This window comes from Arachis hypogaea, chromosome 16 (assembly GCF_003086295.3).
Source record: "Arachis hypogaea cultivar Tifrunner chromosome 16, arahy.Tifrunner.gnm2.J5K5, whole genome shotgun sequence".
NCBI classification, from domain to species: Eukaryota; Viridiplantae; Streptophyta; class Magnoliopsida; order Fabales; family Fabaceae; genus Arachis; species Arachis hypogaea.
This window is the reverse complement of record NC_092051.1, coordinates 103,567,433-103,639,521: the sequence shown is the minus strand read 5'-3', so window position 1 is coordinate 103,639,521 and position 72,089 is coordinate 103,567,433. Positions and strand designations below refer to the sequence as shown.

The 72,089-nt window shown below is 39.0% G+C and overlaps 1 long non-coding RNA gene and 2 other non-coding genes across 5 annotated transcripts; 1 reads left to right on the top strand and 2 right to left on the bottom strand.

The window, feature by feature from the left end:
* The first annotated feature begins 41,161 nt into the window (after positions 1-41,161).
* On the top strand, positions 41,162-44,881 carry LOC112754575 (uncharacterized). 3 transcript variants are annotated; one of them, XR_011874388.1, is made up of 7 exons: positions 41,162-41,471; positions 41,741-41,872; positions 41,981-42,045; positions 42,886-42,989; positions 43,102-43,858; positions 43,975-44,073; positions 44,623-44,881. It is a non-coding gene; the product is annotated as an uncharacterized lncRNA (long non-coding RNA). The 3 variants fall into 3 exon arrangements; XR_011874389.1 differs by having other exon boundaries at positions 43,975-44,084; XR_003178608.2 differs by lacking the exon at positions 43,975-44,073.
* Positions 44,882-53,565: 8,684 nt separating this feature from the next.
* On the bottom strand, positions 53,566-53,671 carry LOC112761607 (small nucleolar RNA R71). Its single transcript, XR_003181996.1, has one exon. It is a non-coding gene; the product is annotated as a small nucleolar RNA R71 (small nucleolar RNA).
* Positions 53,672-59,817: 6,146 nt separating this feature from the next.
* Positions 59,818-59,925, bottom strand: LOC112760324 (small nucleolar RNA R71). Its single transcript, XR_003180770.1, has one exon. It is a non-coding gene; the product is annotated as a small nucleolar RNA R71 (small nucleolar RNA).
* Between the last annotated feature and the right edge of the window lie 12,164 nt (positions 59,926-72,089).

The following is a 72,089-nucleotide window of genomic DNA, read 5'->3' as shown; positions in this document are numbered from 1 at the left end:
TAACTCCAAAAAGCGTATAAAATATCCGCTCATCACAACACCAAACTTAAACTGTTGCTTGTCCTCAAGCAACTAGATAAATAAAATAGAATACAAATAATTTAAGAAGCAATAATATCTCAGAGTTTTTGAGTGAAGCTCAGATTCTAATTAGATGAGCGGGACTAGTAGCTTTTTGCTTCTGAACAGTTTTGGCATCTCACTTTATCCATTGAAGCTCAGAGTGATTGGCATCTATAGGAACTCAGAATTCAGATAGTGATATTGATTCTCCTAGTTCAGTATGTTGATTCTTGAACACAGCTACTTTATGAGTCTTGGCCGTGGCCCTAAGCACTTTGTTTTCCAGTATTACCACCGGATACATAAATGCCACAGACACATAATTGGGTGAACCTTTTCAGATTGTGACTCAGCTTTGCTAAAGTCCCCAATTTAGTGGTGTCCAGGGTTCTTAAGCACACTCTTCTTTTTGCTTTGGACCTTGACTTTAACCGCTCAGTCTCAAGTTTTCACTTGACACCTTCACGCCACAAGCACATGGTTAGGGACAGCTTGGTTTAGCCGCTTAGGCCAGGATTCAGGCCCTCCTATCCACTGATGTTCAAAGCCTTGGGGTCCTTTTTATTACCCTTGCCTGTTGGTTTTAAGGGCTATTGGCTTTTTGCTCTTGCCTTTTGGTTTTAAGAGCTTTGGCTTTTTCTGCTTGCTTTCTCTTTTTTTCTTTCTCTATTTTTTTTGCAAGCTTTTGTATTCACTACTTTTTCTTGCTTCAAGAATCATTTTTATGATTTTTCAGATTATCAATAACATGTCTCATGTTCATCATTCTTTCAAGAGCCAACATATTTAACAGTCTTAAACATCAAATTCAAAAGACATATGCACTGTTCAAGCATTCATTCAGAAGACAGAAAGCCTTGCCACCACATGTAAATAATTAGAATTTATCTTATTAAAAACTCAAAAAATATTGCCTCTTATTCTAAAGAAATTCTTCTATTTTATTCATGTTTAATGATGATGATAAAATTAAATTATAGCTTAATTGGAGATAAAATCAAAAATATAGATATTAATTACTACTATATGACTCCTAAGGTAAAACTAAAATAAAAACAGTTATCACAGAGTTAAGGCTAAGATTGGAATTTAACAACCTTTGTTCTGGGAAGTGGATGTTCCTCTAATCTGCGGGGTGCTTGGTCCTTTAAGAGATAATTTCTGGCGCTTCAATTCCCTTAAATCACGCCCTTGCTCCTCCTGTTCTTTAAGCAAATAGCAAAGAATGCTACTTTATTCCTTCTGTTCTTTCTTTATTTGTTCCATAGCTTCTTGCATCTTGGTAATAGATGTTTCAAGATACTCCGAGTCTTCAGATTGAGGGATTTCTGGGAGAAATTCCTGTGTTCTCTTCTTGATGGGGTCATCCTGTGCTTGTTGTTTTTCCATTGATGCTTTGGTGATTGGTCGCTCAACTGAGATATACTCAGTTATTCCCATCCTTACTCCAGTATCCTTGCAAAGCATAGAAATCAAGCTTGGATAAGCCAACCTGGCATCTTTGGAATTTTTGTTTGCAATTTTGTAAAATTCAGTTGAAATTAGTTGATGAACTTCCACTTCTTTTCCCATCATGATGCAATGGATCATCACTGCTCTTCTAATAGTGACTTCAGAACGGTTGCTAGTGGGCAGCAGAGAATGCCCAATGAAGTCCAGCCATCCTCTGGCGACTGGTTTGAGATCTTATCTTTTGAGTTGATTTGGGACACCCTTCGTGCTGGTGGTCCACCTGGTTCCAGGGATACATATATCCTCTAGAATCTTATCCAGGCCCTTGTCTGTTCTCATCATTCTCCTATTGAAGGAGTCTGGATCATCTTTCAGCTGAGGTAACTTTAAGATCTCTCTGATATTGTCAGGGTGGGTATGAACAATCTTTCCTCTGACCAAGGTCCGATAGTCATAGAGAGCAGATCCAGATAGTCTTTGCTTGTCTGTTTGCCACATATTAGCATAGAACTCATGGACCATATTACTTCCCACTTTCGTTTCAGGATTAGCTAGGATCTCCCAGTTCCTGATTCGAATTTGCTCCTGGATCTCCAGATATTCGTCTTCTTTCAGATCGAATCTAACTTCCGGGATCACTGATCTTAGACCCATTATTTTGTAATAATGGTCTGAATGTTCTTTAGTTAAGAACTTCCCTTGATTCCAAAGTGGTTTTGGAACACTCTCTTTCTTGCCTCTTGGAGTGGGTTGTTTTCCTTTAGGAGCCATGATCTTAGTGGGTATGGTTTAGTGATCACGGATAAACACACCAAACTTACAGGTTTGCTTGTCCTCAAGCAAAAGAAAAGAAAGGAGAGGGATAGAAGGAGAGCTAGTGTAGGATGGTGGATGAGAGGAAGGAGGCCGAATGGGTTTTTAAAGGGGAGTGGGGGTTTTCGAAAATAGGGAGAAAGATAAGATAGAAGATATGATTTTAAAAAAAAAATTAAGTATGATAAGAAAAGATATAATTTAAAATTGAAAAGATATGAAAGATATTTGAAAAAGATAAAATTGGATTTTTGAAAAAGATAATATGGAGATTTGAAAAAGATATTGATTAGTTGAAAAGATTTTTGAATGAAAAGAGATAGATTTGTTTTGAAAATTTTGAAAAAGAGTTGAATTGGATTGAAAAAAGGATTTGTGCTTATGGATTAAGATACATTTAATATTTTTAAAGAAGGGTTTTTAGAAATTAGGGATTTTAAAAATCAGGGTTTGTAACATGTTTATGCAAGAAATCATGAATTAAAACATGAAAATTAAGATTAAAATGAAAAATATGAAGAAAAAAAAAACGAATTTACCTCCTCCCCACCATCCTGGCATTTGAACGCCCAAACGCTGCATGTTTTGGGCGTTCAACACCCAACTGCTGCTTCTCCTGGGCATTCAACGCCCAGCTGTTGCTTCTTTCTGGCGTTGAACGCCAGGAACTCCTTTGTCACTGGGCGTTTTTCTGAACGCCCAGGATGCTGTAAATCTGGCGTTAAACGCCCAGAAGGAGCTTCTTTCTGGCGTTCAACGCCCAGAAGATGCTTCTTTCTGGCGTTTAACGCCCAGATGGCTATCCTTACTGGCGTTCAATGCCCAGTGGATGCTTCTTTTGGGCGTTGAACGCCCAAAACAGACTATTACTGGCATTTTCTTGCCAGTGAGCTCTTTTTCTCTGTTTTGTGTGCAGAATCCTTCTGTAGCCCTGTGAACTTATACAATTGACTCTTTACCTTAGTATCAGTGAACTTTATATAAACAAATAAAATCAAGAATAGGGCAAAATGCTTAGGGGAAGTGATGCCCCATGGCTGGGTTGCCTCCCAGCAAGCGCTTCTTTATTGTCTTTAGCTGGACCTTGCTGAGCTTTTAATCTAGCTTCAGCCTTGAGCACTCTTGCTCAACATTGCCTTCAAGATAGTGCTTAATTCTCTGTCCATTAACAATGAACTTCTTGTCAGAATCAATATCTTGAAGCTCCACATAACCATATGGTGATACACTTGTAATCACATATGGTCCCCTCCACCGGGACTTCAGTTTCCCGGGGAATAGCCTGAGCCTAGAGTTAAACAACAGAACCTTTTGTCCTAGTTCAAAGATTCTAGATGACAGCTTTCTGTCATGCCACTTTTTTTATTTCTCTTTATAAAGCTTGGCATTTTCGAAAGCAGTGAATCTGAATTCCTCTAGCTCATTTAGCTGGAGCAATCTTTTTTCTCCAGCTAATTTGGCATCAAAGTTTAGAAATCTGGTTGCCCAGTAGGTTTTATGTTCCAGTTCCACGGGCAGGTGGCATGCCTTACCATACACAAGTTGGTATGGAGAGGTCCCTATAGGGGTCTTGAATGCTGTTCTGTAAGCCCACAGAGCATCATCCAAGCTTCGTGCCCAATCCTTTCTATGGGTACTTACAGTCCGTTCCAGGATTCTTTTTAGTTCTCTGTTAGAGACTTCAGCTTGCCCATTTGTCTGTGGATGATATGGAGTCGCCACCTTGTGGCGAATCCCATACCAGACCATGGCAGAGTAAAGCTATTTGTTGCAGAAGTGAGTGCCCCCATCACTGATTAGTACCCTGGGAACACCAAACCTGCTGAATATATGTTTCTGGAGGAACTTCAGCATTATTTTAGTATCATTGGTGGGTGTGGCAATGGCCTCAACCCATTTTGATACATAGTCAACTGCCACCAGAATATAAGTGTTTGAGTATGATGGTGGGAAAGGCCCCATGAAATCAATACCCCATACATTAAACAACTCAATCTCCAAGATTCCTTGTTGAGGCATGGCATAACTGTGAGGCAAATTACCAGCTCTCTGGCAACTGTCACAGTTACGTACAAACTCTCGAGAATCTCTGTAGAGTGTAGGCCAGTAGAAGCCACATTGGAGGACCTTGGTGGCTGTTCGCTCACCTCCGAAATGACCTCCATATTGTGACCCATGGCAATGCCATAAGATCCTTTGTGCTTCTTCTTTAGGCACACACCTACGGATTATGCCATCTGTACATCTCTTAAAGAGATAGGGTTCATCCCATAAGTAGTACTTTGCATCAGTAATTAATTTTTTCTTTTGTTGCCTGCTGTACTCCTTGGGAATGAACCTTGCAGCTTTGTAGTTTGCAATGTCTGCAAACCATGGTGTTTCCTGAATGGCAAACAAATGCTCATCTGGAAAGGTCTCAGAGATTTCAAGAGAGGGGAATGACGTCCCTTCTATTGGCTCTATCCGGGACAGATGATCATCTACTTGGTTCTCTGTCCCTTTTCTGTCTCTTATTTCTATATCAAACTCTTGCAGAAGTAACACCCATCTTATGAGCCTGGGTTTTGAATCCTGTTTTGTGAGTAGATATTTAAGAGCAGCATGGTCAGTATACACAATCACCTTTGATCCTACCAAGTATGATCTAAACTTGTCAATGGCATAAACCACTGCAAGCAATTCTTTTTCTGTGGTTGTATAGTTTTTCTGGGCATCATTTAAAATGCAGCTAGCATAATAAATGACATGCAGAAGCTTGTCATGCCTCTGCCCTAGTACTGCACCAATGGCGTGATCACTGGCATCACACATTAGCTCAAATGGTAATGTCCAGTCTGGTGTAGAAATAACTGGTGCTGTGACCAGCTTGGCTTTCAGCGTTTCAAACGCCTGTAGACACTCTGTGTCAAACACAAATGGCATGTCAGCAGCTAGCAGATTGCTCAGAGGTTTTGCGATTTTTGAAAAATCCTTTATAAACCTCCTATAGAATCCTGCATGCCCCAGAAAGCTTCTGATTGCCTTAACATTGGCAGGTGGTGGTAATTTTTCAATTACCTCTATTTTTGCTTGATCCACCTCTATTCTCTTATTTGAAATTTTATGCCCAAGGACAATCCCTTCAGTCACCATAAAGTGACATTTTTCCCAGTTTAAAACCAGGTTGGTCTCTTGGCATCTTTTCAGAACTAGTTTCAGGTGATCAAGACAGGAGCTGAATGAGTCTCCATATACTGAGAAGTCATCCATGAAGACTTCCAGAAATTTTTCCACCATATCAGAGAAAATAGAGAGCATGTATCTCTGAAAGGTTGCAGGCGCATTACACAGCCCAAATGGCATCCTTCTATAAGCAAACACTCCAGATGGACATGTGAATGTTGTTTTCTCTTGATCCTGGGGATCTACTGCAATCTGGTTATAGCCTGAGTAGCCATCCAAAAAGCAGTAATAATCATGACCTACCAATCTTTCTAGCATCTGGTCTATGAATGGTAAAGGAAAATGATCCTTTCTTGTGGCTGTATTGAGCCTTCTGTAGTCAATACACATGCGCCACCCTGTAACTGTTCTTGTAGGAACCAGTTCATTCTTTTCATTATGAACCACTGTCATGCCTCCCTTTTTGGGGACAACTTGGACAGGGCTCACCTAGGGGCTGTCAGAAATAGGATAAATAATCCCAGCCTCTAGTAATTTGGTGACCTCTTTCTGCACCACTTCCTTCATGGCTGGATTTAGCCGCCTTTGTGGTTGAACCACTGGTTTAGCATTATCCTCCAATAAGATTTTGTGCATGCATCTAGCTGGGCTTATGCCCTTAAGGTCATCTATGGACCACCCAAGAGCTGTCTTGTGTGTCCTTAGCACTTGAATAAGTGCTTCCTCTTCCTGTGGATTTAAAGCAGAGCTTATGATCACTGGAAAAGTGTCACCTTCTCCCAGAAATGCATATTTCAGGGATGGTGGTAATGGTTTGAGCTCGGGTTTAGGAGGTTTTTCCTCTTCTAGAGGAAATTTCAGAGGCTCTTTCATTTCCTCTGAATCCTCCAAATCAGGCTGAACATCTTTAAAGATGTCTTCCAACTCTGATTCGAGACTCACAGCCATGTTGATCTCTTCTACCAAAGAGTCAATAAGATCAACTTTCATGCAGTCTTTTGATGTGTCTGGATGCTGCATGGCTTTGACAGCATTCAACTTAAACTCATCATCATTGACTCTCAGGGTTATTTCCCCCTGTTGGACATCAATGAGAGTTCGTCCAGTTGCTAGGAAAGGTCTTCCTAGAATGAGAGTAGCACTCTTGTGCTCCTCCATTTCCAGCACTACAAAGTCAGTGGGAAAGGCGAATGGCCCAACTCTGACAATCATGTCTTCAATTACGCCTGATGGGTATTTAATGGAGCCATCAGTAAGTTGGAGACATATCCGGGTTGGTTTAACTTCTTCAGTTAAACCAAGCTTTCTGATAGTGGATGCAGGTATTAGGTTGATGCTTGCCCCAAGATCACATAAAGCTGTCTTGGTGCAATTACCTTCTAATGTGCATGGTATCAGAAAACTCCCAGGGTCTTTAAGCTTTTCAGGAAAGCTTTTCAGAATGACTGCACTGCATTCTTCAGTGAGGAGAACTCTTTCAGTTTCTCTCCAATCCTTCTTATGACTCAAGATCTCTTTCATGAACTTGGCATAAGAAGGTATTTGCTCAAGTGCCTCTGCAAATGGAATCTTTATTTCAAGAGTCCTGAGATAATCTGCAAAGCGAGCAAATTGCTTATCCTGCTCCTCTTGGCGGAGTTTTTGAGGATAAGGTATCTTGGCTTTATATTCCTCAACCTTGGTTGCTGTAAGTTTATTTCCTACAGAAGTGGTTGAAGAAGCCTTTTTAGATGGGTTGTTATCAGCACTTGTGTGTGTCTGATCCCTCACTGGCAATTGAGTGCCAGAGTTAGAAGCTGGAGTGACGTTAAACGCCAGCTCCTCATCTGTTCATGGCGTTTGAACGCCAGGACTGTGCTTTTTTTGGGCGTTCAACGCCAGATCCTTGCTTGTTTCTGGCGTTGAACGCCAGTCCTGAGCATGGTCTGGGCATTCAGCGCCAGCCTTCCACCCAACTTCTGGCGTTTTAGCGACAGAATTATTTTTCCCTGGGCTCTTACTGTCCTCAGATGGATTTTGGGTGGTTTGCTTATTTCTTGGTTTCCTGCTATCTTGAAGTGGGGTATTTAGTGCTTTCCCACTTCTTAATTGAACTGCTTGGCATTCTTCTATTATTTGTTTTGACAGCTGCTGCTTTGTTTGCTTTAATTGTACTTCCATGTTTATATTAGCCATCCTTGTCTCTTGTAGTTTATCCTTGAATTCAGCTAACTGCTTTGTTAGAAAATCCAATTGCTGATTGAATTCAGCAGCGTGCTCTGCAGGACTGAGTTCAGCAGTTACTATTTTAGCCTCTTCTTTCATGGAAGGGTCACTGCTTAGATACAAATGCTGATTTCTGACAACTGTATCAATGAGCTCTTGAGCTTCTTCAATTGTCTTTCTCATGTGAATAGATCCACCAGCTGAGTAATCTAGAGATATCTGAGCTCTTTCTGCAAGCCCATAATAGAAGATGTCTAACTGAACCCACTCTGAAAACATTTCAGAGGGGCATTTTCGTAGCATCTCTTTGTATCTCTCCCAGGAATCATAAAGAGATTCATTATCTCCTTGTTTAAAGCCTTGGATGTCCAGTCTTAGCTGTGTCATCCATTTTGGAGGAAAGTATTGATTCATGAATTTTTCTGTCAGCTGTTTCCATGTCCTTATGCTAGCCTTAGGTTGGTTATTTAACCACCTCTTGGCTTGGTCTTTTACAGCAAATAGAAACAGTAATAATCTGTAGACATCCTGATCTACTTTCTTATCATATAATGTGTCAGTAATTTGTAAAAACTGTGCCAGAAACTCTATAGGTTCTTCCTGTGGAAGACCGGAATACTGGCAACTTTGCTGCACCATGATAATGAGCTGAGGATTCAACTCAAAGCTACTGACTCCAATGGAGGGTATGCAGATACTACTCCCATATGAAGCAGTAGAGGGGTTAGCATATGACCCCAGAGTCCTCCTGGACTGTTCATTTCCACTTAGATCCATGATGGAGAAAGGGAGATGATGTAAAATAAAAATTTATTTTTATTTATTTATTTATTTATTTAATTATTTCGAAAATAAAATAAATTAAAATAAAATAAATAAAAATAGGTGAAGATTTTTGAAAAAATGAGAAGAGAGAAAGTGGTCAGGAGGTTTTGAAAAAGATATGATTTGAAAAAGATTTTAAATTTTGAAAAAACATCTGAATTTTTTAAAAATAAATTTCGAAAATTTGTTTTAAAAATAGAGAGAAAAGATATTTTTAAATTTAAAGAGGAAAGAGAGAAACAATAAGATAGCCCAAGATTTAAAAATTTTAGATCTAATGCTCCTTGTTTTCGAAAATTTTGGAGGGAAAACACCAAGGAACACCAAACTTAAAAATTTTAAGATCAAGACACAAGGAAAACTCAAGAACACTTTGAAGACTCACAAGAATACAAGAACATGAAGAAAGAACACCAAACTTAAAATTTTTAGAAAACCAAAATAAAATTTTCGAAAAACAAAGGAAAATCAACAAGAAAACACCAAACTTAAAGTTTGGCACGAGATTTAAGAGAAAAATTATTTTTTTTAAAATTTTTTTGAAAAGAAAATAAAAGACTCTGACCCAAAAGACAAAAATTTCCTAATCTAAGCAACAAGATTCACCGTCAGTTGTTCAAACTCAAACAATCCCCGGTAACGGCGCCAAAAACTTGGTGCACGAATTGTAAATCACACTTTTTACAACTCGTACCACTAACCAGCAAGTGCACTGGGTCGTCCAAGTAATACCTTACGTGAGTAAGGGTCGATCCCATGGAGATTGTTGGCTTGAAGTAATCTATGGTTATCTTGTAACTCTTAGTCAGGAAAACAATAAAATAATTCACTTATCAAATTTGATTGCAAGGAATAAAAGGGCAGAACACAATTTATACTCATATGCAATGATGGAGAGTATGTTGGAGTTTTGGAGATGCTTTGTCTTCTGAAATTCTGCTTTCCTCTGTTTTCTGATTCACGCACACACGTCCTCCTATGGCAAGCTGTGTGTTGGTGGATCACTGTTGTCAATGGCTACCATCCATCCTTCCAGTGAAAAGGGTCCAAATGCACTGTCACCGCACGGCTAATCATCTGCAGGTTCTCAATCGTACCGGAATAGGATTTACTATCCTTTTGTGTCTGTCACCACGCCCAGCACTCGCGAGTTTGAAGCTCATCACAGTCATTCAATCCCTGAATCCTACTCAGAATACCACAGACAAGGTTTAGACTTTCCGGATTCTCTTGAATGCTGCCATCAATCTAGCTTATACCACGAAGATTCTGATTAAGAGATCTAAGAGATATTCATTCATTCTACGGTGGAACGTAAGTGGTTGTCAGGCACGCGTTCGTGGAGGAATGATGATGATTGTCACGTTCATCACATTCATATTAAAGTGCGAATGGATATCTTAGATAGGAACACGCATGTTTGAATGGAAAACAGAAATACTTGCATTAATTCATCGAGACACAGCAGAGCTCCTCACCCCAACAATGGAGTTTAGAGACTCATTCCGTCAAAAGGTACAAAGTTCAGATCTAAAAATGTCATCAGATACAAAATAAATCTCTAAAAGTTGTTTAAATACTAAACTAGTAACCTAGGTTTACAGAAAATGAGTAAACTATGATAGATAGTGCAGAAATCCACTTTTGGGGCCCACTTGGTGTGTGCTGGGGCTGAGACTAAAGCTTCTCACGTGCCTGGGCTGTTTTGGGCATTCAACGCCAGGTTGTAACCTGTTTCTGGCGTTGAACTCCAACTTGTAACCTGTTTCTGGCGCTGGACGCCAGACTGCAGCATGAAACTGGCGTTGAACACCAGTTTACATCATCTATCCTTGAGAAAAGTATGAACTATTATATATTTCTGGAAACCCTTGGATGTCTACTTTCCAATGCAATTGGAATCGTGCCATTTGGACTCCTGTAGCTCCAGAAAATCCATTCCGAGTGCAGGGAGGTCAGAATCCAACAGCATCAGCAGTCCTTTTTCAGCCTGAATCAGATTTTTGCTCAGCTCCCTCAATTTCAGCTAAAAAATACCTGAAATCACAGAAAAATACACAAACTCATAGTAAAGTCCAGAAATATAAATTTTTCCTAGAAACTACTGAAAATAAACTAAAAACTAACTAAAACACACTAAAAACTATATGAAATTAACTCTAAAAAGCGTATAAAATATCCGCTCATCAGCCTCCCACCCACTTAATCTAGGCTTACAAATAATTAATAGCTTGATTTTGAAGAGTAAGCCCAGAGATTAAGTTTGGTGTGGCCACCACCAAGGATCACCTAGCAGCCCAAGTCACCCAATTTGAAAGCACTTAATGTTTTGGGTAAGAACATGAACGTGGCTTAATGAGTTCAAAGGAATCGGAATCCAAAGAAAATGAAATGATTGATGTTATTCCATTCTTATGAACACATTAAATACACAATGATGGAACCAATTTATTAATATGCCAAAGGATTAAGTTTGGTGTCCCAAGGGACACCCATCAGTTGCAATCCAAATCACTCTTGATGAGAAGGAATGTGAATGGGTTCTTTTGTCATTACTAATGGGTTCAGTTTCAATTTCAGGAGAGAAGATGGGGCCCACATGGTAAACAACTCACAAAACAAGGAAGTCAAAGTGTACTTGCACTTTGGAACTCAACACATGCAGAAGACACTGTGAGAAAAGAGTTGGCGCCTCTTCCCACGCTAGGCGCCACTCCCCAAGTGGGAAAACATTTAACCCTTTTTATTTCTCACCCTTCGACCACACCATTCATCCCTTATAAAAACCTCACCTTCCCAACTCCTCTCCCACTTCAACAACTCCAATCACACGCGAAAATCATACATACACCCTTCACCTTCCTTTCTTCTTTCACTATCTCTCTTCTTTTTCTTGATTGGGACAATCAAGTCCTAAGTTTGGTGTTGGAACAAAACCTTGTTTTGCTTGCTCTTTTTTGCAACCCCCATTTTTTTACACACTCTCTCAACCTAATGGCACCACCAAAAAGCTCAGCCTCAAGGAAAAGAAAAACCAATGAACCAACCTCTGGATCCTCAAGCTCTTTCAATGACTACAAGTTCCTCTCCCCATTCAACCAAAATCAATTCTATGGTTGGGTGAGTGAGAGAGAGATCATTCCAGAAGTTGGGTTTCAACTAGGGAGGAATGAGCATCTTGAGATCAACATTGAGATCAACAATAGGGGTTGGTCACTCCTATGCAACCCACCAAGGAAAGTGGTAGAGAGCTTGGTGAGGGAATTCTATGCGAACGCAGTACCTCAACCAGGGTAACACTATGGCTACATTAGCTATGTAAGGGGGAAGTCCATTGACTACAGCCCCTCTAGCATAGAAAGAATGCTAATGGTGAAGAGGACAAGCTCCATTCAGAGCTATGAATAAAGAATGAAGCAGCAAAACCCTGGGTTAGATGAGATTCTGAATGAAATTTGTGTGCTGAATGTGCGTTGGATAAATGATAAAGATGGGATACCCAACCAATTGAGAAGAAGAGATTTGAACCCCCAAGCTAGAGGGTGGCTAGAATTTGTGAGGAGGTCCCTAATCCCCACATCCAACACTTCAGAGGTGACCAAGGAGAGAGTTGTGCTCATCTATAGCATCATGAAAGGAGAGAATGTCAACGTGGGGGAGATGATCGCCAACAACATCAACAAAGTGCTGAAAAGCACCGGTGACAACACAAGGTTGGCATTCCTTAGTATTATACAGAGGCTATGTGATGAGGCTGGAGTTGAAAAGATCATTGATGAGGTGCTTGTGAAGCAAGACAAATTCATAACTGCCAAAAAGATGGCCAAGGTGGTGGCTGTTCACCCACTCAACAAGGCCAGAGAACGAAGAGATCATGCTCATGGACCACAACAACAACAACAAGAGGAAGAGGCAGAAGAGCAACCTCACTTCCTGGCACTTCAACCACCACCACACTACCAATATCAGCAATTTCCAGAGGGATTCAACTGGGAACAATTGCAAGGAGATGTACACCAAATGAAGGGAGACCTACACCACTTGAGGAAAAATGTCAATCAACTTAAAGAAACTCAACAACAACAATGGAGCCAAGTCAACCAAAACATTCAGCAACTCCAAGGGAGTTTTGAGAACCTCAAGGAGCAACAAGAACAATTTGACTGGGGAGAGGTGCGAAGTACACTGGACAAAATAGTAGAGCAAGGCAAGTGGCAACAGAGAAACTTGGCTGAATTCAAAAATCTCTATGATGCCAGAACCATATCCAGGAGGCAGTATGACATCAATACACAAGCGAAGCTGAATCACTTGTGTAACACCGTAGCCGCTCTAAACCCAGGATACCCAACCTTCATGCAAGGAATGGAAGAGCTAAGTGCAAGACAAGAGAAAATCGTAGCCAAACATAAGGAAGATGAAAGGAACTATATGAGGAGGGCAGGGTTTTGGAAGCCCAAGGATGCCAAAGCACAAGAAGGTTCCTCCAAGATAGATGAAGGTGGCTCCTCCCCTTCCAAGAAGAAGGACAAAGGGAAAGGGCCAATGAACTAAAGATGAAGCTGCTCAAGGTTGTTGAGTCCCATGGTTGACACTTTCTAATTTCTAAAATCCTGTTTTAAGATTTTTTTATTTACTTTTTGAATAAATAATTATGCTAGGATAGTTTATGTTTTATGCTTAGTTTTAATTCCTGTTTGAAGTCTTTATGAGTTTTTTTTTACAAGAAAGAAAATGCCATGTATTTCAAGTCTTCATTTCAACATAAATAAAAGTAGAGCTTGTCTCCATAAGAGTTACTGTGAGTTGTGCAAAAATAATAAGAGAGACCAAGGCCAAGAGAGATCATCAAACAAACTAAGAAGTAAGAAACTAAGTGTAGAACCTTGGATGAACAAAAAAGAAAATGAGTCATGGAGAGCAACTAGTCCTAGAAGGTATAACAAGGGAAGGTTAAGGGGTGTTCCTTGAATATCCATAGAACCAAGAGGTAGTAACAAATAAAGGCCCAAGGCTCTGAGCATCAACTACTGGGATGAAAAAAAAAAGAAACATTAAAAAGCTCAAAAAGAATTAAAGATGTTAGTAGATGCTTGTGGTGAAGATGTATCAAGAAGAGACCTGGGCAAGTAAATTCTTAGGGGTGTCTTAACACCTAGTACCCTAAAACCAACTAGTTTGGGAGTGCTAATTCAAAGCCTAATTAAAGGGTTGTCTTGAGACAAAACACTTAGAGTTGTGGTTAAGAAAGCAAAACAACCCTTACTACTCCAAGGTGACGATCAATAGAAAGGACCCCTAAAGCCTATACCTGAACCCTCAAGGATCCAAGAGCTTTTCATGACATTAAAACATTCATACATGTGTTGAACACTTAGTTTTACTCTTAGTTTTATTGCAATCATTCAAAGCCAAGGCCTCAAGTTATAAAGGCTTACTCACATTGATTTGCTTGGGACAAGCAAAGCTTAAGTTTGGTGTTGTGATGACTTGCATCATCTACCCTTCTTTCTTGCATAAAGAAGACCATAAAAGAGCATAAATCTCATTTGATCAGTACAATTCATGAATTATTTGATGAATATTATGGTACACTACTTTGAGATGAGTTGTGCTGAATTTCAAGTGAAAAAGGCATCAAAAATGGGTAGAAGACGAACAAGAAGCTGGGCGTGTGAAACTGGCATGCCACTTGGGAGCAAACGCCACAAAAATGTACTGGCGTGGCACGCCAGGAGCTAGGCGTGGCACGTCAGTACTAAATTTCAGAAGGGAAGTCCAAGCATGCATGTGGGCGTGGCACGCCAGGGACTGGGCGTGGCACGCTAGTAGAAAATTCCAGATAGCAACAATGGAGGACACAAAAGGGGCGTGGCACGCCAGGTTGGGCATGGCATGCCTATTCCATCAACTACTATGGGCGTGCCACTTGAGCAAAGGGGCGTGGCACGCCAACCCACCATTTCAAGAAGAACCCCCACTATGGCGTGCCACTTGGTATCGAAGGCGTGGCACGCTAGCTCCAAGAAGTTACCTGGGTGTGCCACTTGAGAACCCAAGCGTGGCACGCCAAGCTTGAAGAGTTCACAAATCCATGGGTGTGCCACTTGAATAGCATGGTGTGGCACGCTGGTACAACAATTCAGAGAAGGGGCTGAAGGCAATTGAAGGCTGGGCATGCCACTTGAAGTCGAAGGCGTGGCACGCCAACCTCTCAACCTCACTGAGGCGTGCCACTTGAGCAACCAGGCATGGCACGCCAATGCACAAAGATAACAAAAGCAAGGACTGGGCGTGCCACTTGGTATTGAAGGCGTGGCACGCCAACCCAAGCATGTCACTATGGCATGCCACTTGAAGGCTGAGGCGTGGCACACCAATTAATGGAACCAAGGCAAGATCATGAGCGTGGCACGCTGGTATAAGTTTTCAGAGAGGATGAAGGAGGCCAATTACATGGGGCATGCCACTTGGTATCGAAGGCGTGGCATGTCACTCACTATTCTTCACTTAGGCGTGCCACTTGAATCCCAGGCGTGGCACGCCAGTGTCATTCAGAGAGCAAAGAAGCATTGGGGCGTGCCACTTGAGTTCCTGGCGTGGCACGCCAAACAGAGGAACCACTCACTCATAAAGGGGCGTGGCACGCCAGACCCTGGGCGTGCCACGATAGTGCAACTTTCCAGAGAAGCTTAGCCAAGCATAGAGCAAGGGCGTGGCACGCCAAACCCTGAGCGTGCCACGCTAGTTCAAGTTTCCAGAGGCAAAGAGAAGTAGAAAAAGACTAGGGCGTGCCACTTGAGCTCGAAGGTGTGGCACGCCAAGGTTGTTAGTGAAGACGAGCATGCCACTTGAAGGGATGGGCATGGCACGGCAAGCTAAAATTGAAGAGCACGTGTGATGAGCGGATAATTTATACGCTTTTTGTCATTGTTTTTACATATTTTTCAGTATAATTTAGTTAGTTTTTAGTATATAGTTTTTAAATAAAAATCACATTTCTGGACTTTACTATGAGTTTGAGTGTTTTTCTGTGATTTCAGGTATTTTTTGGATGAAATTGAGGGACTTGAGCAAAAATCAGATTCAGAGGTTGAAGAAGGACTACAGATGTTGTTGGATTCTGACCTCCCTGCACTCAAAGTGGATTTTCTGGAGCTACAAAACTCCAAATGGCACGCTCTCAATTACGTTGGAAATTAGACATCTAGGGCATTCCAGAAATATATAATAGTCCATACTTTGCCCAAGTTTAGATGACGCAAACTGGCGTTGAACCCCAGTTCCATGCTGCATTCTGGAGTTAAACGCCAGAAACAGGTTGCAAAGTGGAGTTAAACGCCAGAAACAGGTTACAAACTGGCGTTCAACTCCAAGAGAAGCCTCTACACGTGTAAAGCTCAATGCTCAGCCCAAGCACACATCAAGTGGGCCCCAGAAGTGGATTTCTGCATCATTTACTCATTTCTGTAAACCCTAGTAACTAGTTTAGCATAAATAGGACATTTTACTATTGTATTTACATCTTTGAATTATCTTTTGATCCTCTGATCACGTTTTGGGGGGCTGGCCATTCGGCCATGCCTGGACCTTATCACTTATTTATTTTCAACGGTAGACTTTCTACACTCCATAGATTAAGGTGTGGAGCTCTGCTGTTCCTCATGAATTAATACAAAGTACTACTATTTTTCTATTCAATTCAAGCTTATTCCTTCTCTAAGATATCCATTCGCACCCAAGAACATGATGAATGTGATGATTATGTGACGCTCATCATCATTCTCACCTATGAATGCGTGCCTGACAAACACTTCCGTTCTATATGCAAACAAGCTAGAATGAGTATCTCTTAGATATCTAATACAGAGGACCGAGTCCGAGATATTAGAATCTTCGTGGTATAAGTTAGAACCCATGGACGGCCATTCTTGAGATCTGGAAAGTCTAAACCTTGTCTGTGGTATTCCGAGTAGGATCTGGGAAGGGATGGCTGTGACGAGCTTCAAACTCGCTAGTGCTGGGCGTAGTGACAGACACAAAAGGATAGTAAATCCTATTCCAGTATGATCGAGAACCGACAGATGATTAGCCATGCAGTGATAGCGCATTGGACCATTTTCACAGAGAGGATGGGATGTAGCCATTGACAACGGTGATGCCCTACATAAAGCTTGCCATGGAAAGGAGTAGGAATGATTGGATGTAGACAGTAGGAAAGCAGAGGTTCAGAGGAACGAAAGGCATCTCTATACGCTTATCTGAAATTCTCACCAATGAATTACATAAGTATCTCTATCCTAGTTTATTTTTCAATTATGTTTTAATTATCAAATCTCCATAACTATTTGAATCCGCCTGACTGAGATTTACAAGGTGACCATAGCTTGCTTCAAGCCGACAATCTCCGTGGGATCGACCCTTACTCACGTAAGGTTTATTACTTGGACGACCCAGTGCACTTGCTGGTTAGTTGTGCGGAATTGTGACTAAGTGTGATTCATATTTGAGAGCACCAAGCCATTGGCGCCATTGTTGAAGATCACGATTTCGCATACCAAGTTTTTAGCGCCGTTGCCGGGGATTGTTCGAGTTTGGACAACTGACGGTTCATCTTGTTGCTCAGATTAGGTAATTTTATTTTAATTTTAAGCTTTTTATTTCTTATTTTCGAAAAATACAAAAAAATTTCTTCTTTTTTGTTCTTCCCAAAATAATTTTCAGAAAAAAAAACCAAAAATATTGTGTTTCTTGTTTGAGTCTGGGTCAAGTTTTAGGTTTGGTGTCAATTGCATCTTTTTAATTTTCTAAAAAAAATTATTTTCGAAAATTTCATGCATTGCATTCTTCATGATCTTCAAGTCGTTCTTGGCCAGTCTTCTTGTTTGATCTTCATATTTTCTTGTTTTGTGTCTTTTCTTATTTTTCATATGCATTCTTGAATTATTAATGTCTAAAGAATAAAAAATTTTTATGTTTGGTGTCTTGCATGTTTTCTTTTCTTGAAAATTCTTGAAAAATAAGTCTTGATGTTCATCTTGACATTCAAAGTGTTCTTGGTGTTCATCTTGACATTCAAAGTATTCTTGCATGCATCATGTGTTTTGATCCAAAATTTTCATGCATTGAGTCTTTTTGATGTTTTTCTCTTTCTTTATTAAAATTCAAAATTAAAAAAAAATTATCTTCCCTTTTTCACTCATAAATTTTCGAAAATTTGAGTTGACTTTTTCAAAAATTTTTAAAATCTAGTTGTTTATGAGTCAAATCAAATTTTCAATTAAAAATTCTATCTTTTTCAAATCTTTTTCAAAAAATCAAATCTTTTTCAATTTTCTTTCATAATTTTCGAAAATTTCAAATTAATTTTCAAAATCTTTTTCTTATTTTTATTCCATATTTTCGAATTCAATGCTAACAATTAATGTGATTGATTCAAAAATATTAAGTTTGTTACTTGCCTAATAAGAAAGGTTCAATCTTTAAATTTTAAAATCAAATATTTTTCTTTCTTGTTAGTCAAGTAATCAACTTTAATTTTTAAAATCAAATCTTTTTAAAATTCTTTTTCAAATCTTTTTCAAATTAAATTTCAATCACATCTTTTTCAAAATTTAATTTCAAAATCTTTTCTAACTTTTTATCTTTTCAAATTTGAATTTCAAATCTTTTTCAATTAACCACTTTACTTTTTATTTGATTCTTATCTTTTTCAAAACTACCTAACTAACTCCCTCTCTAATTTTCAAAAATCCCTTCCCTCTTTCTCAAATTTCCTTTTTAATTAACTAATTGTTTTGATTTCAATTTTAATTTTTGAATTTTAACTTTAATTTTAAAATATTTTTATTTTATTTTATTTAAATTTTCGAAAATTCTTCTCCCTCACCTCCTTCTATTTATTTATTTAATTACTAACACCCTTCTTCATCTAAGAATTCGAACCTACTCCTCACCCTTGTGTTTGGATTCTCCTTCTTCTATTCATACCATCTTCTACTCACATAAAGGAATCTCTATACTGTGACATAGAGGATTCCATATTTTCTGTTCTCTTCTTTTTCATATGAGCAGGAACAAGGATAAGAACATTCTTGTTGAAGCTGATCCTGAACCTGAAAGGACTCTGAAGAGGAAGCTAAAGGAAGCTAAAGCTCAACTCTCTGGAGAAAATCTGACAGAAATTTTCGAAAAGGAAGGAGACATGGCCGAAAATAATAACAATGCAACGAAGATGCTTGGTGACTTTACTGCACCAAATTCCAATTTACATGGAAGAAGCATCTCAATTCCTGCCATTGGAGCAAACAACTTTGAGCTTAAACCTTAATTAGTTTTTCTGATGCAACAGAACTGCAAGTTTCATGGACTTCCATCTGAAGATCCTTTTCAGTTCTTAACTGAATTCTTGCAGATCTGTGATACTGTTAAGACCAATGGGGTTGATCCCGAGGTCTACAGGCTTATGCTTTTCCCATTTGCTGTAAGAGACAGAGCTAGAAAATGGTTGGACTCTCAACCCAAGGATAGCCTGAACTCTTGGGATAAGCTGGTCACGGCTTTCTTAGCCAAGTTCTTTCCTCCTCAAAAGCTTAGCAAGCTTAGAATGGATGTTCAAACCTCCAGACAAAAGGAAGGTGAATCCCTCTATGTAGCTTGGAAGAGATACAAGGAACTGAGCAAAAGGTGTCCTTCTGACATGCTTTCAGAATGGACCATCCTGGATATCTTCTATGATGGTCTGTCTGAACTATCAAAGATGTCACTGGACCATTCTGTAGGTGGATCCATTCACCTAAAAAAATGCCTGCAGAAGCTCAAGAACTCATTGACATGGTTGCAAATAACCAGTTCATGTACACTTCTGAAAGGAATCCTGTGAATAATGGGACGCCTATGAGGAAGGGAGTTCTTGAAATTGATACTCTGAATGTCATATTGGCTCAGAATAAAATATTGACTCAGCAAGTCAATATGATCTCTCAGAGTCTGAATGGATTGAAGGAATCATCCAACAGTACTAAAGAGGCATCTTTTGAAGAAGAAGCTTATGATCCTGAGAACCCTGCAATAGCAGAGGTGAATTACATGGGTGAACCCTATGGAAACACCTATAATCCCTCATGGAGAAATCATCCAAATTTCTCATGGAAGGATCAACAAAAGCCTCAACAAGGCTTTAATAATGGTGAAAGAAACAGGTTTAGCAATAGCAAGCCTTTTCCATCATCCACTCAGCAACAGACAGAGAATTCTGAGCAGAATCCATCTAGCTTAGCAAATATAGTCTCTGATCTATCTAAGGCCACTTTAAGTTTCATGAATGAAACAAGGTCCTCCATTAGAAATTTGGAGGCACAAGTGGGCCAGCTGAGTAAAAGAGTCACTGAAACTCCTCCTAGTACTCTCCCAAGCAATACAGAAGAGAATCCAAAAAGAGAGTGCAAGGCCATTGATTTAACCATCATGGCCGAACCTACAGGGGAGGGAGAGGACGTGAATCCCAGTGAAGAAGACCTCTTGGGACGTCCAGTGACCAATAAGGAGTTTCTCTCTGAGGAACCAAAGGAATCTGAGGGTCATCTAGAGACCATAGAGATTCCATTGAACCTCCTTCTACCCTTCATGAGCTCTGATGAGTATTCTTCTTCTAAAGAGAATGAGGATGTTACTGAAGAGCAAGTTGCCAAGAACCTTGGTGCAATAATGAAGCTGAATGCCAAGTTATTTGGTAATGAGACTTGGGAAGATGAACCTCCCTTGCTCATCAATGAACTGAGTGATCTGGATCAACTGACATTGCCTCAGAAGAAACAGGATCCTGGAAAGTTCTTAATACCTTGTACCATAGGCACCATGACCTTTGAGAAGGCTCTATGTGACCTTGGGTCAGGGATAAACCTCATGCCACTCTCTGTAATGGAGAAACTGAGAATCTTTGAGGTGCAAGCTGCTAGAATCTCATTAGAGATGGTAGACAACTCAAGAAAATAGGCTTATAGACTAGTAGAGGACGTGCTAGTAAAGGTTGAAGGCTTTTACATCCCTGCTAATTTCATAATCCTAGACACTGGGAAGGAAGAAGATGAATCCATCATCCTTGAAAGACCCTTCCTAGCCACAGCAAAAGCTGTGATTGATGTGGACAGAGGAGAGTTGGTCCTTCAACTGAATGAGGACAACCTTGTGTTTAAAACTCAAGGATCTCCTTCTGTAACCATGGAGAGGAAGTATGAAGAGCTTCTCTCACTGCAGAGTCAACCAAAGCCCCCACAGTCAAACTCTAAGTTTGGTGTTGGGAGGCCACAACCAAACACTAAGTTTGGTGTTGGGAGGTTCCAACCTTGCTCTGATTATCTGTGAGGCTCCATGAGAGCTCACTGTCAAGCTATTGACATTAAAGAAGCGCTTGTTGGGAGGCAACCCAATGTTATTTAATTATATCTATTTTATTTTTTCTTTGTTATTTCATGTTTTATTAGGTTGATGATCATGTAGAGTCACAAAAACTACTGAAAAAGATCAAAAACAGAATGAAAAATAGCATTAAAAATAGCACACCCTGGAGGAGAGGTATGCTGGCGTTAAACGCCAGAAACAAGCATCTGTCTAGCGTTTAACACCAGAAACAAGCACCAAGCTGGCGTTTAACGCCAGAACCAAGCATCTACATGGCGTTAAATGCCAGAAACAAGCTGCATTTGGGCGTTTAACGCCATAAACAGGTAGCAGTCTGGCATTAATCGCCAGGATTGCACAGCAAGTGCGTTTTACACGCCTAATTGGGGCAGGGATGTTAATTCCTTGACCCCACAGGATCCCCACTTTTTCTTCTCTGCTCTTCACACCTTTTCATAACTCTCTTCCCCAAATACCCTTCACCAATCAACTCAATCACTCTTCTCCATCACCTCTTCACCACTCACGTCCATCCTCTCTTCCCCAAAAACCCACCTACCTTCAAAAATTCAAACTATTTTCCCTCCCAAACCCAACCCTAATGGCCGAACCTTAACCCTCCCCCACTCCTATATAAACCCCTCATTCTTTCTTCATTTTCACACAACACAAACCTCTCTTCTCCCCCTTGGCCGAAACAACCTCTCTCTCCCTCTCCTCCATTTCTCTTCTTCTCCTTCTTCTTTCTTTCTTCTTTTGCTCAGGGACGAGCAAACAATTTAAGTTTGGTGCGGTAAAAAGCATTGCTTTTTGTTTTCCATAACCATCAATGGCACCTAAGGCCAGAGAAACCTCAAGAAAGAGGAAAGGGAAGGCAATTGCTTCCACCTCTGAGCCATGGGAGATGGAGAGATTCATCTCAAAGGTCCACCAAGACCACATTTATAAAGTTGTGGCCAAGAAGAAAGTGATCCCTGAGGTTCCTTTCAAGCTCAAAAAGAATGAGTATCCGGAGATCCGACTTGAGATCCAAAGAAGAGGTTGGGAAGTTCTCACCAACCCCATTCAACAAGTCGGGATCCTAATGGTTCTAGAGTTCTATGCAAACGCATGGATCACTAGGAACCATGATCAAAGTGTGAACCCGAATCCAAAGTATTGGCTTACTGATGTGCGGAAAACGATCCGACACAAAACTTACCGGCAAGTGCACCGGGTCGCATCAAGTAATAATAACTCACGGGAGTGAGGTCGATCCCACAGGGATTGAAGGATTGAGCAATTTTAGTTTAGTGGTTGATTTAGTCAAGCGAATCAAGATTTGGTTGAGTGATTTGTGATTTGCAGAATTTAAATTGTATGAGAAGTAAAGGGAATGGGTAATTTGCATGAAATTAAAGAGAACTGAAATTTAAAGTGCTGAATCTTAAAGAACAAGAAATTAAATGGCAGAAACTTAGAACGCAAGAAATGTAAATTGTAGAATCTTAAAGTGCAAGAAATGTAAATGGCTTGGATTGTAAAGGGAATTGGGAATTGGATTTGCAGAAATTAAATAATGAAAAGTAAAATTCAACAAGCAGAGGAGTAAAGGATGACTTGAATTGAACCGGATCTTAAAACAGAAATGTAAATGAGCTTGAAAGCAGTAAACAGAGAATGTAAAATTTGAATTCAGATCTCAGAACCCAAGAGACTAGATAACCTAGTCTAGATCTCAATGCCTTCCTAGATCCAACAAGAACAATTGCAAAGGAAATGTAAATTGCAAAGAAAGTAGATGAAGAAGCAATTAACCGAAACTGAAATTCAATTAAGCAGAGAATTAAACAAGATCCCAAGGTGAGATTGAAACAGATTTCCTTCAATTCTCCAACCCAAGATCCAAGACAATTGTAATTGAAATTAAAAGCAAGAAAACTAAGAGGAAGGGAATTCAATTCTCCTTCCCCGAGACTTAGAAATTAAAATTCACTCAATACCAAAAGCTCTCCGAAAACTCTCTATGAAAACTAAAAGGGAAAGCTCCCCGAAAAACTTAAATCCTATGCTATTTATACACTTTCTTCAAATGGTCTTCAAGCCTTCAATTGGGCCTTTGCTCTTGATGGAATTGGGTTGATAGAGGCCTTGGTTGATTGCTCTTGGAGTTTGGAGAAGAACCGAAGTGAACCGGGTTTGGAATCATGAAAGCTTGAGTAAAAGTTTGAGTAAAAGTTTGAGGCAAACTTTTACTCAAACTTTTCACATCAGCCACCCTCTTTTGCTGATACCAACGTTGGGGCAAAAGTTTGGGGTCAAACTTTTGCTCCAACGTTGGCCTCCCCTTGTACACTCATGGCGCCAACGTTTGCCAAAAAGTTAGAGGCAAACGTTGGCGCAAACTTTTGCTCTCCACGGTGTGTTGTTCATGCGCCAACGTTCGCCAAAAAGTTAGAGGCAAACGTTGGCGCAAACTTTTGCTCTCCAGGGTGTTGATTTGTGATGCCAAAAGTTTGCCAAAAAGTTTGAGGCAAACTTTTGGTCCAGCTTTTTGCCCAAAAGTTTGCACAAAAGTTTGAGGCAAACTTTTGGTCCAGCTTTTTGCTCCCTGGTTCATTTTCACTTATTCCAAAAGTTTGAGCTAAAGTTTGAGGCAAACTTTTGCTCAAACTTTTTGTCCTCTCTTCCTCCTAGCCATTCCTCCTTGCTTCAACCTTTCTCCAAGCTTTCTTCACCTATCATTAATCAACCAAACACATCAAAGCTATGCTCAAAATCATGAGATATTCATTCTTTCATAATATGTGAAAATTATAGCATAAAACCTCATGAAATTGCATTAATTCATACATGGTTGATTAAATCAAAGGAAACATGAAAATCTACCCAATTGGCTTGCTTATGGCTCAAGAAAGTGCATAATTCAATTGAAAACAAAAGAAAAAGGCTAGTGAAACTAGGCTAAGATGACTTGTCATCACAACACCAAACTTAAAGCTTGCTTGTCCCCAAGCAAGAAATGATTTATTGAGAAGAAAGAATGAAATGGAAGAGGATGTTCATGCTAGTAGAGTGTTTTTGGTAGTTCATGGGGTTTTATGTGGATATGTAAACACTCACCTCTTATTGACTCTTAAGCCTAGAAAGTCTCCTTCAAGCTTCAAGTAACATACTGCTATGACCTCTCATTATTTCTTTATCCTTGGCTATTATTTTGTTCATAAGCTTTATTTGAGTGTCATGTGTAGCAAGTTCATTTCCTTTTCTTTATACTTGACACATTATTCACTATAGACACTTGGCTCACATTCCTTCTTAGAACATTGATGCCCAGCACCTCTTTGGGCTACTAAATTCCTTGTAGTTAGGTTGCTCTTGATAGTGGACTTTCAGCTGATGATCCCGGGTTAGTTAACCCAAGTCATCAAGTGTTGATGCACTCCAAAGAGCTTAATAATCCAAGCAGATCCTAATACAAAGACACCACAGGCATATATTCTAAGGTTCAAGCTATTGGTGTCCAGCTTTGTTTCTTTTTGTTTTTCTTTTGTTCTGCCACTCTTTGGCTATTTCTTTTTCTCCCCCCCTTTTTTTTTCTGTCTTTTTGTTTTCTGTCTTACCAAGGACTTTTATTTGATTGAGATTCATAGACAGTAGGCCACTTTATACTTAGAAGGAGACATCCTAGTTCTTTTATTCACTAAAGTGAGCTATTATACTATCACACACACACACCACCACTTACTTTTATTGTACTTCTATCTAACAGAGAACTATCTCACTTCACATTCAAACATTTCTTTTATTGAATTGAAAATGCAGGGGACAAAGCATGCGTTTTGTTCAGTGAAAGTAAACACACAAGCACACACATAGACTAGCTTACTTATTCTAAGAGTGATTTTACTTGTATTAGATGAACACTTTAACAAAACACAAGTCAAAACATTTTTCAACAGTAAGAGTTAAGTGTAAATACAACCTATTGGTTTGCAGTTCCTTTGTCCTTCCTTCTGTTGTGCCCTTTTGAGTTATGATGCATAGTGTCTTCAAATGGTGGAGAATTCCCTACATAATTCTTAAAAGTTGCTTGCTTCTCAAGCCCTTAGATGACCAGTTAGTATGCATGAATTGATTGTGGCTTGTGGATTCAATTTGGTGTGGGAACACCAAACTTAATTTCTTGCCACTTTTCTGGATACAGCAGGTTAACTCTAGGCAAAATTTTGTGTCCTTGCTAAAGGTTATGAAGTTTAAGACTAAAAAAAAAGCAGTTAAGTGGTTGAATAATCTGTTTGATTGCTTGGAACTAGCAATGTGCAGGAAGTTAAAATGTGCTTTTGAATGAGGTTTTGGTGGAACACCAAACTTGGAATCCTCCATTCTCCCTTGAGTTGTTTTTGGTGTGCAACACCAAACTTAGCTCCTTGCAATACATATTAATTATTCAACATTTTTATTGAAAAAGCTATGAAAAGAAAACTACCTCAGGTTGGGTTGCCTCCCAACAAGCGCTCTTTTATTGTCACTAGCTTGACATCTTTCAATTCCTTTCAAGAAGGCTGTAGGTTCTGGACCTCTTTTTCCTTATCCCATTGTCCTCCCAAATACAGCTTTGCTCTGTGACCATTTGCTGTGAATTGATTCTTTGTTGCTTCATCTAGTAGTTCAATACTCCCATAAGGAAAAACCTTTGTTACCAAGTATGGACCAGTCCACTTTGACTTCAGTTTGCCAGGGAAAATCTTAAGCCTTGAATTATACAGGAGCACTTGCTGTCCTGGCTTGAATTCCTTCTTTGTGATCTTCTTGTCATGCCACCTCTTAGCTCTTTCCTTGTATATCTTAGCACTCTCATAAGCTTCTATCCTGAATTCATCTAACTCATTTAGTTGCAACAACCTTTTTTCTCCTGCAGCTTGGAAATCAAGGTTGAGGAGTTTAGTGGCCCAAAAAGCTCTGTGTTCAAGCTCTACAGGGAGGTGGCAGGATTTGCCATACAATAGCTGAAAGGGTGACTTGCTAATAGGAGTTTTGAAAGCTGTCCTATATGCCCATAATGCATCTTCTAGCTTCCTAGCCCAATCTTTTCTTGTGCTTCCCACTGTTTTCTCTAGAATCTTCTTTAATTCCCTATTTGCTAGTTCAGCCTGGCCATTAGTCTGAGGGTGGTAAGGTGTGGCCACTTTATGGATTACTCCATATTTGTGGAGGAGCTTCTCCATCTGTTTGTTGCAAAAGTGACTACCACCATCACTGACAAGACCCTTGGGCACTCCATATCTTGTGAAAATATGCTTTTTAAGGAATTGGAGGACAATCTGTGCATCACAGGTGGTCGTGGCTATGGCTCCCACCCACTTTGAGACATACTCCACTGCGACTAAGATATATCTGAAAGAATAGGAAGGGGAAAAGGGCCCCATGAAATCAATTCCCCATAGATCAAATAATTCCAGTTCCAAGATGAAGTTTTGAGGCATCTCATTCCTTCTTGTTAATCCTCCTGCTTTCTGGCATTCATTACATTGGTGAACATATTCTCTGGCATCCTTGAAGATAGTTGGCCAATAGAAGCCGCTCTGCAATATCTTTGCAGCTGTTTTCTCTGGGCCAAAGTGTCCACCATAAGCTGAACCATGACAGTGCCACAGGATATCCCTCATTTCACTCTCAGGGACACACCTTCTAATTACTCCATCAGAACATTTCTTGAACAGGAAGGGTTCATCCCATAAGAATTTCTTTCCCTCATGGATTAACTTCTTCACTTGTTGCTTAGAGAACTCTTGAGGTATCTTTCTTCCCACTTTGTAGTTTGCTATGTCAGCAAACCAAGGTGCTTGCTGGATCTGCAACAGGTGCTCATCTGGGAAGCTTTCATTCACGGGTTGAGATGTTTTTTGAATTGCTTCATGTGGTAGTCTCGACAAATGATCAGCAACCCGATTTTCAGTGCCCTTCCTGTCTCTTACCTCAATGTCAAACTCTTGTAGGAGCAATATCCACCTGATAAGTCTAGGTTTAGCATCCTGTTTTGACATCAAATACTTAAGTGCAGCATGGTCAGTATAAACCACAACTTTGGATCCTATCAAGTATGATCTAAACTTATCAAATGCATAAACTACAGCTAGCAACTCCTTCTCTGTTGTGGTGTAATTTTTTTGGGCCTCATTCAACACTTTACTTGCATAGTATATGACATGATGTAAGTTTCCCTTCTTTTGCCCAAGTACAGCACCAATTGCAAGGTCACTTGCATCACACATAAGTTCAAAAGGTAACTCCCAATCTGGAGGTGTGATGATTGGTGCTGTTGTGAGTCTGTTTTTCAAAGTTTTAAAGGCATGCTGGCAGTTTTCATCAAAGACAAAAGGGTTATCAAGCACTAATAGATTACTCAAAGATTTGGCTATTTTTGAAAAATCCTTGATAAACCTTCTGTAGAATCCAGCATGCCCCAAGAAACTTCTAACAGATTTCACATTAATTGGTGGAGGGAGTTTTTCTATGATTTCAACCTTTGCCTTATCAACCTCTATCCCTTTTCTTGAAACTTTATGGCCAAGAACAATCCCTTCGGGTACCATGAAATGGCATTTCTCCCAGTTCAAAACTAAATTAGTTTCTTGGCACCGTTTCAAAATAAGGGTTAAATGGTTTAGGCAAGCATTGAAATTATCACCAAAAACAGAGAAGTCATCCATGAAGACTTCTAAAAACTTTTCGACCATATCAGAGAAAATGGAGAGCATACACCTTTGAAATGTGGCAGGGGCGTTGCAAAGCCCAAAGGGCATCCTCCGGTATGCAAAGACTCCAAATGGACATGTAAAGGCAGTCTTCTCTTGGTCCTTGGGGTCCACCACGATTTGATTATACCCAGAATATCCGTCCAAAAAGCAATAATAGGCATGGTCGGCCAACCTTTCCAGCATCTGATCAATGAATGGGAGAGGGAAATGGTCCTTCCTGGTGGCATCATTCAATCTTCTATAGTCTATGCACATCCTCCACCCAGTCACTGTTCTAGTAGGGATTAACTCATTCTTCTCATTAGTGATGACCATCATTCCTCCTTTCTTTGGTACAACTTGAACCGGGCTTACCCATGGGCTGTCAGATATTGGGAAGATTATCCCTGCATTCCACAACTTCATTACTTCCTTCTGGACAACTTCCTTCATTGTGGGATTTAGCCTTCTTTGTGGTTAAACCACTGGTTTGGAATTATCTTCCAAGAGGATCTTATGCATACACACTGCAGGGCTGATTCCCTTCAGGTCGTCAATGGTCCATCCTAAAGCATCTTTGTGAGCTTTGAGTACATTAAGGAGTTCTCTTTCTTCCTTCTTTGTCAGGGATGAATTAATGATCACTGGGAAGCTCTCCGATGTGCCAAGGAATGCATATTTGAGATGGGTGGGTAATGGTTTCAGTTCTTGTTTTCGTACTTCTTCCTTCTTGTCTTGTTTTTCATCTTGCTCAATAGAAGTCTCAGCTACTTGTTCCTCTGTTGCCCCTTGATTTCCTTCTTTCTCTTGAGGACTTTCTTCCAGCATTTCTTCCACCAAACTCTCTATCATGTCCACTCTCACATAATCCTCTTGCTCGGGAATGTGTTGCATTGACTTGAAGACGTTTATGACCATTTTTTCATTGTGGACCCTGAAGATCATTTCTCCTTTTTCTACATCAATAGTGGCTCTTGCTGTGGCTAGAAATGGCCTTCCCAAAATGATTGAATTGTTTCCTTCCTCTTCAGTATCCAAAATCACAAAATCTGCTGGGAAAATAAACTCCCCAACCTTCACCAACAGATTCTCCACAATTCCAGTGGGTGTTTTGATTGATCTGTCAGCCATGACCAATGACATCCTGGTGGGTTTAAGCTCTTCTATAGCAAGTTTTCTCATCATTGAGAGAGGCATTAAGTTGATGCTGGCACCAAGGTCACAGAGAGCTTTGTTAAGAATTATTCTGCCAATGGTGCATGAGACTACAAAGCTTCCTGGATCCTTGAGTTTTGGTGGAATGCCCCTTTGAATCAAAGCACTGCATTCCTCGGTGAGTAACACGGTTTCCTTCTCAAGCCAACTTCTTTTCTTGTTGATAAGCTCTTTCAAAAACTTGGCATACAGAGGCATTTGCTCAAGTGCTTCAGCCAAGGGAATATTGATTTCCAGCTTTTTGAAAGTCTTAAGGAACTTATGAAAATGTTGGTCCTTAGTTTCTTTGTTGAACCTCTGGGGATATGGCAGTGGAGGTGTGATACTTTTTCCTATTTGTTGCTGTCCCTGAGTTACTTCTTTTGAACCGTGTGGTTGGTTGTCCTTCTCTTTGAGTTTCTCAATGCTCTTGTTTGGCATCACAACTTGATCCTTGCTTTCATCTGCCTTTGTTTGTTCCTCATCTTCTATTGGCCTTTTGCTGCTCTCTGCTTGCTTCTTTGTAGTGTCATTATTGCTCATCAATGTTCTCCCACTCCTCAATTGTATTGCCTTGCATTCTTCCTTAGGATTTGGAATTGTGTCACTCGGCAGAGAGCTTGAAGGTCTCTCAATAGAGATCTGCTTGGAGATTTGCCCCATCTGCCTCTCTAGGCTCTTTATGGAGGCTTCATGGTTCTTGGTTGTCATTTCCTGGTGTTTCAACATTTTATCCATCAAGGTCTCCAAGTTAGTGAGTCTTTGAGATTCAGGTGACACTTGAGGTGGGTTATGAGATGTGGGTGGTGGATGGTAGGCATTTTGGTTGGTGGGTTGGTTATTGGATTGGTACTGGTTGGGGTTGGGGTAGTTGTTTTGAGGTTTTCTGTAGGGGTTCTGGTTAGTTTGCTGCTGGTTGTGGTTTTGGTTGCTTCTTGGGTTGTTTTGGTTTGAGTTCCTCTGCCATGGTTGTTGGTTTTGGGTGTGATTATGTCCCCATCTGAGGTTTGGGTGGTTCTTCCAGGATAGATTGTATGTATCACCATACACTTCATTTGGTCCTTGGTTGTGCATATACTGCACTTGCTCTTGTTGTTGTTCTTCTTGAGTTTCTTCATTTTGCCCCCATGTGGATGATGGTTGGCTTGTGTTAACTGCTGCAACTTGGAGGCTATCAATCCTCTTGGCCATTTGCTCAAATTGTTGTTGAATTTGCTGCTGCATCATCTTGTTTTGAGCCAATATTGAGTCCACTCCTTCTAGCTCCATTACTCCTCTCCTTTGTGATGGTTGGCGATTTCTTTGGTGAGCAAAGAAATATTGATTGTTGGCCACCATGTCAATAAGATTTTGAGCTTCTTCTGCTGTTTTCATCAGTTGCAATGATCCTCCAGCTGAGTGGTCAAGTGATTCTTGAGCCTTTAGAGTGAGTCCTTCATAGAAGTTCTGTAGCTTGTCCCACTCAGTGAACATTTCTGGTGGACATTTCCTCAGCAGAGCCTTGTATCTTTCCCATGCTTCATACAGATTTTCAGCATCCAATTGTGTGAATGTTTGCACCTCAGTTTTCAGCCTGATAACTCTTTGAGGTGGATAGAATTTGGCTAGAAATTTAGTCACCAAATCATCCCAGCTAGTGATGCTTCCTTGAGGAAAAGTTTCAAGCCATTGTGCGGCCTTGTCCCTTAATGAGAACGGGAGCAGCAGAAGCTTGTAGGTCTCAGGATTCACGCCATTGGACTTGACAGTGTCACAAATCCTTAAGAAGGTAGATAGATGTTGATTTGGATCCTCCAATGGTCCTCCCCCAAACGATCAGTTGTTTTGGACCAATGTAATGAGTTGTGGCTTCAATTCAAAGTTATTTACATTGACATTAGGGGTGAGAATGCTACTTCCACAATGTCTAGCATTTGCAAAGGTATAGGAGGCCAAAACTCTCCTCTGGGGTGGGTTGTTGTTGTTATTGTCTGCTCCACCAGGTGGATTGGTTGAATGTTCCTCCATATCTTGGAATTCTTCTTCTGATTCCTCTTCTCCAACAATATTTTTCCCTCTTTCAGCTCTTCTTAACCTCCTGAGAGTTCTTTCGTCTTGTTCATGAAAGGTGGGTGTGGTTCTTCTTGTACCTGACATACAAGCAGAACATAAGAAACACTCAAACCAGTGACACTTCAATCTACTGCTAGAATGAAGTTTTAGTTAGCTTAAGCAAAAATTCAAACAGTTAGTGGGTTAGTCAAAAATTAAAGAAATAGGAAATAAAAATGCTAGATCTAGATCACCACTTCACTTAATCATTGTCAATCTAATCAATCCCTGGCAACGGCGCCAAAAACTTGATGTGCGGAAAACGATCCGACACAAAACTTACCGGCAAGTGCACCGGGTCGCATCAAGTAATAATTTTAGTTTAGTGGTTGATTTAGTCAAGCGAATCAAGATTTGGTTGAGTGATTTGTGATTTGCAGAATTTAAATTGCATGAGAAGTAAAGGAAATGGGTAATTTGCATGAAATTAAAGAGAACTGAAATTTAAAGTGCTGAATCTTAAAGAACAAGAAATTAAATGGCAGAAACTTAGAACGCAAGAAATGTAAATTGCAGAATCTTAAAGTGCAAGAAATGTAAATGGCTTGGATTGTAAAGGGAATTGGGAATTGGATTTGCAAAAATTAAACAATGAAAAGTAAAATTCAACAAGCAGAGGAGTAAAGGATGACTTGAATTGAACCGGATCTTAAAACAGAAATGTAAATGAGCTTGAAAGCAGTAAACAGAGAATGTAAAATTTGAATTCAGATCTCAGGACCCAAGAGACTAGATAACCAAGTCTAGATCTCAATGCCTTCCTAGATCCAACAAGAACAATTGCAAAGGAAATGTAAATTGCAAAGAAAGTAGATGAAGAAGCAATTAACCGAAACTGAAATTCAATTAAGCAGAGAATTAAACAAGATCCCAAGGTGAGATTGAAACAGATTTCCTTCAATTCTCCAACCCAAGATCCAAGACAATTGTAATTGAAATTGAAAGCAAGAAAACTAAGAGGAAGGAATTCAATTCTCCTTCCCCGAGACTTAGAAATTAAAATTCACTCAATACCAAAAGCTCTCCGAAAACTCTCTATGAAAACTAAAAGGGAAAGCTCCCCGAAAAACTTAAATCCTATGCTATTTATACACTTTCTTCAAATGGTCTTCAAGCCTTCAATTGGGCCTTTGCTCTTGATGGAATTGGGTTGATAGAGGCCTTGGTTGATTGCTCTTGGAGTTTGGAGAAGAACCGAAGTGAACCGGGTTTGGAATCATGAAAGCTTGAGTAAAAGTTTGAGGCAAACTTTTACTCAAACTTTTCACATCAGCCACCCTCTTTTGCTGATACCAACGTTGGGGCAAAAGTTTGGGGTCAAACTTTTGCTCCAACGTTGGCCTCCCCTTGTACACTCATGGCGCCAACGTTTGCCAAAAAGTTAGAGGCAAACGTTGGCACAAACTTTTGCTCTCCAGGGTGTGTTGTTCATGCCCAACGTTTGCCAAAAAGTTAGAGGCAAACGTTGGCGCAAACTTTTGCTCTCCAGGGTGTTGATTGTGATGCCAAAAGTTTGCCAAAAAGTTTGAGGCAAACTTTTGGTCCAGCTTTTTGCCCAAAAGTTTGCACAAAAGTTTGAGGCAAACTTTTGGTCCAGCTTTTTGCTCCTAGTTCATTTTCACTTATTCCAAAAGTTTGAGCTAAAATTTGAGGCAAACTTTTGCTCAAACTTTTTGTCCTCTCTTCCTCCTAGCCATTCCTCCTTGCTTCAACCTTTCTCCAAGCTTTCTTCACCTATCATTAATCAACCAAACACATCAAAGCTATGCTCAAAATCATGAGATATTCATTCTTTCATAATATGTGACAATTATAGCATAAAACCTCATGAAATTGCATTAATTCATACATGGTTGATTAAATCAAAGGAAACATGAAAATCTACCCAATTGGCTTGCTTATGGCTCAAGAAAGTGCATAATTCAATTGAAAACAAAAGAAAAAGGCTAGTGAAACTAGGCTAAGATGACTTGTCATCACATACCATGGTTCGGGGGAAATGCTTAATTTCAGTCCGGAAAATGTAAGGCTGGCGTTCAACTTGCCAATGATGGAAGAGAATGCACACCCCTACACAAGAAGGGTCAACTTTGATCAAAGGTTGGACCAAGTCATCATAGACATATGTGAGGAAGGAGCTCAATGGAAAATTGACTCAAGAGGCAAGCCGGTTCAATTAAGAAGGCATGACCTCAAACCAATGGCTAGGGGATGGCTAGAGTTCATTCAACGCTCAATCATTCCTACTAGTAACCGGTCTGAAGTTACTATAGACCGAGCCATCATGATCCATAGTATCATGATTGGAGAGGAGGTGGAAGTTCATGAGATTATACCTCAAGAACTCTACAAGGTGGCTGACAAGTCCTTCACTTGGGCAAGGTTATCCTTTCCTCACCTCATTTGCCACCTCTACAATTCGGCTGGAATTGACATAGAGGGAGACATCCTCATTGAAGAGGACAAACCCATCACTAAGAAAAGGATGGAGCAAATAAGAGATCATGGACCTCAACATGAGCATGAGGAAATTCCTCACCATAAAATCCCTTAGATGCCTCAGGGGATGCACTTTCCTCCACAAAATTATTGGGAGCAAATCAACACTTCCCTAGGAGAATTAAGTTCCAACATGGGACAACTAAGGGTGGAGCACCAAGAGCACTCCATCATCCTCCATGAAATTAGAGAAGATCAAAGAGCTGTGAGGGAGGAGCAAGAAAGACAAGGAAGAGACATAGAGGAGCTCAAGAGCACCATTGGTTCTTCAAGGAGAGGAAGACGCCACCCTCACTAAGGTGGACTCATTCCTTAATCTCCTTGTCTATTTATTTTCTGTTTTTCGGTTTTTGAGCCTTATATGTTATTTATGTTTGTGCCTTTACTACATGATCATTAGTGTCTAAGTGTCTATGCCTTAAAGTTATGAATATGAATCCATCACCTCTCTTGAATGAAAAATGTTTTAATTACAAAAGAACAAGAAGTACATGGTTTCGAATTCACCCTTGAAACTAGTTTAATTATTTTGATGTGGTGACAATACTTTTTGTTTTTTGAATGAATGCTTGGACAGTGCATATGTCTTTTGAAGTTGATGTTTATGAATGTTAAATATGTTGGCTCTTGAAAGAATGATGAAAAGGAGAAATGTTATTTGATAATCTGAAAAATCATAAAAATAATTCTTGAAGCAAGAAAAAGTAGTGAATACAAAAGCTTGCAGAAAAAAATATAAAAAAAAGAGAAAAAGAAAAAGAAAAAACAAGCAGAAAAAGCCAAAAGCTCTTTAAACCAAAAGGCAAGAGCAAAAAGCCAATAGCCCTTAAAACCAAAAGGCAAGGGTAAATAAAAAGGATCTAAGGCTTTGAGCATCAGTGGATAGGAGGGCCTAAAGGAATAAAATCCTGGCCTAAGCGGCTAAACCAAGCTGTCCCTAACCATGTGCTTGTGGCGTGAAGGTGTCAAGTGAAAACTTGAGACTGAGCGGTTAAAGTCAAGGTCCAAAGCAAAAAATAAAAAAAGTGTGCTTAAGAACCCTGGACACCTCTAATTGAGGACTTTAGCAAAGCTGAGTCACAATCTGAAAAGGTTCACCCAGTTATGTGTCTGTGGCATTTATGTATTCGGTGGTAATACTGGAAAACAAAGTGCTTAGGGCCACGGCCAAGACTCATAAAGTAGCTGTGTTCAAGAATCAACATACTGAACTAGGAGAATCAATAACACTATTTGAATTCTAAGTTCCTATAGATGCCAATCATTCTGAACTTCAATGGATAAAGTGAGATGCCAAAACTATTCAAGAGGCAAAAAGCTACAAGTCCTGCTCATCTGATTGGAGCTAAGTTTCATTGATATTTTAGAATTTATAGTATATTCTCTTCTTTTTATCCTATTTGATTTTCAGTTGCTTGGGAACAAGCAACAATTTAAGTTTGGTGTTGTGATGAGCGAATAATTTATACGCTTTTGGCATTCTTTTTACATAGTTTTCAGTATAATTTAGTTAGTTTTTAGTATATTTTTATTAGTTTTTAAATAAAAATTACATTTCTGGACTTTACTATGAGTTTTTGTGTTTTTCTGTGATTTCAGGTTTTTTCTGGTTGAAATTGAGGGACTTGAGCAAAAATCAGATTCAGAGGTTGAAGAAGGACTGCAGATGCTGTTGGATTCTGACCTCCCTGCACTCAAAGTGGATTTTCTGGAAATACAGAACTCCAAATGGCGCGCTCTCAATTTCGTTGAAAAGTAGACATCCAGGGCTTTCCAGCAATAGATAATAGTCCATACTTTGCCCAAGTTTAGATGACGCAAACTGGTGTTGAACGCCAGTTCCATGCTGCGTTCTGGAGTTAAACGCCAGAAACAGGTTACAAACTGGCGTTCAACTCCAAGAGAAGTCTCTACACGTGTAAAGCTCAATGCTCAGCCCAAGCACACATCAAGTGGGCCCCATAAATGGATTTTTGCATCATTTACTCATTTCTGTAAACCCTAGTAACTAGTTTAGCATAAATAGGACTTTTTACTATTGTATTTAAATCTTTGGATTATCTTTTGATCCTCTAATCACGTTTTGGGGGGCTGGCCATTCGGCCATGCCTGGACCTTATCACTTATGTATTTTCAACGGTAGAGTTTCTACACTCCATAGATTAAGGTGTGGAGCTCTGCTGTTCCTCATGAATTAATACAAAGTACTACTGTTTTTCTATTCAATTCAAGGTTATTCCTTCTCTAAGATATCCATTCGCACCCAAGAACATGATGAATGTGATAATTATGTGACGCTCATCATCATTTTCACCTATGAACGCGTGCCTGACAAACACTTCCGTTCTACATGCAAACAAGCTAGAATGAGTATCTCTTAGATATTTAATACAGAGGACCGAGTCCGAGATATTAGAATCTTCGTGGTATAAGTTAGAACCCATGGACGGCCATTCTTGAGATCTGGAAAGTCTAAACCTTGTCTGTGGTATTCCGAGTAGGATCTGGGAAGGGATGGCTGTGACGAGCTTCAAACTCGCGAGTGCTGGGCGTAGTGACAGACGCAAAAGGATAGTAAATCCTATTCCAGTATGATCGAGAACCGACAGATGATTAGCCATGCAGTGACAGCGCATTGGACCATTTTCATAGAGAGAATGGGATGTAGCCATTGACAATGATGATGCCCTACATAAAGCTTGCCATGGAAAGGAGTAGGAATGATTGGATGAAGACAGCAGGAAAGCAGAGGTTCAGAGGAACGAAAGGCATCTCTATACGCTTATCTAAAATTCTCACCAATGAATTACATAAGTATCTCTATCCTAGTTTATATTTCAATTATGTTTTAATTATCAAATCTCCATAACTATCTGAATCCGCCTGACTGATATTTACAAGGTGACCATAGCTTGCTTCAAGCCGACAATCTCTGTGGGATCGACCCTTACTCACGTAAGGTTTATTACTTGGACGACCCAGTACACTTGCTGGTTAGTTGTGCAAAATTGTGACTAAGTGTGATTCACGTTTGAGAGCACCAAGCCATTGGCGCCATTGTTGAAGATCACGATTTCGCATACCAACGTGACACGCCACTAGAGCGCCAATCAGACGCCAGCTGGGAGGTCACACTTATTGAGCTTATTTTCCCTCCAAAATATAATTTTTCTTTTTTACTTTTGTAATTCTTTTATTTTACTAGGAGTAGTATAAATACCTCCAAGGAGTACTGAAGAAAGGGGTTGAGCAGTCAGTTTTAGATCCACTTTTACACTTCACTTTTGAGTACTTTTTGAGCTATGAGTAGCTAACTTCCCTCTCATTGAGAGAGGGAGCTCTGTTGTACTTGATGGGTTGATAATAGTGAAATTATTCTTCTCTTCATCTTCTCTTTGATTTGCTAGAAGAAATTTCATTTTTAATGCTTAGTGTTCAATTATCTTGGGAAATAGATTGAATGCAATTGGGTTTCATGGGAACCTTGGGAAAGGAAACATGAAACCATGCTTGAAATACCTTCTCACACTTGAGTAGAATATGGGTTTTGGTGTTAGGATATGTGACATATAATCCTCCCTCTACTTGGACCTATGATGGTGTGTGGTATAATCAGGGACCAAGCATATCTCTCTTCATGAGCAATTAGACCAAGGAAATGGCTATTGATCAAGATATGAGAGATTGAGTCACCAAGGGATTGGGGCTCAATCAATCATGATTGCCAAGAGGTCAATGAGTTGCATGATTGAAGAGGATATAAGCTAGATTTGATCCAAAGAGACAACATCTCCTAATCTCAATGAATTTCTCCATTCTTATCTATCCCTTTCTTTATAGCTTAATTTTACATTCAGCAATTCCCCATTCACATTTACATTCAAGTCATTTATGATTCTGCACTTTACATACTGCCATTTCTATTTCTGCACTTTATTGCTTTTCTTTATATTCTAGTCATTTACATTTATGTCATTTACAATTCTGCACTTCACAATCTTATTGATCCACTTGACTAATTCATCAATTAATTAAAACTGCTCGAATTCGCCAATCTCTGTGGATACGATCCCACTCCACTGTGGGTTATTACTTGACGATAATTTTTGTGCGCTTGCCAAAATAAATAATTCACCAATTTTTGAATGGGGTGTGAATTGGACTCATCAGAAGGCAATAGGAAAGCAGAGGTTCAGAAGCAACAAGCATCTCCATATGCTTATCTGAAATCCTACCAATGAATTACATAAGTATTTTTATTTTATTTTCTGTTTTACTTATATTTTAATTATCAAAACGTTATAACCATTTGAATCCGCTTGACTGAGATTTACAAAGATGATCATAGCTTGCTTCAAGCCGACAATCTCCGTGGGATCGACCCTTACTCACATAAGGTATTACTTGGACGACCCAATGCACTTGCTGGTTAGTTGCATCGGAGTTGTGAAAAGTGTGAATCACAATTTCGTGCACCAAATATACACACCCAAACAATGTCACATAGATGCAAATGATGAATGCCTGCCCTATGGCTGATGAGTCTCATCTGTCGGTTATAAAGCCAAACCCGACATGTCTGGTAGCTAACCCTGGACAGAACACCAAACACTGAGCAAGTGGGACAACGCTGCAACCCTTGCATCTTACCCGCGTACCCGGAGCAGGGGACAACTTCACCTACCTCTTACCCAGGTGGTGTTACAGTTCTCAACCTGGAGCAAGCAGCGATAGAATTCCACCCTTGCTTCTTACCCGGAGTTTCGAACTCTCAACCAGAGCAAGTAGATAACACCACTGCCTCTTACCCGGTATTCTCGCCTCTTACCCGGAGCAAGTGGATAACACCACTGCATCTTACCCGGAAGCATATCACAATCAAATTCAACTTATGTTCATTATCATTCCAACTCATTCATAACCATTCATAATCATTTCACACTTTCTCAACAATCCACATCAAGTAAATCATCATTCATGCCATATATTACTTTTTCCTTAAATCACCTTTCTTTGAAAACAACATTCAAACTCATATTTTTCTCAATTTCAAAATCCTTCTCATATCTCAAGCTATTTCAAGCTTCCAAGCCACTTTTTCCTCAAACTCAATTCCCTTTTTAAAAGAGAGCTACTTTATGTGACATTTTCTCAAAACTTACAAACAATTCCAAAATCATATCAAATGGAAATTTTCTTTGAAAAGACTCAAAATCCTCCTCTTTGAAACCATCCTTTTAACTGCTTTTAAACGGGAGATTTCAATTAATTATTCCGGCAAGGTCTCAAGTCTTCAAGGGAGAACAACCAAATCCCTTTTCTTAAATTTTTTAAATAGTTCAAATGAAATAATATAAGTCTTAGGTTCAAATTTTCTAAATAACTTTTCAAATAAAGTCTTGGATTTTATAGAAATTTCAGCAGCATCTCCCCTAAAATTTGGACTTTGCCACCCTTTCCGGGTCCCAACCAAAACATTCCGCAACCATTTCCAACGGATTCAAAACCAAATTAGTTTTCCAATAAAACAAAATCCAGACTTTCAAACTTTAAAAATCATATCAAACCAAACCAATTCAGAAATCTCCAATTTTAACAAATCAATTAATAATTAAATCAATACACAACCATATTCATCCAAAACAAGCCAGGCAATTCATAAGACCTGCATAATCACTAAAAATGCATTTTTGCACATCCATATCAATTTATAACAATTCCGATTACAAAATTAAGTTTTTAGAAAAAGCCCCTACCTTGACAAGCAAAACCATAACCCAAGCGCCTCACAGAAATCTTTTTGTCTCGACCCGAATTCAACAACCAAAATCCCAGCTCCGCCTCAATAGCAGAAACAGCCTCAACACCACATATAAGCTCAGTTACTAATTCCTAACACATCAATATCATGGAAATCTTAAAACTCATAACTGAAAAATAATGACGAGGATTCCGAGATAGAGGCACTTATTGGAAAAAAAAGGAACGGCATAGCAGCCACAGCAACACTTACGCGACACGCAATCATCAGAACTCAAACCTACGTTACCAAACCTCAAAGTCTTTAACCAAACATAACCGAACACTAATACAGGAGTTTTTAAAACATAAAATACTTTCTGAAATGGCAAAACGAAGCAGCGGCGGGTCTGAACTAGTTTGGCAGCGGCCCCGGCAGCCACCCCAAGCGGCAGCGGTGATCGGACTCCGGTGAGGTGACTGAAACCCACTTACAGAGACGATAAAGTTTCCGAAATCTTAAATGAATGAAAACCAAACTCAAAAACCCTTACCTACAGAATTTTCTGGCGACGGCAGCAGGGTTTCAAGCGGCAGGAGCAGCGGTGTCTGGCGCAGATCTCCCCTCTCTCTCCTCTGCTCCCGTGCTTTCTCTCTCTCTCTCTCTCTCTCTCTCTCTCTCTCTCTCTCTCTCTCTCCGTGCGACCCGATGGCCTCTTTCTTGACAGCACGGTGGCGGCAGAGATGACTGGGAAGTGCGATGACAGCAGCTGGCCTCGCGTTGGACGGTGACGACGAAGACGAGGTGGCTCCAAGCCCGCAACCACCCACTCGCGAGCCAGCTCTCACCGTGACTCAGCTTTGACGGCGGCTTTATGGTGGACCAGCAGCGACAGCAACGCAGCTCCACGGGACGGCGACACCTCCTCCTTGCGTGGCTCTCTCCCTCGGTTCTGGCCTTCTTCTCGATGGTGACGAGCGGCGAGCAGCTCGGCAGCGACGGCGAGGCCCACCGGTGCTGGCTCGTGCCTCTCTTCCTCTCCTTCTTCTCCGTTCTGCTCTTTCAAATCTCCCTCTCTTCTCCCCTTCCCTGATTCTGCTTTCCCTTTCCCTTTCTTTCTTTGTTTCTTGCAACAGCTGCTACTGTGTTGTGTGGTTTTGCTCGAAAGGAAAAATAGGGCAGCGGCTAAGGTTTCATTGGATGAAGGGGGAATTGTGATTTAATAAAATTAGGGTTTGGTGTATAAAAATTGGGAACTTTGGGTTTAATTTGAAACTAATTGAATCTCTAAAATTACTTTAATTGTATCAAAATATTATTTGGCTTGGAATCAAATACTCTAATTGAAAATATAATACAATATAATTAATTTTTTTTATTATTAAACCTAAAGTAGTTATTTATAAAAACATTATCATATAAAATCTCATTATTTTACAACTACTAATTTTATAATTTAAATATAGAAAATAATTCAATAATTATAAAATTAGATAAAATTCTAATTTAAATTTTCAAACATCATCATTATTGAATTTCTAAGACTTTTATATAGTAAATAGGAAAATAATCCAAAATTATAGAGTTTGGATAAAAACCTCCACTTATTTCAAATCCAATTAATCAAAACTACCTTTAATTATCTTCAATGAAACAATTTCTGAAATTAAAACTGTAAATAAAATATTATTTGAAATTAATTTAAAATAGGACTTTTTTTTGGTAAAAAATTCTGGGTTTTACAAAAATCAGTCGCTATTTTTTAATTTAGCAACCGAATTAGCAACCAAAACAAAGAAAGGAATCTTCTTGGGACTTTTAATCACAAAATCGGTCGCTATTTTTTAATTTAGCGACCGATTTTTCAACCGATCAATAGGTAAATAGAATGAAACTTGATTGGTTACTAATTCGGTCGCTAAAGTTATGGTCACTGAATCGGTTGCTAATTTTTAAGTTAGCAACCGATTTTATAAACTAATCGGTCGAAAAATCAGTTGCTAATTTAAAATATATTATCTTAATTACCCTTACTAACCCTAACTCACCCACACTCTCGTCTTCTCCAATCAGATACCATTCTCATCTTCTCTGAGCGCCATTGTTGCCTACTTCGCCGCTGTCTTCTGCGTCTCGCCGCCGTCTCCTGAGGTCCCGTCGGCGTCATCTTCTGCGGTCTCGATGCCGCCTTCTGAGGTCTCATCACTGTCTTTTTCTGCACTCTCGGTGTCGTCGCCTTCGTTGTTGAGATCTCAGCGGCGTCTTTTGTCTTCTGATATCTCGGTGCCGTCTTCGTCGTCTTCAAGTAGGTAACTTCCTAATCGTCATCTTCAAGCAGATAACCTCCTAATCGCCGATTTTGATCAATTCTGTTAGGTTTGGTTTTTTTCCCTCTGGTTAGGGGTTTCAGCGATGTGGTTCATTAAATTTGCTTGTTGATCCGTTGCTTTCTCTGTCTTGATTCCTTTTTCCGTTGATTTTGGGAGATTAACTTGTTTTTGATATGTTTTCTCTGCCGTGATTCTCATTCTCTCTCTCTCTCTCTCTCTCTCTCTCTCTCTCTCTCTCTCTCTCTTAGATGTTCTTAATCGATTATTGATTGGGAATTTGACTTGAGGAAGCACAGGAAGGCAAAATCATCATCAAAACGTAGTCTTCAATTTCCCACTATGTAGTTCGCCTTACACTTAAAGGATCCATCAACATGCAGGTTCACCCTTCTCTTTCGCTACACCAAAAATACGCAAACTTTATACTTAGTATTTTATTGAAGCTTTAATTCATGGTTTTGTTGGCTTTATTCTTGTGTATGGTGAAGGTTCGGGGAGGATCAGCTAGGGTTGTTGAGTCATTCTATGGAGTTATTAAGCCAATTCCTATTTTGTAAGTTTGCTTCTTGTTCTCATACTGTGTAATTTGACAAGCAAAGTGTGAATTTTATTGATGTTGTTGATTTTCTTTAGCTTTCAAAATATGGCAAATAGTGTTATTGATTTCTGGCTTCCTTATCTAAACAAAATAATAAATTGTAAATGATTTCTACCTTATTCATTTTTGCATATATGATCTTTCTTGATGGGCCAACCATAATGCATAACCTTGTAATTATAGATTTGCATATCAGTCTGCTTATTTGGGATTTGATTCAGTTTCTATATAACTATGATTAATTATTGGAATAAATTTTTACAAAAACTAGGGATTGACATTTCAAAAATAAAGAGTAGCAACATTGACTTCTTAAAAACTTTCACTGAAGTAAATAGGAAACTCTTTCCAAGTTAGAAGATAATTTTGATTCTTGTTTTTTATAAGAAGAAAAAATAAATAAACAATGCTGACATGCCATTTCATTCTGTGTATATTTTAATGAAAAGAGAATAGTACACTAGTTATATGGTAAATTCTACACTGCTCCTTTAATTATCATATACTATTCTCTTAGGTGCTTTAATAACAGTGCTTTGTGTTATGTTTTGTTCTGGATCAGGATCTGTTGTTTAATATCTGATATGATGGAAGGGAACATTAACGTGTGTGATTTTAGGGAAAAAGTGTTAAACAAAAGTTTGATAGTGTAATGAGATCTTGCTGTAGAGTAATGTTATTATGACTTATTTGATTTTAAAATTTGGAGATTACATTAATTTGCATATGAAAATTCCATTAATTAAATTGTTTGTTTTCCTAAGAATAACATTGTAATAAAATAATATAATTCAGGTACTAACAGTTGAATTAATGAAGACATGCATTTAGTGAGCCACCACGAGACCAAAGGTGGAACAATAAGTTTCATAAAGTGGGAACTTTATGTGTTAAGAAAGGTATACATAGCTTCAAAAAGTTTCATCTGATCCATTTTATTTAATAGAAGAGACCTTGAATTCAAAGCCAAGGAGAGTTGTAAATTGGAGTTACAACAAATTTCTGTTGCAGGTACTGGTAGAGTGCTTGCATTCTATATTCTCTTCCAAATCCACTCTGCTTATACCCTCCATAAGGAATGTCACTCCCAAATATGAAATAGCAGTTGATTCAAACAATGCCTGTACGAATGGATCTGGACATTGTGTTTACAATATCCAAATTCTTTGTCACAATTCCTGCTGCTAGCCCATACTTGGTGTTATTAGCCCTCATAATTTCCTCTTCAATAGTCCTGTTTCAATTTTCCATCCATTATTGTAATAGTAATAGTGTACAAAGAAAACATAAAGCAGTAACTTGTGTAACTTACTTGAATTTCATTAGTGACATCACAGGGCCAAATATTTCATCTTGTACTATAAGCATGTCCTCCTGAAAATGGTTGGTTAAGAATAGAAGGGAAATATTTGACAACATGATGGTCAGTTATCTTGTTTTCCTTAAGAAGGTTGATTCAAATATTTGACAATATGATGGTTGTTCTCACTGATCAACTGAACTTTTTGCTGTGCTCTTCATTCGGAGACCAAAAATAAGAGGAAATCAAAGTCATAAAGAGATACATAATAATTATGGCAAGAAGATTGTCCTTCTGTAAGAATCTACTTCCAATCTTGTTGCTTATTGATATAGAGTGCAATGATATGGGGTTACTCACTTTGTTCAAAGCAGCTACCAATAAAGGCATGAACAACCATGTGTTTGTTTCATATGCTTATGCTATTGCTACTATTGTTCTTATTCCTGCACCTTTCATCTCCAAAAGGTTAGAATTTATTAAATTATTCTTGTTCCAAATTGATCATATGGTTAATTATTATGCTCTCGCATCAACATGATATAATATATCTATCTACATGTTTTGTTCATTTCTGTTTGCAGATCAAGAGTGGTTCTTCCACTCGGTTTCTCCATGCTTTCCAAAATTGTCCTTATTGGGATCATAGAGTAATGAAGGCACTCTAGCTTTATTACTTTAAAGTATGATCAAAGTAATTGTTATGCCCTTTTGGTATTAGAATATTGGATTTGGATCTTTAATTTTAAACTGCTGGTTGCACTTTAGAAAGTAAAATGCATAGTATTTAAAGTCATTGATTTTTCATCATAGATTAGATTTATTAAATTACAAATATATATGTATAACCTTTTTGTGAAATTTGAAACTACGTAGATGTGAAGGCAACATTGTTTTAGTTACCAGTTTCTTACCATATAGTTTCCTTAATGATTAAAATCATAGTTTTGATACAGTATAGTTATAAAGCAATCATTTGTTTTCAGGAAGCTATTTTGGATCACTTTTGAGACATTTAAATTGAAACTAAATTTGATTTTACAGACATTAGATACATTCAGTAGTGTTAGTGTTATCGCAAAGTGCCCTATTAAGAAAAATCAAAATTGAATATATGAAAAAAAATCAAATTAAAAGAAAGAGCAACATGTGTGAGAATGTTGTGTGCTGAATTTATTGTTAATTTGCAGCCGAACTCTATCAAATCTATTCTGAATATTTCCTTCTTGTAGCTGTTGATTCATCAGAGAGAATGAGGAAGGAAAGTAAAAAAGCATACCAATTTTTGACGTGGTGCCTTCGAAAGAAGCTCGAATTATACCAGAGTGTACAAGCTGAGATAGATACAGTTGCTTGGTCTAAGTAGATATTAAATAGAGCATAGTTATGTTGTTCATGAATTATTTTTATCATGTTTTAGCCTATAATGTGGATCATAAAATTTGATGTATTTAAGAATTTTCAATATATTAAATTCTATATTTCTATGTAGACATTGTGAATATTTTGGTATTTATTTGAAAAATTAATCTATGCTTGATTCTTTTTAAATTTTGTGGAAATATAATTATTTATGGAAAATAAGTTTTAATAGTGGTAAATGTGGAATTAGTAAAAATTTATAATTATAAAATTAGGAACAACAACCGATTTAGTGACCAATTTATATTTAGTTCAGGAATTAGCGACCAATTTAGCGACCGATTTTAGATTTTCAAATCAGGCATTAGCGACCGATTTCATGGCGTCCGATTTAGCGGCCGAAAAGTTGGTCACCATTTAGCGACCGGTTATGTTAGCGACTGATTTAGCGACCGATACTCTTTGGTGAAGGTTTGGTGGCCTTGTTCAAAAATCGGTCACTAAAACCGGTCGCTAAGGGTTTAGCAACCAATTTTCAAGAAAAATCGGTCATTAAATCGGTCGCTATTCCGGTAATTTCTTGTAGTTAATTATTGGGCATGATATTGAGTTTTTAAAATAAATAGTTATCTTTCATTGTTATCTTCATTGAGATGAAGAAATATAAGCGAAAGCATGGTTAGTGGGAAGCCATTCCAAGTCTCTGGTGTGGGTAGTGGAATTTATTTTAATGATGTAACAACTAAGGTAGAATGCATGATCAAAAAGTAAATTAACTGCATGAAAAGGTAAGTAACATTAGTTCATTAACAAGAGTACAATGCGATATGGAAAGGATTGCTAAGGCATTTGCAACGGCAGATAATTTTACTGGAATCGGCACTTGGAAACGTCACGAGCGGCGGTCTCTGGGTGTAGGTCTGGTGCCTAGACCGTCCATCATGGGTTACTACAACTGGCACCGTTGTCGCGATGATGTCGGAGTTGGTCGAGGTCGAATATACGTTCGTAGAGTGCATCCTTGGTGTTAGGGACATCGTTAAGCCTAGATTGTAGGGAGCAAAGCTCTTGGGCCAAGTTGATGTACTTTGTTTTCCACGTCTCCAAGAGGTCATAGTTGTAGTCATCAACGAATGTGTCAAGAACCTCGGATAGGACACGAAGGCATAGCCTAGCCGCGTCCTCGTGGCTTGTGTCGATGTCGTATGCGTATCTGCCAGACACCACCAAGGCATCCGTTGCTCCGGAGGGGACGACAGAGGGCGAGGTGTCGATAACATCTTCAGTCATGTGGTGTTGTCTGCCTAATGATTCTGTATATTGGAGGAGGAATATCTAGTGAGTCACAAGCTTTTCTCACCCAGTCCCTCATGCTTACCGCCAACAAAGGCTCGCGATCTGGCTTTTCAGGGACCACCTCGTTGGCTAAAGGGAAAGAATATGGATTGGCAAGTAAAGATAAGTAGGTGCACGGGAGTTGTTACGTGGAAAGAGAAACACAATAGGTTAGGGTACTTACGACGGAGTTGTATTGGTGGCAGCTGGTGTCGCTCGAGGTTGTAACATTTATGCAAAGCTTTCAATGCAACCATTTGGGAAGCACGGTAGTCGTTCGTAGCAACGAGTTCAGGTGCAAGATCGTTATCCAGCCGCCACTTTCCATGCTCATGGTTGCCTCTACCAAAATATACCTGCCATGCCTCATCCGCTTCGTCTATTGTATCGTAAGTCCACCAAACGCTATTCTCGTAGTCTTCAATCTAGACATGGACATCTTCAATGGTGGTATATATGCCAGGTATCCATCCGTCGAAGACACAGTGATAGTACGGGGATAATCTAGAGTCCATTGAAGGGGTTCGATGGATAAAAGGTTTTGGAAAAAGTCGTTGGTATAGTATGGTTAAGTAGTAAGTGGTAAGGGTTGCACTATTTCGGGCAAAAATTGGCGGGTTGGGATTCAAATATATTCTTTTTCTTTTAGTTGGAGAGGATGTGAGGCTATGAAGGTGTTGAGTAAGTGGGAGGAGAAGCCTATGCGAATTTCTTGTCGTAGTTTCGGTTAGTCAGATAATTAGAGCTATAAAAAAGAATGGTTGCATTTGGGTTAACCCATGGAGGCAATGCCGACATTGTTAGCTAGCACCAATTTATGATCGGACCATCAGGGTCAAAGTGGTATGAATGGTTGTGATCTTCAAATCAATTGCATAAGGAACATAGGTAATATTTCCAATTTGTTGGTAACAGAGCAATATTGTCCATCATGGACGTTGGAGGGAGTGATGAGTCTCATCATAGAAATAGCCAATGCAAGAAAAGATAATCAGATGGATTAGATGAGATTAATATGGATCAAAGAAAGCAAAATTCAGAATCAACAGTTGAGGATATTCTCGTGATATGTTGCCAAATATGTCATTTCATGTCGACTGTGTAGAGAATGGTCCCTGCAGTCGTTCTTTCAAGTCACGTGCTGGTCAGACTATTAAAATGATGATTTGGGGTCTACTCCTAGTTTCGGTGAAGGCATTACTGCAGGAACCAGTTTGCGAGAAAAGGTGTTTCTCACCATGCCTTTAGGACTTGATGCAGAAATGTAATTTTGGAGTCCTTCACACTCATTCACAGTTTGCAAGTGTAATAGAAGGAAGTGAAAATGATAATTAACTTGGAAAAAAGAGAATATACAGGTAATACTTGAAATACACCTGAGTTGTCTAAATTATTTAGCCTAAAGTATCAACAGTAATTGCGGAGGAAAAGTTTCCAAAAAAATAAAAAAAAAATTAGTATTTTCTAAAACCAAATTTTATATCTTGATTTTTCGAAACTCTTATTCTTTTTTTTTTTTGATATAGGTATGTCGAGAGGGTTGCAAATTTTGTTGAAGTTCGCCTACTCTATTAACTGATTTAAATTAATGTACTCGGTTGATTTAAATTTTAGATAAATATATTTGGTTGTCTCAACTCTAAGAAGATTAAAATAACGAGATTTAATTTATAATTCTTTAATAGTCACCAGATTAATGTATAGCGTAAAAAAAATTATAATTTTTAATTTAAAAATAATATGAGTACATTAATATTTCATTCTAAAGTTACTAATTTTAAATAGTTAATTTTTTTTAAAATTGAATAAACATAATTAATCATTTGAGAACAAAATTATGACTAGGTTTATTTTTATGAAATTAAAGGAAATTATTAATTTAAATAACATGTGTAGAATTTTTAAGTTTGCTTAAATGATAAGTTAAATTTTCATATTATCTGAGTTAAATACTGAATAAAAATATACCAATACGACCCGAAATGTACGAATATATGAGCATGTTCGCTGCACTGGAGGATGAACTTGTTAGTTTCTGTGATGTATGTTGATGAAGTGGGCAAAGTTTAACAAAATCTGCAAGTTTGCCGATACGGTGCGCAAACTTGCTCGAGCTCGTAAAAAAAATAACTGTTAAAAAACAAAGGTGAGAAAATTTGTTTTAGGAGAATTTTTTTTGTAGATATTTTACTTGTTTTAAGTAAAAAATTTAATACTTTTTGCCATATTTGTTGAAATTCTAAGTTAAATATGAATATTGATTTTTGAAATAGAATAAACATATTTTAATTTTTTTGCATCTAAAAATAATATTCCATAAATTTTAGAATTATTTAGATTCATAAGTTATAGCGAGTATATAATTGTTTAGGATGGATTGAACTAAGTACTTATTTTTATTGAAAATACGAATTTAAAAATATCATATTCAATTCTCAATAGTCAACCTCTCATTGAATTTTTGTATGTTCAAAAGATTTTTGAAAAAATTAGGTAATTTGTAGGTATGTAATTTTTTGTAAAAATTTAATTAATTCAAGATATTTGTTATCGTTTATCAAAAAAAGTAAATTAACATGAGAATTTAATATTTCTATACTCTTAAAGTATTATTTATTTATCTTTCTAGCATTCTTTATCATGCAATTATTACATTAATATAATTTAATCCAATAAAGTTATTTACCATTATTTGACTGAATCAAAATTCTATTTTATCTAAAAATTCTAGGATTTCTAAGCCTCAAGATCATCCATGTTAAATCGTTAGGAAATATAACGGAAAGTGCAGAAGCATCCCTTCATTCGAGAGCATGATTGAGATCAGAGAGCCTGGCTACTGTGGTTCTTTGATCGTCGTTAACCAATACTGTTTGTATCCTTGACATGGCTGAATCACAATTTCACTGTGGGAAAAGAGCTACGGAAGCTAATTTGATGTCTTTGAGACCCAAATCCTGAAGTCATTATGTATATTTGAGTGTCACATTGATTAAACCCTGAAACTTAACTAAAAATAGTATCTATGGTTTTAATCTCATTTATCCAAATAAAAAATAATAACGACTTACTTAATTCTTAATTCTTGTCATGAAATGTTGCTTATCTAAATAATTCCTAGTCACATAATATATCATAGAATATAACATCACAAAGGTGATGAACATTGTAACGAAGACACCAATAGTAACTAGAATATGAAATCAGAAATTTCAGAACCAGTAATCCCAAAAATGAAAACCACAATACTCTTTCTAGAATACACAATTAAAAAAAATTACAAAATGGAGAAAACGGAAGACCTACCTCACGCTGGTGAGGGAAGCACGAACAGAGGAGACGGTGATGGGGGAACGGTGGTGGTGACAGAGGCACGGTAAACACAGTGAGAGTGCGCTCGAACAGAGGAGATGACCTCACGCTCCTGTGACGGCGCCGAACTTCCACATGCGACGGGGCTGTGGGGTTGAGGTGGCTACGGTGGTTGACCTGACTGCGGGCGGCCGGGCTGGGTCACCGGGTGGCTAAGGCTTCAATTGTTGATTCCTTTCGGTTTCAGAGAGGAGAGGGGGTGGGAGTGTTAATGCCCATTACCCAACACAAGTCTCCAAGCCGAAGCCCTCTTTTGCCATTCTATTTTAGCCACGGCTTATTTGCCATTCTAAGCAGGACAATTATGACATTTCACTTGCTTTGAGGGTTACTTTTGTCTATTCAACGTTCATTACAAGACAAATCTCTCATTGGCTACCTATTCGTACACGGCATACCTTATGCCTCTTTTTTCGATTGCTATACCTAATAACTTTCTTAACATATAAATTATCAATATAATTTTTTATTGTATAGATTAATTATTAGTTACACCTAGCTGTCATCTTTATAAGTTATTGGTTGCTAGACACAGTGGTTATTACTCACTATCCAAGCTTCTAATGTATTTGATATATTGACAACTTTAGTGATTTATATATATATTTTTAGTAATTTTTTATTATCTAAATTAAAGTTTTTCTATATTTTTATGTTTTAAATGAAGTTTTCCTGACAAATCATAAATTTAGAGTTGTTTTAAAATTATTGCCAATTGCGTCAAAACATGTATTGCCCACCCCAATGTCTGCTGTCTTGGCAGAGTTATTGATCACTTGCATCATCTACCTCTTTCCCCTATCTAAAAGGACCATAAAAATATTGTAATCTCATTCAATCAATGCAATTTCATGAGCTAAATGATGAATATTATGGTACATTGCTTTGAGATGAGTTTTGTTTGGATTCCAGGTGAAAAGATCAACAAAAGAAGAAGGAAACAAGAAAAGTGTGCTACGCGTGTGTGCTGGGCATGCCACTTGGTACAAACGCTAGCAAATTCAATGGGCGTGGCACACCAGCAAAGGGGTGTGGCACGCCAGTTGACAATCCCAGAGAAGCAAAGAGGAAGAATTTATATGGGCGTGGCACGCCAATTACCGGGCGTGGCACGTTAGTTGTCAAGACCAGAGAAGAGTCCATGAAGCTTTACTATGGGCGTGGCACGCCAGGGCCCAGTGTGGCACGCCAACTATATTTTCTAAAGAAGCAACGTTGGAGTTTTACTATGGGCGTGGCACGCCAGGGTCAGGCGTGGCACGCCAACTATATATTCCAGAGAGCATCTTTGAAGACACACAAGGGGATGTCGCACGCCAGGCTGGGCATGGCACGCCAATTCCATTATAAACACTGGGCGTGCCACTTGGGCTCAAAGGCGTGGCACGACAGTTCATTGTTCCAGAGAAAAAAGTTGAAGGTTCAATACTGGGCGTGCCACTTGGGGTTGAAGGCGTGGCACGCCAACCTTATTTGGGTCTTGGGCATGTCACTTGGGTTCTAGGCGTTGCGCGCCAAGCTTGGAGAAGCTCAATAACAAAATAGGCGTGCCACTTGGAGTCGAAGGCATGGTACACCAACCTTGCTCAAATCTGGGGTGTGCCACTTGAGTTCTAGGCGTGGCATGCCAAGCTTAAAGATTCAAATATCAACACTGGGTGTGCCACTTGACTTCGAAGGCGTGGCATGCCAGCACAAGCTCACAAAGAAAAAGAAGACTGGGCGTGCCACTTGGGAGTTTAGGCGTGGCACGCCAAGACTAGATGACCATGGGCGTGCCACTTGAATGCTGGGCGTGGCACACCAGTTTACTGGATCAAGAGGGACTTGTTCTTGCATCAAGGGCATGGCACGCAAGCTACTAGGCATGGCACGCCAATGTTACTTTCTAGAGAAGAAGAATGAAGCATCATCAAGGGCGTGGCACACCAGCTACTAGGCATGGCACGCCAGTGTTACTTTCCAGAGAAGAAGGATGAAGTGTTTACTATGGGCGTGGCACACCAGATATGGGCGCGCCACGCCAGTTCAAGATTCCAGAGAGAAAGAGGGAAGGAAAGACCCTGGGTGTGCCGCTTGGACTCGAAGGCGTAGCACACCAGGTTAGCTGGATGAAGGTGGCGTGCCACTTGGAAGCCAGGCGTGGCACGCCAAGCCAAGCTGAGGAGCTAGGCGTGGCACGCCACTCAAACGCCAAGCACATGGTGCATTTCCATTAGTTTTTCCTTTTCTTTTGAATTGTAATTTTCTTTTCTTTTTTGTACTTTTTAATTCTAGTGATAGGAGTAGTATAAATACCCCTTAGAAGTACTGAAAAGGGGGTTGGGTGGACTGGCTAGTTAGTCTTGGAGTTGATAGTTTTACTTTTACACTTCACTTAATCTTCTCCATCTCTTGTACTTTTCTCTAAGCTATGAGTAGCTAAAATCCTTCTCATTGGGAGAGGGAGCTCTATTGTACTTGATGGATTAATGATAGTGAATTTCTTTTTCTCTTCATCTTCTCTTTGATTTGCTAGAAGGAATTTCGTTTTTCATGCTAGTGTTCAATCATCTTGGGAAAGAGGTTGAATGCAAAATGGGCTTCATGGGAACCTTGGAAAAGAAAACATGAAACCATGCTTGAGATCCCTTCTCACAATTGAGTAGATCTGGGTTTTGGGATTGGATATGGTGAGATGAAATCCACCCACTATTTGGATCTATGAGGATGTGTGGTATAATCAAGGACCAAGCATATCTCTCTTCATGAGCAATTAGACCAAGGAATTGGCTGATTATCAAGATTTGAGAGATTGAATCACCAAAGAATTGAGATTCAATCAATCATGATTGGCAAGAGGTCAAAAAATTTCATGATTGAAGAAGATATGACTAGATCTAATCCAAAGAGAACAACATCTCCCAATTCCAATGAGTTTCCCCTATTCTTATCTTTCCTATTCTTTATATCTTTTCTTTAATTTCTGTCATTACCCATTCTCTATTTACTATTCAGTCATTTATGTTTCAACACTTTACATTCTTGTCATTTACTTTTCTGTACTTTATTGCTTTCCTTTACTTTTAAGTCATTTACATTTCTGTTATTTAAATTTCTGCATTCAACAATCTCTATTGATTAGCTTGACTAATTCACCCATTGATTAAAGTTGCTCAATCTACCAATCTCTGTGGGATTCGACCCCACTCCTAGTGGGTTATTACTTGACGATATTTGGTGTGCTTGCCAAAGAACAGATTCATTATATAGTGAGTGAAATCTGGTCATCAAGTTTTATGGCGTCGTTGCCGGGGATTGGTTTGAATTTGATAATGACTAAATTGATGGGTAGTTAGATTAAGCAATTTTGTTTACCTTGCTAATTCCTTTAATTTCAGTTTCTTATTTTCTTCTTTTCCTTTAGCATTTGATGTTTCCAGCTGATTCACTGTATATATTTCCATTTTAGCATACTAACCCTCTAACTGTTTGATCAATTGCACTAATCAATCTAACCATAAGTCTTAACAAGAGTGATTCCTTCACTTGTCTTTTGCTTGTTTGTTACTGAATGTATGACAGGTAGAAGAGGAGAAACTTTATCCTCTTTTGATAGTGAACCTGAGAGGACCTTCCTTAGACTAAGAAGGGAAGCAAGAGGTAAAGGAATAGTTAGAGAGGAAGTAGTGGAGGAAGATCTAGACGTTACTATGGAGGAGGAAATACATAATCATGTTGAGGAAGGTGCTGGTAACCATGTTGGGCAGGAGAGAAGAGTTCCAGGCTCTTACATCAACCCAAACTCAGGAAATTGTGGAAGAGTTCTAGGCTTTAACAATTTCGAGTTAAAGCCTCAACTCATCACCCTTATTCAAAACAACTGCTCATTTGGAGGAAGTGCACAGGAAGACCCCAACCAACATTTAACCACATTCTTGAGGATCTGTGATACAGTGAAGACTAATGGTGTCCACCCGAATACCTATAAGCTGTTATTGTTTCCTTTTCTTCTCAGGGATAAAGCATCAAAATGGTTAGAATCATTTCCTAAGGAAAGTTTAACAACTTGAGAAGAAGTAGTGAACAAGTTCTTGGCAAGATTCTACCCTCCCCAAAGAGTTAATAGATTGAGAGTTGAGGTGCAAACCTTTAGACAACAAGATGGAGAAACTCTCTATGAGGCATGGGAGAGATACAAGGAGTTGACAAGAAAATTCCCTCTGGACATGTTCAATGAATGGGTACAACTGCACATTTTCTATGAAGGATCGTCACAAGAATCAAAGAAGGCTTTAGATAAACTCTTCAGGAAGCTCACTCAACAAGAAGAAGACAATTGAAAAGGCCATAGACATAATAGAAACTATGGCCAATAATGAGTATTTCTATGCCTCTGATAGAAACCCAAGAAGGGGAGTAATGGAGCTCAATTCTATGGATGCTCTGCTGGCTCAAAACAAGGTGATTACAGCTCAACTAGCAGCCCTAACAAAGCAAATGGAGAAGAATCAAGTCTCATCTATTCATGCTCAAGCACCTATGCAAGAAGAAGATAACCCAGAAGTTGAATATGAATGGGAGCAAGCCAACTATATGAACAACTCATCCAGACCACCATATGACCCCAACGCCAAAACATACAATCCAGATTGGAAGAACCACCCAAATTTTGGGTGGGAAACCAACAAAACCACAGCCAAGATCACAAACCATACCACAACAACCAATACAACAACCCCAGCTATCAATCTAATAACCATAGACCCTACCATAACTCACAAAATGCAACCTACCACTCCAACCAACCACCATTCTCAAAATGTATCATCCTCAGCCCTACAACCATGTGATAGTAGCAACAACTTTGCAAGATTGGAGGCTGCTATGTCACAATTGGCAGAGAGTATTGCCACTATTGCAGAGAGACAATTGTAGGCTGACAAAAAGATAGAATCAATCCAAGAGAAAGCCAGATCCAACATAAGGAACCAAGGGACAACAATTTCAAAACTGGAAGCACAACTAGGGAGCTTGTCCAAATAGATACCAATGCCCATACATACATTTTCAAGTGATACCATGGCCAACCCAAGAGGAGAATGCAAGGCCATTACACTAAGAAGTGAGAAGGTAGTTGAGGAGATTTCCTCAAACCATAACTTGCAAAAAGAAGAAGCTGCAGATGACTCAGAAACCAAGAAGAAAGAAGAGACACTTGATCCAGCCCCACCAAAGCAAGTCTTGAAGCCCTATGTACCAAAAGCACCCTACCTACAAAGACTGAGAAAAGATGGAAGGGACAACCAGTTTTCTAAGTTCTTGGAGATCTTTAAAAAACTTCAAATTAACATACCTTTTGCTGAGGAACTAGAGCAAATGCCACTCTATGCCAAGTTTCTAAAGGAGCTCATGACAAGGAAAAAAAACTGGGGAGAAAAGGAAACTGTAGTGCTCATAGAGGAATGTAGCGCCATCATACAAAAGAAGCTTCCCCAAAAGATGAAAGATCCAGGAAGCTTCCAAATCCCTTGCATCATAGGGGATATAAGCATTGAAAAGGCATTGTGTGTCCTAGGAGCTAGCATCAATCTTATGTCCTTGGCCATGATGAAAAGAATGAAAATTGAAGAGGCTAAACCAATAAGAATGGCACTTCAATTAGCTGATAGAACATTCAAGTTTCCTCATGGGTGGTGGAGGACTTGTTGGTGAAAGGTGAATTCATATTCCCAGCAGACTTTGTTGTGCTTGATATGGAAGAAGAGTCCAATGCATCAATCATACTAGGAAGACCATTCCTAGCTACTGCTGGGGCCATAATTGATGTACAAAAAGGAGAGTTAGTCCTAAGGCTACATGATGAGAAGATGGTATTCAATATTTTCAAAGCAATGAGCTACCCAAAAGAGTCTATTGGTGAATGCATGATGGTGGACACAATGGAGAAGCTAGTTCAAGGAGTCCTAGAAGAGGAACAATGTGAAGAAGTAAGGAGCAAGATCAACAAGCATCAGGTGGTGAACTACCACAAGAAATCATAGAAGGCTCAATCATGCTAGACAAGACAAGCAAGAAGGAAATGGAAGCACCAAAGTTGAAGTTGAAGACCCTGCCTCCAAGCTTGAAGTATGCCTACTTGGGTGACAACAACACATACCCAGTCATCATTAATTCAAGCTTGAGTGAGGAGCAAGGAGAGGAGCTCATCAATGTACTGAGACAACACAAGGATGCCATAGGATGGACACTTTCAGATTTAAAGGGGATTAACCCTTCAATGTGCATGCATAAAATCCTTCTTGAGGAAGGTGCTAAGCCCTCAAGACAACCACAGAGAAGATTAAATCTAACAATGAATGAAGTGGTTCAAAAAGAAATGCTGAAGTTGTGGCAAGCAGGGGTGATCTACCCAATCTCAGATAGTCTTTGGGTAAGCCCAGTGCAAGTAGTCTCCAAGAAGGAAGGAATCACTGTTGTGCCAAATGAAAGAAATGAATTGATACCAACAAGAACAGTGACTGGATGGCTGATGAGCGAATAATTTATACACTTTTTGGCATTGTTTTTACATAGTTTTTAGTATAATTTAGTTAGTTTTTAGTATATTTTTATTAGTTTTTAAATAAAAATCACATTTCTGGACTTTATTATGAGTTTGTGTGTTTTTCTGTGATTTCAGGTATTTTCTGGCTGAAATTGAGGGACTTGAGCAAAAATCAGATTCAGAGGTTGAAGAAGGACTGCAGATGCTGTTGGATTCTGACCTCCCTGCACTCAAAGTGGCTTTTCTGGAGCTACAGAAATCCAAATGGCGCGCTCTCAATTGCGTTAGAAAGTAGACATCCAGGGCTTTCCAGAAATATATAATAGTCCATACTTTGCCCGAGTTTAGATGACGCAAACTGGCATTCAACGCCAGTTTCATGCTGCATTCTGGAGTTAAACGCCAGAAACAGGTTGCAAAGTGGAGTTAAACGCCAGAAACAGGTTACAAACTGGAGTTCAACTCCAAGAGAAGCCTCTACACGTGTAAAGCTCAATGCTCAGCCCAAGCACACACCAAGTGGGCCCCAGAAGTGGATTTCTGCATCAATTACTCATTCTGTAAACCCTAGTAACTAGTTTAGTATAAATAAGACTTTTTACTATTGTATTTACAATCTTTGGATTATCTTTTGATCCTTTGATCACATTGTGGGGGCTGGCCATTCGGCCATGCCTGGACCTTATCACTTATGTATTTTCAACGGTAGAGTTTCTACACTCCATAGATTAAGGTGTGGAGCTCTGCTGTTCCTCATGAATTAATACAAAGTACTACTGTTTTTCTATTCAATTCAAGCTTATTCCTTCTCTAAGATATCCATTTGCACCCAAGAACATGATGAATGTGATGATTATGTGACGCTCATCATCATTCTCACCTATGAACGCGTGCCTGACAAACACTTCCGTTCTACATGCAAACAAGCTAGAATGAGTATCTCTTGGATATCTAATACAGAGGACCGAGTCCGAGATATTTGAATCTTCGTGGTATAAGTTAGAACCCATGGACAGCCATTCTTGAGATCCGGAAAGTCTAAACCTTGTCTGCGGTATTCTGAGTAGGATCTGGGAAGGGATGGCTGTGACGAGCTTCAAACTCGCGAGTGCTGGGCGTAGTGACAGACGCAAAAGGACAATAAATCCTATTCCAGTATGATTGAGAACTGACAGATGATTAGCCCGCAGTGACAGCGCATTAGACCATTTTCACAGAGAGGATGGGATGTAGCCATTGACAACGGTGATGCCCTACATAAAGCTTGCCATGGAAGGGAGTAGGAATGATTGGATGAAGACAGCAGAAAAGCAGAGGTTTAGAGGAACGAAAGCATCTCTATACGCTTATATGAAATTCTCACCAATGAATTACATAAGTATCTCTATCCCAGTTTATATTTTATTTATGTTTTTATTATCAATTCACCATAACCATTTGAATCCGCTTGACTGAGATTTACAAGGTGACCATAGCTTGCTTCAAGCTGACAATCTCCGTGGGATCGACCCTTACTCACGTAAGGTTTATTACTTGGACGATCCAGTGCACTTGCTGGTTAGTTGTATCGAAATTGTGAAAAAGAACTAAAATTATGAACGTGCGTATTAAGTTTCTAGCGCCGTTACCAAGGAATGAACGATCACGATTTCGTGCACCAAGTTTTTGGCGCCGTTGACGGGGATTGTTCGAGTTTGGACAACTGACGGTTCATCTTGTTGCTCAGATTAGGTAATTTTATTTTAATTTTAAGTCTTTGTTTTTAATCTTTTTATTTTTGAAAACTTTTCAAATATATATATATATATTTCTTCTTTTTCATTTTTTCCAAAATAATTTTCGAAAAAAAAACCAAAAAGAAAAAATTTTACAAAATCATAAAATCAAAAAATATTTTTGTGTTTCTTGTTTGAGTCTAGAGTCAAGTTTTAAGTTTGATGTCAATTGCATCTTTTTAATTTTCTAAAAAAATTTTATTTTCAAAAATTTCATGCATTGCATTCTTCATGATCTTCAAGTTGTTCTTGGCAAGTCTTCTTGTTTGATCTTCATATTTTCTTGTTTTGTGTCTTTTCTTATTTTTCATATGCATTCTTGAAACATTAATGCCTAAAGAATAAAAATTTTTAAGTTTGGTGTCTTGCATGTTTTCTTTTCTTGAAAATTTTTCAAAAATAAGTTCTTGGTGTTCATCTTGACATTCAAAGTGTTCTTGGTGTTCATCTTGACATTCATAGTGTTTTTGCATGCATTTTTGGTTTTGATCTTAATTCTTCATGTTTTGTTTCATTCTTGCTGTTTAATGAAAAAAAAAGAGAGAAAAACATCAAAAAGATATCTTTTCATTTTTTCTCTTTCATCATAAAAATTTCAAAAAAATCAAAAAAATATCTTTCCCTTATTCTATCATAAAATTTCGAAAATTTGGGTTGACTTTTTCAAAAATTTTTCAAAATTAGTTGTTTCTTATGAGTCAAATCAAATTTTCATTTTAAAAACTCTATCTTTTTCAAAAAAAAAAAAAAAAATCTTTTTCATTTTTCTTTCATAATTTTCGAAAATTTCAAATTGATTTTCAAAAATCTTTTTCTTATTTCTATTTCATATTTTCGAATTTAATACTAACAATTAATGTGATTGATTCAAAAATATTAAGTTGTTACTTGCCTATTAAGAAAGCTTCAATCTTTAAATTTTAAAATCATATCTTTTAGTTTCTTGTTAGTCAAGTAATCAACTTCAATTTTCAAAATCAAATCTTTTTAAATTTCTTTTTCAAATCTTTTTCAAAATAAATTTCAATCACATCTTTTTCAAAATCAATTTCAAAATCTTTTCTAACTTCTTATCTTTTCAAATTTGATTTTCAAATCTTTTTCAATTAACCACTTAACTTTTTGATTGATTCTTATCTTTTTCAAAACTACCTAACTAATTCCCTCTCTCTAATTTTCGAAAATCCCTTCCCTCTTTCTCAAATTTCCTTTTTAATTAACTAATTGTTTTAATTTTAATTTAATTTGATTTCAATTTTAATTTTCGAATTTTAACTTTAATTTTAAAACATTTTTATTTTATTTTATTTTTTTTCGAATTCTTCTCTTCCTCACCTCCTTTTATTTATTTATTCATCTACTAACACTTCTCCTCCACCCAAAAATTCGAACCCCATCCCCCTCTCTGTGTTCAAATTTTTCCTCTTCTCCTTCTTACATTCTTCACTTCTTATACTTGCATAAGAAATCCCTATACTGTGACATAGAGGATTCCATATTTTCTTTTGTGTTCTCTTCTTTTTCATATGAGCAGGAATAAGGATAAGAACATTCTTGTTGAAGCCGATCCTGAACCTGAAAGGACTTTGAAGAAGAAGCTAAGGGAAGCTAAAGCTCAACTCTCTAGAGAAAATCTGACAGAAATTTTCGAAAAGGAAGGAGACATGGCCGAAAATAATAACAATGCAAGGAAGATGCTTGGTGACTTTACTGCACCAAATTCCAATTTACATGGAAGAAGCATCTCAATCCCTACCATTGGAGCAAACAATTTTGAGCTTAAACCTCAATTAGTTTCTCTGATGCAACAGAACTGCAAGTTTCATGGACTTCCATCTGAAGATCCTTTTCAATTCTTAACTGAGTTCTTACAGATCTGTGATACTGTTAAGACCAATGGGGTTGATCCCGAGGTCTACAGGCTTATGCTTTTCCCATTTGCTGTAAGAGACAGAGCTAGAATATGGTTGGACTCTTAACCTAAGGATAGCCTGAACTCTTGGGATAAGCTGGTCATGACTTTCTTAGCCAAGTTCTTTCCTTCTCAAAAGCTTAGTAATCTTAGAGTGGATGTTCAAACCTTCAAACAGAAAGAAGGTGAATCCCTCTATGAAGCTTGGGAGAGATACAAGGAACTGACCAAAAAGTGTCCTTTTGACATGCTTTCAGAATGGACCATCCTGGATATATTCTATGATGGTCCGTCTGAGCTATCAAAGATGTCACTGGACCATTCTGCAGGTGGATCCATTCACCTAAAGAAAACGCCTGCAGAAGCTCAAGAACTCATTGACATGGTTGCAAATAACCAGTTCATGTACACTTCTGAAAGGAATCCTGTGAATAATGGGACGCCTATGAGGAATGGAGTTCTTGAAATTGATACTCTGAATGCCATATTGGCTCAGAATAAAATATTGACTCAGTAAGTCAATATGATCTCTCAGAGTCTGAATCGATTAAAGGAATCATCCAACAGTACTAAAGAGGCATCTTCTGAAGAAGAAGCTTATGATCCTGAGAACCCTGCAATAGCAGAGGTGAATTACATGGGTGAACCCTATGAAAACACCTATAATCCCTCATGGAGGAATCATCCAAATTTCTCATGGAAGGATCAACAAAAGCCTCAACAAGGCTTTAATAATGGTGGAAGAAACAAGTTCAACAATAGCAAGCCTTTTCCATCATCCACTCAGCAACAGACAGAAAATTCTGAGCAGAATCCATCTAGCTTAGCAAATATAGTCTCTGATCTATCTAAGGCCATTTTAAGTTTCATGAATGAAACAAGGTCCTCCATTAGAAATTTGGAGGCACAAGTGGGCCAGCTAAGTAAAAGAGTCACTGAAACTCCTCCTAGCACTCTCCTAAGCAATACAGAAGAGAATCCAAAAACAGAGTGCAAGGCCATTGATTTAACCATCATGGCCGAACCTACAAGGGAGGGAGAAGACATGAATCCCAGTGAGGAAGACCTCCTGGGACGTCCAATGATCAACAAAGAGTTTCCCTTTGAGGAACCAAAGGAATCTGAGGCTCATCTAGAGACCATAGAGATTCCATTGAACCTCCTTATGCCATTCATGAGCTCTGATGAGTATTCTTCTTCTGAAGAGAATGGAGATGTCACTGAAGAGCAAGTTGCCAAGTACCTTGGTGCAATCATAAAGTTGAATGCCAAATTATTTGGTAATGAGACTTGGGAAGATGAACCTCCCTTTCTCATCAATGAACTGAGTGATCTGGATCAACTGACATTGCCTCAGAAGAAACAGGATCCTGGAAAGTTCTTAATACCTTGTAACATAGGCACCATGGCCTTTGAGAAGGCTCTATGTGACCTTGGGTCAGGGATAAACCTCATGCCACTCTCTGTAATGGAGAAACTGGGAATCTTTGAGGTGCAAGCTGCCAGAATCTCATTAGAGATGGCAGACAACTCAAGAAAATAGGCTTATGGACAAGTAGAGGACGTGCTAGTAAAGGTTAAAAGCCTTTACATCCCTGCTGATTTCATAATCCTAGACACTGGGAAGGATGAAGATGAATCCATCATCCTTGGAAGACCCTTCCTAGCCACAGCAAGAGCTGTGATTGATGTGGACAGAGGAGAATTGGTCCTTCAACTGAATGAGGACAACCTTGTATTTAAAACTCAAGGATCTCCTTCTGTAACCATGGAGAGGAAGCATGAAAAGCTTCTCTCACTGCAGAGTCAATCAAAGCCCCCATATTCAAACTCTAAGTTTGGTGTTGGGAGGCCACAACCAAACTCTAAGTTTGGTGTTGAACCCCCACATTCAAACTCTAAGTTTGATGTTGGGAGGTTCCAACCTTGCTCTGATTATCTGTGAGGCTCCATGAGAGCTCACTGTCAAGCTATTGACATTAAAGAAGCGCTTGTTGGGAGGCAACCCAATGTTATCTAATTATATTTATTTATTTTCTATTGTTATTTTATGTTTTCTTTAGGTTGATGATCATGTGGAGTCACAAAAACTACTAAAAAAATAAAAAATAAAATGAAAAATAGCATTAAAAATAGCACACCCTGGAGGAGAGCAGTCTGGCGTTTAAACGCCAAAACCAAGCATCTGTCTGGCGTTTAACGCTAGAAACAGGCACCAAGATGGCATTTAACGCCAGAAACAAGCACCAAGCTGGCGTTTAACGCCAGAACCAAGCATCTACCTGGCATTAAACGCCAGAAACAGGCAGCAGTCTGGCGTTAAACGCCAGGATTGCACAGCAAGGGCGTTTTTACACGCCTAATTGGGGCAGGGATGTTCAGTCCTTGGCCCCACTTAATCTGTGGACCCCACAGGATCCCCTCAGGATCTGTGGACCCCACAGGATCCCCACTTTTTCTTCTCTCCTCTTCACACCTTTTCATAACTCTCTTCCCCAAATACCCTTCACCAATCAACTCAATCACTCTTCTCCATCACCTCTTCACCACTCACATCCATCCTCTCTTTCCCAAAAACCCCACCTACCTTCAAAATTCAAACTATTTTCCCTCCCAAACCCAACCCTAATGGCCGAACCTTAACCCTCCCCCCACTCCTATATAAACCCCTCATTCTTTCTTCATTTTCATACAACACAAACCTCTCTTCTCCCCCTTGGCCGAAACAACCTCTCTCTCCCTCTCCTCCATTTCTCTTCTTCTCCTTCTTCTTTCTTTCTTCTTTTGCTCGGGGACGAGCAAACATTTTAAGTTTGGTGTGTTAAAAAGCATTGCTTTTTGTTTTCCATAACCATCAATGGCACCTAAGGCCAGAGAAACCTCAAGAAAGAGGAAAGAGAAGGCAATTGCTTCCACTTCTGAGCCATGGGAGATGGAAAGATTCATCTCAAAGGTCCATCAAGACCACTTCTATAAAGTTGTGCCCAAGAAGAAAGTGATCCCTGAGGTTCCTTTCAAGCTCAAAAAGAATGAGTATCCGGAGATCCGACTTGAGATCCAAAGAAGAGGTTGGGAAGTTCTCACCAACTCCATTCAACAAGTCGGGATCCTAATGGTTCAAGAGTTCTATGCAAATGCATGGATCACTAGGAACCATGATCAAAGTGTGAACCCAAATCCAAAGCATTGGCTTACTATGGTTCGGGGGAAATACTTAGATTTCAGTCCAAAAAATATAAGGCTGGTGTTCAACTTGCCAATGATGGAAGAGAACGCACGCCCCTACACAAGAAGGGTCAACTTTGATCAAAGGTTGGACCAAGTCCTCATAGACATATGTGAGGAAGGAGCTCAATGGAAAATTGACTCAAGAGGCAAGCCGGTTCAACTAAGAAGGCATGACCTCAAACCAGTGGCTAGGGGATGGCTAGAGTTCATTCAATGCTATATCATTCCTACTAGTAACTGGTCTGAAGTTACTATAGATCGGGCCATCATGATCCATAGTATCATGATTGGAGAGGAGGTGGAAGTTCATGAGATTATACCTCAAGAACTTTACAAGGTGGCTGACAAGTCCTCCACTTGGACAAGGTTAGCCTGTCCTCACCTCATATACCACCTCTGCAATTCGGCTGGAATTGACATAGAGGGAGACATCCTCATTGAAGAGGATAAGCCCATCACTAAGAAAAGGATAGAGCAAACAAGAGATCATGGACCTCAACAAGAGTATGAGGAAATTCCTCACCATGAAATCCCTGAGATGCCTCAGGGGATGCACTTTCTTCCACAAAACTATTGGGAGCAAATCAACACCTCCCTAGGAGAATTAAGTTCCAATATGGGACAACTAAGGGTGGAGCACCAAGAGCACTCCATCATCCTCCATGAAATTAGAGAAGATCAAAGAGCTATGAGGGAGGAGCAAGAAAGACAAGGAAGAGACATAGAGGAGCTCAAAAGCAATATTGGTTCTTCAAGAAGAGGAAGACGCCACCCTCACTAAGGTGGACTCATTCCTTAAGCTCCTTGTCTATTTATTTTCTATTTTCGGTTTCCATGCTTCATGTTTAATTATGTTTGTATCTTTACTATATGATCATTAGTGTCTAAGTGTCTATGCCTTAAAGTTATGAATATGAATCCATCACCTCTCTTAAATGAAAACTGTTCTAAAAACAAAAGAACAAGAAGTACATAGTTTCAAATTCATCCTTGAAACTAGTTTAATTATTTTGATGTGGTGACAATACTTTTTGTTTTCTGAATGAATGCTTGAACACTGCACATGTCTTTTGAAATTGTTGTTTATGAATGTTAAATATGTTGGCTCTTGAAGAATAAGGAAAAAGGAGAAATGTTATTTGATAATCTAAAAAATCATAAAATTGATTCTTGAAGCAAGAAAAAGCAGTGAATACAGAAAGCTTGCGAAAAAAAAAGAAAAAAAATAGCGAAAAAAAAGAAAGAAAAAGAAAAAGAAAGCAGAAAAAGCCAAAAGCTTTTTAAACCAAAAGGCAAGAGCAAAAAGCCAATAGCCCTTAAAACCAAAAGGCAAGGTTAAATAAAAAGGATCCAAGGCTTTGAGCATCAGTGGATAGGAGGGCCTAAAGGAATAAAATCCTGGCCTAAGCGGCTAAACCAAGCTGTCCCTAACCATGTGCTTGTGGCGTGAAGGTGTCAAGTGAAAACTTGAGACTGAGCGGTTAAAGTCAAGATCCAAAGCAAAAAAAGAGTGTGCTTAAGAACCCTGGACACCTCTAATTGGGGACTTTAGCAAAGCTGAGTCACAATCTGAAAAGGTTCATACAGTTATGTGTCTGTGGCATTTATGTATCCGGTGGTAATACTGGAAAACAAAGTGCTTAGGGCCACGGCCAAGACTCATAAAGTAGCTGTGTTCAAGAATCAACATACTGAACTAGGAGAATCAATAACACTATCTGAATTCTAAGTTCCTATAGATGCCAATCATTCTGAACCTCAATGGATAAAGTGAGATGCCAAAACTATTCAAGAGGCAAAAAGCTACAAGTCCCGCTCATCTGATTGGAGCTAAGTTTCATTGATATTTTGGAATTTATAGTATATTCTCTTCTTTTTATCTTATTTGATTTTCAGTTGCTTGGGGACAAGTGATAAACCCATATTTCATGAGTTCTTTTGTGCTTAATTTGAGTGATTTATACAATCCTTCACCTACTTATTCACATTAATTGCATGGTTTTACTTTCCCTTTCTTATTACGTGATGTATGTGAAAAATATGTTTCCTAAGCTTTAAAATTAATTATTTTAATTACCTTTATTTCCATTCGATGCCGTGATTAGTGTGTTGAGTAGTTTCAGATTTTCTAAGGCAGAATGACTTAAAGGATGGAAAAGGAAACATACAAAATAGGAAGGAGAAGGCAAAACGGAGCTTTAAAGAAACTGGTATCCACGCGACCGCATGGACGAAGCGATCGCGTGCCAAGCACGAATCAGCAGCGACGCGACCGCATGACTGACGCGACCGCACGCCTTAAGCAGAACGCACATGACGCGATCGCATGACTGACGCGACCGCGTGGCAAGGAAAATCTCTGAATGACGCGACCACGTGACCCACGCGGACGCGTGATAGAGGCCACGTATCAGAATTTGCAGAAAACGCTCATAGCGATTTCTGAAGCCCTTTTTGGCCCAGATCCAAGTACAGACAGCATAGACCAGAGGTTATAAGGTGTGGGAATGCATCCATTCAAAGAGAGCTCGCATATTTTATTTTTCAATGATTTAGATTTAGTTGAGAGGGAGATCTTCTCCTCTCTCTCTCTTTTAGGATTAGGATTTAGGATTTCTTCTTGCTTTAAGAGTGACTCTCAATCCAGGTTTTATATTTCTTTGTTTTAAACTTCCCTTTCACTTTATTTATCTATTTCAGTATCTGAGTTGGCTATTTACCTTTATAATTGAATCTATGAATTCTTCCATGTTACAGACTGTTATTTGAATTAATAATAATTGAGGTATTTTCAGTTTATGATTATTCTCTTTGATTTAAGCTACCATTGCTTCCCATCTAAGGATATTTTTATTATTCCAGCAATTTTACTTTTTCCCTTTTTGGTCCTGGTTAAGAAATCAGTAACTCGACAGTTATTAAACTCAACATAACTGATAATCGTTATCTTGCTAATTGAGCTGAACTTAAGTAATCCCAACCTTTTCTTAGGAAATAAATAGGATTCAAAGGTCAATTTAATTAGTCCCCTGACTTTCCTTTGCCCTAGTAAAGGTTGACCAAGTGGAGTTTAGATTCAACTTTCATTATAGTTGAGAGAGATAACTACGTTGGACCTCAAACTTCTCTTACCTTACCAAAAATCTGCTTTACAGTATTTATTTATTTTAATTGCCATTTACTTTACTTGTCATTTAAATTACTTGCTTCTCATCTTCTAAACCCCTATTACAACCTTTATAGCCAATAATAAGAACATACTTCCTCGCAGTTCCTTGAGAAGACAACCCGAGGTTTGAATACTCGGTTAACAATTTTTAAAGGGGTTTGTTACTTGTGACACCCAACACGTTTGTATGAAAGGACTTTTGTTGGTTTAGAAGCTATACTTGCAACAAGGATTTATCCCCAAATTTCTAGACCACACAAAAGTTTTCTCATCTTTGCCCGAGTTTAGATGATGCAAACTGGCATTCAACGCCAGTTCCATGCTGCATTCTGGAGTTAAACGCCAGAAACAGGTTGCAAAGTGGAGTTAAACGCCAGAAACAGGTTACAAACTGGCGTTCAACTCCAAGAGAAGCCTCTACACGTGTAAAGCTCAATGCTCAGCCCAAGCACACACCAAGTGGGCCCCAGAAGTAGATTTCTGCATCAATTACTCATTCTGTAAACCCTAGTAACTAGTTTAGTATAAATAGGACTTTTTACTATTGTATTTACAATCTTTGGATTATCTTTTGATCCTTTGATCACATTTTGGGGGCTGGCCATTCGGCCATACCTGGACCTTATCACTTATGTATTTTCAACGGTAGAGTTTCTACACTCCATAGATTAAGGTGTGGAGCTCTACTGTTCCTCATGAATTAATACAAAGTACTACTGTTTTTCTATTCAATTCAAGCTTATTCCTTCTCTAAGATATCCATTCGCACCCAAGAACATGATGAATGTGATAATTATGTGACGCTCATCATCATTCTCACCTATGAACGCGTGCCTGACAAACACTTCCGTTCTACATGCAAACAAGCTAGAATGAGTATCTCTTGGATATCTAATACGGAGGACCGAGTCCGAGATATTAGAATCTTCGTGGTATAAGTTAGAACCCATGGACGGCCATTCTTGAGATCCGGAAAGTCTAAACCTTGTCTGTGGTATTCCGAGTAGGATCTGGGAAGGGATGGCTGTGACGAGCTTCAAACTTGCGAGTGCTGGGCATAGTGACAGACGCAAAAGGACAGTAAATTCTATTCCAGTATGATCGAGAACCGACAGATGATTAGCCATGCAGTGATAGCGCATTGGACCATTTTCACAGAGAGGATGGGATGTAGCCATTAACAACGGTGATGCCCTACATAAAGCTTGCCATGGAAGGGAGTAGGAATGATTGGATGAAGACAGCAGGAAAGCAGAGGTTCAGAGGAACGAAAGCATCTCTATACACTTATCTGAAATTCTCACCAATGAATTACATAAGTATCTCTATCCCAGTTTATATTTTATTTATGTTTTTATTATCAATTCACCATAACCATTTGAATCTGCCTGACTGAGATTTACAAGGTGACCATAGCTTGCTTCAAGCCGACAATCTCCGTGGGATCGACCCTTACGTGGGTAAGGTTTATTACTTGGACGACCCAGTGCACTTGCTGGTTAGTTGTATCGAAATTGTGAAAAAGAACTAAAATTATGAACGTGCGTATTAAGTTTTTAGCGCCGTTACCAAGGAATGAACGATCACAATTTAATGCACCAATGGCACATGTGCATAGATTATAGGAAGCTCAATGAAGCCACAAGGAAGGATCATTTTCCTCTACCCTTCATGGATCAAATGTTGAAGAAGCTAGCCGGACATGAATATTACTGTTTCTTGGATGGATACTCAGGCTATAATCAGATTGTAGTAGACCCTAAAGACCAAGAGAAGACTTCCTTTACTTGTCCTTATGGTGTCTTTGCATATAGAAGAATGCCCTTTGGATTGTGCAATGCACCTGCCATATTACAAAGGTGCATGCTATCTATATTCTCAGACATGATTGAAAGGTTTATTGAAGTGTTTATGGATGATTTTTCTGTGTTTGGTGATTTATTTTCCAAGTGCTTACACCATCTTGCCTTGGTGCTAAAGAGATGCCAAGAGACCAACCTAGTTTTGAACTGGGAAAAGTGTCATTTTATGGTCACCGAAGGGGTGGTCATTGGCCACAAAATCTCTAAGAAAGGCATAGAGGTAGACAAGGCCAAGGTGGAAGTGATTGAGAAATTACCCCCACCTTGCAATATCAAAGCAATTAGAAGTTTCTTGGGACATGCTGGGTTTTATAGAAGGTTCATTAGAGATTTTTCAAAGATGGCCAAACCTTTAAGTAACTTGCTTGTCTCTAATGTACCTTTTATCTTTGATAAAGAATGCATGCCAGCCTTTGATGAGTTAAAAAGTAGGCTCTCCTCTGCACCTATTATAGCACCACCTAGCTGGGATCTTGATAAACCCATATTTTATGATATATTTTGTGCTTAGTTTGAGTGATTTATTCAACCCTTTACCCACTTATTCATATTAATTGTATGGTTTTACTTTCCCTTCCTTATTATATGATGTATGTGAAAAACATGTTTCCTATGCTTTTAAATTAATTATTTTAATTACCTTTATTTCCATTCGATGCCGTGATTAGTGTGTTGAGTAGTTTCAGATCTTCTAAGGCAGAAATGACTTAAAGGATGGAAAAAGAAACATACAAAAATGGAAGGAAAGCGCAAAACGGAGTTTCTGAAGAAACTGGCATCCACGCGATCGCATGGGCGACGCGGACGCTTGCCAAGCGCAAATCAACAGCGACGCGGTCGCATGACTGACGCGACCGCGCGCCTAAAGCAGAAAACATATGACGCGGCCGCATGACCGACGCGACCGCGTGACAAGAAAAGCTCCGAATGACGCGACCGCGTGACCCACGCGGACGTGTGACAGAGGCCACGCACCAGAAATTACAGAAAACGCTCATAGCGAATTCTGAAGCTCTTTTTGGCCCAAATCCAAGTCCAGAAGGCATAGACCAGAGGTTATGAAGTGAGGGAATGCATCCATTCAGGGAGAGCTCGCCAATTTTTACTTTCCATGATTTAGATTTAGTTTTGAGAGAGGTTCTCTCCTCTCTCTTTAGGATTAGGATTTAGAATTAGGATTTTTATTCACTTTCAGGATTATCTCTTTTGATCAGGTTCAATATTCCTTTTATTTACTTTTGCAAGCTACTTTATGAATTCTTTCATGTTACAGATTACTCTTTTATTAATGTTAATTGAGGTATTTCAGTTTAATATTGATTTCTTTTATTTATGCTATTGTTGCTTTTACTCTGAAGACATCTTTATTCCAAGTAGATTTATTTTTCTCCTTTTGGTCTTAGTTAAGAAATCAGTAACTCAGGAGTTATCAAACTCAAACATGATTGATAATTGTTATCTTTGTTAATTGAATTCAACTTCCATAATCCCAATCTTTTCTTAGAAAATAAATAGGATTCGAAGATCAAGCCAATTAATCCCTTGACCTTCCTTTATCTTAGTAAAGGTTAACAAAGTGGAATTAAGATTCAACCATCATCATCATTGATAAGGATAGCTAGGATAGGACCTCCAATTTCTCATACCTTCTCGAAACCCCAAATTTACAAGACTCATAACAAATAATAAGAACATACTTCCCTGCAGTTCCTTGAGAAGATGACCCGAGGTTAAATACTCGGTTATCAATTTTAAGGGGTTTGTTACTTGTGACAACCAAAAACGTTTGTACGAAGGGATTTTTGTTGGTTTAAAGACTATATCTACAACGCGATTATTTTTATGACATTCTTTCCACGCTTCAAATCGAAGTGCACGGATTGGTATCATGCTCAATTGAATGGATCTCGGAAAATGTTTGGTCACTATGGTGAGAATCTACTTTCTAAACCCCCCGGATGGAAAAATATAGATCAAAACGAAGGCGGATTTAGAACCAAAGTTTGGGATCCTGGAAAATATTCTGATATTCATCACCCAGGGAGCCTGAAAATCTGTTTGAAGCTGCTCAGAAGCTTCACATGCCTAGTTTGGGACCCCGGAGGCTGCTGGCATTCCAAACATTGGTGGAGATTTCTGGATGAATTTAAACACAAGCCACCATAACAAGAAGCTCATCTAATGTTCAACTTAAGGACTTTAACTAAAAATGCTAGGTGGGAGACAACCCACCATGGTATGATCGTTCCTTTTGCAATTTTAATTTTATTTAGTTTTGTTTGTTTTTGAATTTTATTTTATTTTATTGAACCTGGAATCATGCATAGCATTCACATTAAGCACTGCATTCTGCATATTGCATTCCGCATTCTGCATAAAAAAAGAAGGTGCGCGACGCGACCGCATCATCCATGTGATCGCGTCAATGGCGAAATACACTTCCCACGCGACCGCGTCCTCCACGCGGCCGCGTGAGCTGGAAATCGGCGTAAGGATCCAACGTCTAGAAAGTTGGGCTGGAATCGTGCGGCCATTGTGCGTCTAGCACAAAATGGCCCACGCGATCGCATGCCCCATGCAATCGCGTCACTTGCACACAATCAATCCCACGCGACCGCATGAGCGACGCGATCGCGTCGCATGGATTACACAAATCCCAAAAAGGAGACAGAGAGTTGGGCTGGAACGACGCTGGATTCGTGCGTTTAGCACAAATTCCAGCGACGCGATCGCATGCCCCAGGGGATCGCGTCCTACCCCCTTTTATCCCTTCCATGCGATCGCGCGACCCACACGATCGCGTCACCCCCCATTTCGCACCAGCCACGCGAAACCCTATTCTCGCGCCCCCCCATCCACCAGCACCACCACCCCTTCCCCTACCCCCCATTTCCCATTACCCCTTTTTTCCCCTGCCCCGAACAACCGCACCGCAGTCCCCACCACCGCCAGCCACCGCGCCAAACGCCATCACCACCACCGCCAGCCACCTTTCTGCCCAATCTCATTCTACGGCCTTCCAGGTTCCGCAAAACGTCACCCTTTTATCTATCCGTAGTTAGTTCATATTTTCTATTTATGTTCCTGTCTAGGCTAGTTAGATATGCATGTTGTAGTGGATTTTAGGTTGTTAGGTAGCCTAGGATGTGGTTAGTAGATTTAGGTCTATTTATTTGCGCTGTTCATGTTTATTGCTTTATGTTTTCGCAATCCTGCTGCCGTTGTAATGTTAGTTCATATGCTGTACTCTCCTGTATATTGCTGCTCTTTACATTGATTTTTCATGATTATATTCCTTATATGTAACTGCAAGCTTTAATTTTAATTCATATGAACTATTTGATTGCTGTTTATTTTCCGGGACAATCCAATTTTAGCCGGAATGCTGCCCAAATTTCTGTAAAATATTTCCCTTCATGTCTTGGTTTTGGCATTTTCAACTGTGCTTTCCTTATATTTCACCAAACCAATTCATGAATGCTTAGGCACGCATTCTTATTTTCTTTGATCTCCTGGTTCTAAATTGCAATTTTGATGTTTGATTCTATTTTTTGTTATTTCTATATCTATCTGAATCATCATCCACTTGTTTTCCTTGTTTGGTCTTGAGTTACTTATCGCTTCTAATTGTGAATGCTTGTTACTTAAAAAAACTTATCCTTATGCCACTTACCTTAACCCATTTTTCACTAACTCACTAATTCTAATTTTCTGACACTCTTTTTCAATTCTAACCAAACTCACCTTTTAAAATCTCTTTTCTGGTTTTTCATTTTCTTTTAACTTTCTAACCATGGCATACTGATAATTTTTCCTACTTAACATGCCTTCTATTACATTTTGGATTGTGAATTCTTCCTTTCAAACTTTTCACTCCTATACAATCCTTCATACACATTCACTTAACTCTTTACCTCATTCTAATTCTCCTTTGCCACTTTGTGTTTCTTTTGACTATTTGCCTATTTGTTTTCCTATTTTTATTATATCCTGGTTTTCTGTTTTTCAGGATGTCAGATTCCCAGAGAAAGGAAAAAGGAAAGGCTACCACTGGCAAACATAAAAGAGGAGAACCATCTTTGTCTATCATAGATCTCATGCATGATGCCTCCTGGCAGGAGAAAAACTTCACCCCGCAGGAGAAGGCTGACCAACTGC